Consider the following 66,206-nt stretch of genomic DNA (forward strand, 5'->3'; position numbering starts at 1 on the left):
CCTACGACAGCCCTCCAGACTACCTGCGGACAGGTGAGCATTTAGCCAAAGAATCCCACCCACGGTACCAGGACACACCCTGCCTTGTAGGAGGGGAACCAGGTAGGTTGTGAGTGGGAGCCACTGGGGGAGGCTACACAATAGAATGCTTTCTCTTAGTCTCCTGTCCAGAGACTTGCAGGGTCCTGTTTGACTACCAGCCTGAGGCCCCGGATGAGTTGGCGTTGCACAAGGGGGACCTGGTGAAAGTTCTGAGAAAGGTGTGAGAGGAATAGGAGGCACAGAAGGGTAAGGAGTGGGGCCCAAGCAAGAGGGACCGAGTGAGGCTCACCTTCCTGCTGCCTTGTTTCTCAACCAGACCACAGAGGATAAGGGCTGGTGGGAAGGAGAGTGTCAAGGCAGAAGAGGAGTGTTTCCAGACAACTTTGTGCTTCCTCCACCCCCTGTGAGTACTGAACCAGACACTGGGAGGACAGAGGAAAGACTTTAAAAAATATCAGGAAACAGTATGGTGACACACACCTTTAGTCCCAGCATTGGAGAGGCAGAGACAAGCAGATCCCTGAGTATGAGGCCAGCCTGGACTACAAAGCAAGACAGCCAGGGCTACACAGAGAAACCCTGTCTCAAAAAAACAGGAAAAATAAAGTCATCATAAAATAAAGATAAATAAATCATAAAAAAAAGTCAGGAATCATGGCATTTACTGGATCACTAGATAAAGGGACATAGAACTCTCTGAAAACATGTAGGGATAAGCTGAGGAGACATCGCTCAGGGTTCAAGTGTTTTTGTTCAGATCCCCAGAACCCATAGAAATGGCAAATGGGCATGGCAGCACCAGTGTGTTTCTAGCCTCGGGAAAGTAGAGAGGCAGAAGAAACCATATTGGTGAGCTCTGCTTTTGATTGGGAGAGGGAGACTACCTTAAAGAATTAGGCAGAAAGCCAGGTGTGAAGGCACAAACCCTTAATCCAGCATTCGGGAGACAGAGACAGGCATATCTCTTGAGTTCGAGGCCAGCCTGGTCTAAAGAATGAGTTCTAGGACAGCCAGGGATACAAGAGAAGGAATCAAGAAAGATTCTCAGCCAGGCGGTAGTGGCACATGCTTTTAATCCCAACACTCGGGAGGCAGAGGCAGGTGGATCTCTGTGAGTTCGAGGCCAGCCTGATTTATAGAGTAAGTTCCATGATAGGCTTCAAAGTTACAGAGAAACCCTGTCTCAAAAAGCCAAAAGAGAAGAAAAAAGATTCCCTATGTCAACCTCTTGCCTACACACTAGTGCATGCATTTTGCACATGCACACGCGTGCGCACACACACACAAAGAATAAAGCAACAGGCATTATGGAACTCCTTGAACACAGCTAGAGGGTCACCCCTAAATGAGACTGGATGTAAAAGTTTTGAAACTTGTCCTTGAATTCTTATATTTCTTTTTCGTCTAGATCAGGAAGCTGATTCCACGGAAAATTATATCTCGGGATTCACGTGAGTGCCTGGGGAGCGTGGGGTTGAGGGGGTTGTTCTGTGAAAAGACCCATCAGTTTCTCTCTCTTTTTTTAAATTAGTTAATTTATTTATTATGTATACTGTGCCATCTGCATGTATCCCAATAGGCCAGAAGAGGGCACCAGATCTCATTACAGGTGGCTATGAGCCACCATGTGGTTGCTGGGACTTGAACTCAGGACCTTTGGAAGAGCTGCCAGTACTCCTAACCTCTGTGCCATCTCTCCAGCCCCAATTTTATTTATTTTTATTTTATGAGCATTAGTGTTTTTCCTGCCTGTATGTCTGTGTGAGGGTGTCAGGTCCCCTGGAACTGGAGTTATAGACAGTTGTGAGCTACCCTGTGGATGCTGGAAATTGAACTCGTGACCTTTGGAAGAGCAGCCAGGGTTCCTAACCTCAGAGCCATCTCTCCAGCCCCGACCCACCAGTTTTCAGTTGTTCATAAACACTTGTAGTTTCCCACTAGTCCAGTATACCATAGGAACGTCCTGCCCTGGCCGGGAGGGAGGGAAGGGTCAAGGCCCCTGTCAGAGCTGTGTGATTCCTGTGTGAGTCCAATTGCATGTGTTCATATGCTAATGCTTCTGTGTGGTTCTTGGCATTGACTGTCACATAGCCTCACATACCTCCCCCCTGTTGGTGGGGGAAGTAGTAAGAATCAAAGCCCGAGCTTTGCCCAAATGAGACCAGTGCTCTTCCACTGAGCTATATCGTGGTGCTAGCTCTATGCTTCAAAGTCCACAGAGATAAATCTGGGGTAGAGAGATGCCTCCGGGAGGGAACTGCTCGCTGTCGCTAGATTGTTTAAAGGCAGAGAGACGAAAGAGAGACTTGGTCTGTTCTTAAGCAGAATAATAATGTTTATTCACAGCAACTGGGCGTGTTTGTCACCTCGTGTGCAGATGGCCAAAATGCCTATGGAAGATGGGATGTGGCCCCTCAATAGAGTCATGAACATGACTTTGGCCGCCCTCATGGGAAGGTGGGAATTGTAGTCTTTTCAGCAGGAAACTATCATTCCTAACTCTGAGAGGATATTTTAAAAAATGTTGGCTAGGCAGTGGTGGTGCACACCTTTAATCCTAACACTTGGGAGGCAGAGAAAGGATCTCTGTAAGTTCAAGGACAGTCTGGTCCACAGATTGAGTTCCAGAACAGCCAGGAGTACACAGTGAACTCCTGTCTCAAAAACAACCAAAAAATAGAGTAAATAATAAAAAGAAGGGCAGGGATGTTATAGCTGTTTTCTGCTGGAGGGCTCCATTGAAGAGGGGTGCTCTGGTCACGCAGCAGCAGGGAAGCTTGAGCATCAGCTTCCATAGATCAGGCAGCTGTCCTGTAGTCCTGAAAAGACTCGGAAAATAATTAGTACAGGGTTGTAAGCAGACGATTTGGTTACAGAGTAGGACGGAGAGGTTTTCTGGGAAAGCTGGTGGGGGAGCTGAGGATGGGAGAGAGAGAGAGGGTCTGGGAGAGAAAGTGGGCATAAAGTTGATTCAGGGTGACAATGACTGGTCCCAGTGTCAACACTGTTGCCCCGAAACAAGCGAGCAGAAGTAGCAGGGAGCTTCAGAGCATCAAAGGAAGAGAGAAGGGGAAAACAGGGAGTGGATGTCTGGCTGGGAGCTAAGTGGATGAAGGTCCCTCGTAGCCAGAGTGTCTCCACGACGTCTAAAACGCCTTTTTGCAGATGTATTGAGAGCAATTAGAGCTGCTGTAGGGTAAAAAAAAAAAAAAAAAACTACTTGGATGCAGTGTCCACAGAGGCCAGAAGAGGGCATCAGTTCCCCCACTGCTTTAGTTATAGATGGTTGTGAGCTGCGTGGGTGGGAACTGAACTTGGTCCTCTAGAAGAAAGCCAGTGCTCTTAACCACTGTGCCATTTCTCCAGCCCTGAGTGCCCAACGCTGCATGTGATTGTAACCAAAAAGCAAAGAAGTGGTGTGAATACTCAGCTTTGAGACAGGGCTTCTTTATGTAGCCCTGGTGGTCCTGGAACTCTTTCTGTAGACCAGGCTGGCCTCAGACATACAGAGATCCACCTGCCTCCACCTCCCGTGTGCTGGGATTAAAGGAGTACGCCATCACTGCCACCTAGCTAAGAGCACTTGTTCTTGAAGAAGACTCGGGTTTGGTTCCCACTGTCCACATAGTGGTCATAACTTCATCCATAATTCCAGTTATAGAAGCTCTGACCCCTCTTCTAACCTCTGCAGCCACTGTGCACACATATGGTACATATACATACATACATACATACGTACATACATACATATATGCCTGCAGGCAGAACAATCATACACATAAAAAATAAATCTTTAAAAGCAAAAGAAAAGCTCAGCCCCTTGAAACTACCCCTGTCACTTATACTTGCAATCTTACACACTTTTAGAGGCAGAGACAGGGGGATTGCTGGTCTGTACAATGAATTTCTACTCAGCTAGAACTACATGACAAGACCCTATCTCTCCCAGATCCTTCCCCAAAATCTGTCTTCCAAGGTTTTCAGTGTATGGCTTGCTTCCATCTTTCTTCTTTCTTAGTCTCTTTTGAGATAGGGTTTCATGTAGCCCCAGGCTGACCTTGAACTCTTAGCCCACCTACTTCCACCACCCAAACATTAAGATTATAGGTGCGAAAGTATTCTAAGTTTTCCCACTAATTTGCCAATATTCTGAATGAGATCGGTGAACCTTTATCTCTGTGTATGCGCATGTTTTTCTGTGGGTGCAGATGCGCATGTCCCATGGCGTGTGTGGTGTCAGTCCTCCTCTTCTGTCTTTTTTTTTTTTTTTTTAAGATTTATGAGAAGAGGGCACCAAATCTCATTACAGATGGTTGTGAGCCACCATGTGGTTTCTGAGAACTGAACTCAGGACCTCTTGAAGAGCAGCCAATGTTCTTAACCACTGAGCCATCTCTCCAGCCCCTCGGCGTCTGTCCTGTTGGAGGTGGGGTCACTTGTGCTTTTAGGTATTCTCCTGGCTCCACCTTCCATCTTGATGTAGGAATGCTGTTTTCTTAAGTGTGTATTTATTCTTTTTTATTTTATGTGTTTGCATGTGTCTTTGCACCTGATGTGGATGCTGAGAACTGAGCCATCTCTAGCCCCACCTTTGTTTCTGAGGGCATGATCTCTAGGACTTGGAGCTTGCTAATTAGGCTAGGCTGACTAGACAGTGAACCCCAGCGATCCTGTCTCCACCTCCCAGGCTTTGGGATGACAAGCATGCACCACAATGCCGAGCTCTTTCGGTAGGTTCACTACAAATCCTCATGCTTGCCTCGCAAGCAAGCACACTATAGACTGGGCTGTCTCTCTTGCTCCCCGGCCTTTTTAACACTTAGTTATTTTGAAGCTGGGCTGTGGTGGCGCACATCTTTAATTCCAGCACTCGGGAGGCAGAAGCAGTCAGATCTCTGAGTTTGAGACCACCCTGGTCTACAGAATGAGTCCAGGACAGCCAAGGTTATGTAGAGAAACCCTGTATGGGGGCAGGGGACTTAGTTATTCTTATGTGTATGGGTGATTTGCCTGCATGCATGTCTGTGCAATACATATGTGCCTGGTGTCTGTGTAGGCCAGAAGAGGGTGTCAGATCCTCTGAACAGATGGTTGTGAGCCTCCATGTAGATGCTGGGTATTGAGCTGCTGTCCTCTGCAATGGCAGCCAGTGCTCTTGACCATTAGCCACCTCTCAGCCTCACCACACCCTTATTCAGTGCTGGAGGCCCAGGCAAACGCTCTGACACTGCACTACGACCCCAGTCCTTGGATCTCTGAGTCAGGTCTCACCACTTCGTCCCGGCTAGCCTTGAACTCACGGTCCTCCCGCCTCCTCCCTGCAAGTGTATGAAGATCTCGGCTTCTCCATACTCAAATTGATACTTGTTAGAGCCATACTAGTGGACAACAAGGTGTCTAGTGGTTTCGAGATAGTTTCTCTATGTGGCCCTTGTTGTCCTGGAACTAGCTCTGTAGGCCAGGCTGGCCTCGAACTCAGAGATCCACCTGCATCTGCCTCCCGAGTGCTGAGTGCTGGGATTAAAGGAATGCACCACCAACACCTGGCTCACCTAGAAGCTTTTGTTCCTTTGTTTTGTTTCTTCGAGACAGGGTTTCTGTGTGTGGCCCTGGTGGTTGTCCTGGAACTAGCTCTGTAGGTCAGCTGGCCCCCCGAACTCATCGCCTGCCTCTGCCTCCTGAGTGCTAGAATTAAAGGTGTGCACCACCACCGCCTGGCACTGAGAAGCTTTTCGTGTGGTTACTGACTCTGTGGGTCGTGTTTCCAGTCGAGTTGTGTTCTTTACTACGAAGTTACAGGAGTTCTTTATGTTCTAGATGGAAAGCTAAGCCTGAAGCTATCTGAACCCTTGTCTGGCAAGCATGAGGCACACCATAGCCTCAGCCCCCAGTACATCAAAAACGATGGTAAAATTTTTTCCCATCTTTTCATTTCATTGTCGTTTTTGGTTTTTGGTTTTTTTGTTTTTTTGTAATGTGTATGGGTGTTTGGCCTGAATAATGTACGGCTGTGTACTGCCTTCATGCAGTACCTGTGGAAGCCAGAAGAGGGCACCGGATCCTCTGGAACTGGCCTTACAGATAGTTGTGAGGCTTCATACAGAGTCTGGGAGCTGAAGCCCTGGCCTGGGAAAGAGCAGCCAGGGCTCTTACCTACTGAGCTGTCTCTCTAGCCCCCCGCAACCTTTGTTAATGTTATCCTTTGATGCAGAGTTTTGTGTTCTGATGAAGTACCATTCACTACTCTTGGGTTGGTTGTGTTGCCCAACCCAAGTTCACTACATGAGTAGTGAAGTTGTGGCTCCTCACAGCCACCAAACCCACACTTGCACCCCTTCCCCGACTCTGCACTGCGGACCCACTCTGTGGACCATTGGACGGAAGGGATGAGCAGACCAGGGAAGAACTCTATCAGGCAGACACTTCTCATGTTACCTCGCTGCCTTGGACAGTGTCGCAAACACAGCCCATCTTGTCCTTTGCCCATCTTCCTAGCTGCCGTCCTGGGAGAGGACTTAGGCACCGCCTCATCAAGAACATTGGTCTGGATCATATCACCCCCACTCCACTTCTCATCTAGCGATTCCCTCTCTAGCTTTAGGCTGGGTTCACCTTGCTGTTTAACTTGTACGTGTACGGTAAATCCTGTCCGTACACATGTAGGTCATGGGCTTGCATTGTGTATTTTTCCAGGAATGCTGTGGTCATCTGTAGTCACGCAGTTTTCTGTTTGCTTTTCATAGCCGGTTCCTCCAGATAATCCTTTTGTTGCTTATGCATCCTAATTTCTTATGGAGCTGTGTCACGTTCTCCGCTTGAGAATCCCAGTGTGTGCGCTAAGCGGGGCCTGCTGACCACTCACGGCGGGGGCCTGCTGACCGCTCACGGCGGGGGCCTGCTGACCGCTCACGGCGGGGGCCTGCTGACCGCTCACAGCGGCCTGCCTTTTTGTGTGCTTCTCACCTTTAGGAGCTCATACCTTGATCTTAGCTGCGGGAGCCTTGGAAGCCTTTGGGAAGATTTCAGGGAGGATTTGATGTTGTTTCTGCCAGGAACTGGAGGACACCAGTTCCCATCAGCCACTTGGCTTTCCCAAGGAGAAGGGACGTGGGGTGGCTTAGCTTTAGGCCTGTTGGTAAGCTAAGGGAGCAGGGTCTGGGACCCGGCTTCACCTCACAGGCCCCAAGCTCAGGAGCCAGAGCAGAGTCACCCACCTGTGCTGTGTCTTGATTGTTGACACAGAAAGACCCAGTGCATTGTGGGTAACGCTGCTCCTAGGTAGGGAGTCCAGAGCAGCATAAGAGGGGAAAGCTGGCAGACAGCAAGCAAGGAAGGAGCCGTGTATTTATTTTCTCTCTGCGCTTGTTGCGCTTGTCTGCGGATTTGAAGTTTCCTGCTTTGGCTTCCTCACAGTCCTGCGAGGAATTGGAAACTGAACAAACCCTTCCTCCCTGTGTTGCTTTTATCAACACAGCAGCAGAAATGAAACTAGGACACCACTTTCTGGCCTCACTTCTCTCTATTTGTCTTTTTCTCTGTGTAGCCTTGGCTGTCCTAGAAATCGCTGTAGACCAGGCTGGCCTCGAACTCACAAAGATCCACCTGCCTCTGCCTTCCAAGTGCTAGGGCTAATTAAAGGCGTGCACACCACTGCCTGGCTCTACTAAATTATTTTGTGTGTATGAATGTTTTACTTGCATGTGTGTCTTCGCACCTTGTTTGCGCCTGGTGCCCATGGAGGCCAGAAGCGTGTTAGATCCCCTAGAATTGGAATCACAGATGGTTGTGAAGTATCATGTGGGTGCTGGGAATCGAACCCAGGTCCTCTGAAAGAGTAGCTAGTGCTCTTACCTGCTGAGGCATCTCTTCAGACCTTCTCCTACCCTCTTAAATCCCAAAGTATCAGAAAACTATCCTCAGGAGTATAGAATTGCTCTCTGGTGGGAGGGCCCTACAAATCACTTAGCCAAATCTTAGCAGCGGGGTACAGAGTTACTATACTGAGTTCTGTCTGCTGAGCACTTAGTATGGAGTCACTCGAGTCTCAGCACAGCCCTTAAGGGCATATTGTTATCCGTGTCTCGAAGATGAGGACACTAGGGTACAGAGTTCCCCTGCCCGAGTTCCTACACTACTAGCAAGAAATAAAGCTGGTAATTAAAATCTGTGCTTATTCTAACATGCTATCATGGACTTAAGTCAGTGCGTGCTGTGTACTGAAGTGGCTTTGTCTGCTGATGTGGATGCCATTGTGTGTGACTGCCTTTGGGGCTCCCTCCACTGTCATTGCTGTCATTGTCACCTTCCTGTGACTTGCTCTGACCATTGTGATTGATAGTTTTGTTTTGTTTGAATCGGGTTTCTCTTTATAACAGCCCCTTGCTGTCCTGGAACTCACTATGTAGACCAGGCTGGCCTCAAATTCAGAGATCCACCTGCCTCTGCCTCCTCTGCTGGGATTAAAGGTCTGCGCTACCACGCCTGGCTGTTGAGGTTTTTTTAATATTTATTTTTAGACAAGGTGTCACAGCATAGCCCAGGCTGGCCTTGAACTCCCAGCATTCTCACTCCCTCTACCTCCTGGAGACGGCTGGGATTACTGGCATGTACCGTGGCATCCAGATCCCCGAAGTTAAGTCTGTGTCCTGTAGGCTAGTGAGGTGGCACCGCAGGTAGAGGCACGAAGCCTAGTGACTTTGCGTTTGATCCCGGATACTCACGTGGTAGGAGAGAAATGACTTCTCTAAGTCGTCCTTGGCCACACACGCCTGGGCTAATGCACATGTATGCATATAAGTACACAAATAGGTATTAAGGTTACTTAGAAATCAAAAATTGGACTGGGCAGTGGCACACGCCTTTAGTCCCAGCACCCAGGAGGCAGAGGCAGGCGGATCTCTGTGAGTTCAAGACCAGCGTGGTCTACAAGAGCTCTAAAGCTACAGAGAAACCCTGTCTCGGGGGGGAAAAAAAAAACAGAAATCAAAAATTGTGCTGGGAGGTGGTGGCACACACATTTAATCCTTGCACTCAAGAGGCAGAGGCAGGTGGGTATCTGTGAGTTCAAGGCCAGCATGGTCTACATAGAGTTTCAGGACAGGAAGGGCCTGTTACATTGAGAAACCCTGCCTCAAAAAACGCTTTTTTTGAGTTCCAGGATAGCCAGAACTACACAGAGGAACCTTGTCTCAAAAGATAGAAATAAAACAACAGCAAAAAATTAAAAATTATATACTATTGCTGCTGTTGTGGCTACACTTCAGCTCAGCCTGGGTGACAATAGTGAGACCTTGTTTGAAAGCATGCATATCCATTCTTAGTGGGTGTGGTGCACACCTATAATCCCAGCATTCAGGACATAGAGGCAGGTGGATCTCTGGGTTTAAGGCCAGCCTGGTCTACATAGTGAGTTCTAGCACTATGTAGAGATCCTCTCTGGGAGGGGAAAAAAAGCTAAAAACACCTCCTCCCATATATGCTTTCTGGTGTATCTTGTGTCTGTGTACTGGTGCCCACAGAGACCAGAGGTTGTGGGTCACTCTGGAGCTGGAGCTATAGGTTGTTATGAGACAAATCTCCCTGCACGTGAGTACTGGGAACTAAACTTGGGTCCTCTGCAAGAGCAATAAGTGGGGCTCCGGGGTTAAGAGCACCTGGTTAGCGGCTGTGTGGGTGTAGAGAATTGAATCCAGGCCCTCTGTAATCGGTGCTCTTACCTCCTGAGTCATCTCTTCATCCCTCTTGCTGAATTTTTTTTAGAACTGCAATGTAAGGATTTTTAAAAGATGAGGCCAGGTAGTGGTGGCGCACACCTTTAATCCCAACCCTCAGGACACAGAGGCAGGCGGATCTCTGTGAGTTCAAAGCCAGCCTGGTCTACAGAATCAAAGGCATTCTTATTGCCTCATCCCTGCCGATGAGCACGTGGGAGGCATGAGAACAGCAGAAATGAGGAAGGCTCAGGGGCTAGAGTGTGGGAAGCAGGAACTTGCATCTAGATGCTATGTAGTCGGTGCTGGCGGCTCTCCAAAATGATCTGATTTTTCTGAGACTCAGTCGGTCTCTGTGTAATCTAGTTATTCTTTGAGCTCATGACCTTGGTGAGAGGGCAGCTGGAATGACAAGAGTTCAAGGGTCACAGAGATGGAGATTTGGGCGTCATTGGATTATTGATGATGATTAAACTCCTAAGACTGGGTAGGATCACGTAAAAGGTGTGAGATAGCATAGTACGTTCCAGGACAGTCAGAGCTACAAAGTAAGACCCTGTCTTGGGAAAAAGGTATGTGTGTGTGTGTGTGGTGGTGGTGGTTGTTGGGCCAACAAAGAATGAAGACTGAACCGGAAAACTCATTATGGGCACCAAGCAGGGAACAGGCAGATCTTCAAAGAGGGGATCAAAACCTGGCAGGCAGGATAGAGAGCTAGCGCCCCCACAAAACCTTCCCTTATGTTCCATGCTTCCCTAAGCCCAGGGTGAGCTCTCAAAATCAGATGGAATTCATCTCCCATCACACTTCTGTGCCCAGGGACACACAGCCAGTGACTTAAGCAGACGGACATTACTCCTTTCTCTCCTCCCAGCGCCTGTTAAGGAGTCAAAAAAGCTGGTGCCCAGAACATCCCTACCATCTGTCAAGAGGCTGACAGCAGCTGCCTCGGCACCTAGCAAAGTCAAGTAAGGAGGAGGAGGGCATTGGGGAGGAGGGGGATGCAGAGGAGAAACCCCTTCCACGCCTGTCTCATGTTGCTGATGGAGATGTGTTCCAGGACATCTTCCACACCCAGTGGGGACAGCCAGAAGCGCCCTTCCCGAGACTCCGGTGAGGGTTCACTTCCTACAGTGGAAGACAGGGATTGGGGGGGGGGGGGGGGAGGCAGGGTGTTGCTGGATAGAGATGAGCTTGGGTCTCTGAAGTTCTACTTTCATAGGCTTCAATGGCAGCATCCTCAATGGGGGGGCACGGCAACCTGGGAGAAGGCGATCCGGAACCCAGGCTTCTCGACAGCATTCCGTGTCGAGTCAGGTGAGAGGTCAGAGACGTGGGAGGGCACTACTGCAAGGAGGTGGTTCCCGCAGGTGTTTTACAAGGGCAAAAGATCCCAAGGGAAACAAGGAAGCTACTTTAAGGTATCCAGCTTCCACCTGAGACCCATCCCTACCGTCACCACAGGAGGATGACCAGAGAAGCCCGGCAAAGGCCCCCTCCACAAATAAAACCCCCACTCCAGATAAAACTCGGCTTCCAGATAAGACCCTTGGCCCAGAGAACCCAGCTCCCAACAAAGTCTCCACTCCAGAGAACCGCATTTCAGAGAAAGCCCTGGATTCCGACAAAATCCCCACTGCAGAGAATATCACTGTGGACAAGGCTGTCACTACCGGGAGTGCCCTTTCTGTGGATGAAGCCCCTGCCCTAAAAGCCCCAACTAAGGATGAAATCTTTGACCCAAAGGCGGCCCTTCCTGTGAACACTGCTCCCGCACTAGTAAAGATCTTGACCCCAGAGCACATGGTTTTTGAAGAGGACCCTTCTAGAGACAACACTCAGTGCCAGCGTTTGCCTCCAGAAGAAACCACACAGGGGTCTGAGTCTCTTGCACCTCCAAAGGACATCCAGGTGCCAGGACAGCACTTTCAAGCATCTAACTCCTCAGAGAGGTCCTGCTGTAAGATGAGACATGGGCACCCCAGGCCTGAAGATGAGGCTGCCGTGAAGGGTCTGCCAGCCAAAGATGAGACAGCTCCGAAAGAGCCACTCCCCAAAGAGCTGCCTTCTGAAGGGGTGAGTCCCCAAAAGCAGGTGCCTCCAAAAGAGTCAGTCCCCACTCCCCAAGTACCACATACTATCAAACAGATTCCAGACCCTGAAGGAGCTCCCACACTTCATCCCGTGGTCCCACTAACCTCTTCTGAAGGCAAGAGTGACAGAGGCTGCGCAGATGCTATGGACGTAGCATCGTTAAAGGAAGAGGTGGGGTCACTAAAGAACGCGCTGGAGCTTCTGGAGTTGAAACTGGAGTAAGTGGGCGGTAATGCAGATGGGTGGGGCGGGAGACAAAGGGAGGGGTCCAGTGTCTCACCTGAACCCGGTATCCACAGACAGAAGATGAATGATGTCTGGGAGGAGCTGAAGACCGCGAATGAGAAGATCGAGTCACTGGAGGTGGGTGAAATGCAGACCCAGGAGGGGAAGGGCAGTAGCTGTTGTTGGGTCTGGTCCCTGATGCCTTCTCCCGACTAGGTTCGGACGATGCAGAGGACCAAGAAGTCCTTCAAACAGGCACAGACACAGACGGAAACACAGGCGGCGGAATAGGTGAGGGCTCAGGCGGAACCTCAGCCCGACCTGGAGGGACGTCCATCCTGCTTGGGCCACCCCAGCCCTTGCATACAACTTTGAGAAACTTCAAGGAAGTAAAAACTGAACTCTTAGACTAGCCTGGTCCGTGTGGGGCGGGGCTAGCCAGCACACCACCCTCCGCATTCCTGACGCGCTCTCTCGGGCACATCTGGCCAACATGTGGCTCCCATTACCATTCTCAAGTCCTGTGCAAGGCTATTTTTATCCACCGGATGGTTGGGGGCGGGGTGGGGGTGTAGTCTCCTTCGGAGGCCAGCCCTGCGCTGGATGCAGGCTGGAGGGGCCTAGACCCTCCTGGATTCAGGAACCCAGCTATGCGCTAGAGGGTGGAGCCGGCCTTCTCTGGGCCCAGCTCCTCCCAGTTGGCCTCTGCCCGAAGGGACCTCTGTGTCCACTCACTTGGAATGATTCTCGGCCCAGAAGCGAACTTCTGGCTTTGCTCAGGCACTAGGTCTAATAGAATTCACATCCAGGTCTGAGCCTTAGGCATCCCTGGGTGATTGCAGTGACATCCCAGGCAGGTCATAGGGCAGGGGACTAGGTGACATTTGTCCAAGCATTGGCTAGTAAGGAATGCCTGTAATACCTGACCCGTGTGCAAGTACGACAGGCATGTCTCGGTCTGATTCTTTGGTCTGTAAAGTGAGTACAAGCATGCATTGGAAGGACCCCCAAAGGGGGTGTGACCAGCAAAAGCAGTGACATCCACATCCCTGGGACTCCCCTGCAAAACCGGAGCAAGGGGTGACTGCTGAAAGCAGCGGCAACTAAAGGAGACCGAGTCGCTGAGACTAGCTTTCATTGGTCATTCATTATTACCAGGAGGAGAAGGTGGGACCTGACATTTTTCCCCCACCCACACCTGCCCAGTAAACAGCGCTTAGCAGGCGGCGATCCACGCCCAATAGCACCAGGAGAATTGGAGCAGAGGCAGTTTGAAAGCCCTGGGGCAGCACTGGGTCCAGTCCCATGTCCAGTATTCAGGGACCCATGCTGTGGGTCGTGTGTCAGTAATAGTGCATACGGCCCAGTGTGCCTGTGGCCGTGGCTCCGGGCCCGAGTGTGCCGGTGCCCAGCAGGTCTGGCTGCCCAGTGCGCCAGATCTCCCGCAGGATTCGCTCCCGCTCCTCCAGCCGCTGTGCCCGCTCCAGCTCTTCTGCGGACGTGAAGACATTGACATTAAGGGGCCCGTCGGGATCAGTGGACAGCTCCTGGCCCGGGAGTGTGTCATCCGGGCCTAGCCTCGTCATGGTGTCTTCATCCTCGTCGTCCTCATCTTCGGGCTCTAGGGTGCTGCTGCGAGGGTCCCGGCGCGGAGCAGGGGTACGGGGCCGCGAGCGAGGCGCGCAGGATATGCTGATGACTAGCAGGCACAGGGTCAGCAGCAGGCCGAAGCAGACGCCCAGCACGAAGTAGAGACCGAAGCTCTCGGGGTTAGCTAGAGAGCAGGGAGCGGAGGTCATAGGGGGGCCTGGCAGGCTGGAGTCGGCCCATCTGGGAGAGATCCAGGGCCTAAGTTTGGGGCACAGAAGAGAAGGGCAGCAGGGGACAGGTATCTGGGGGTAGGACTGAGCAGCTGGGAGTGGAGGGCTGCCTGGGTTCTGAAACCGGCTCCGTTCTCCCAGGCCCGGCCCTCACCTCGGATGTGTGCATAGGCCGCCAGGCTGTTGCTGAGTAGCTCCATATCCCTCCTTGGGGCATCCATGCTGCTGGGGCGCAGCTCGCCTTTAAGCCTGCGAGGTCAGCCAGGTCAGGTCCTCCAGGGCCCAGGGCGCTCACTCCTGGGGCAACTCCTCCACCCTGGAGGAGAGCAGTTCCCCTCATTTGGTCACAGATCTGGGCTCTGCTAGAGAGTCCTTGCTTCCCGGCAGACGCCCCTTCATCCCGGGGAGCATCGGAGAAGCCGCACACGCTCCGCCCCTTCGTGGGGTCCCCAGGCGAGGCCCAACGCACTGAAGGACGAGGCGGTGCCTCGGGCTCCCCTGCCGCCTCCCTCCTGCACCCCTCCGCCCGGGCCTCGGCCCAGCTCACTCACCCGTCAGCGTCCCGCTGCCTGCCCCCGGCAGTTGCGTCTCTCCGGGGACTGCATACACCCGGGCCGGGCCGCCCCGTCCGCCTTATTCGGTTCTCACCGTGGCGCGGCCGGACACCCCGATGGACCAGCCGGCGGAAAGTTTCCTCTGAGGAAAGAGGAGGGACGGGGCGGGGCGGAGAGGCGGGAGGAAGAGCGCCTGGAGGAAGGGGAGAGGGGGCGGCCCCTGCTCCCCTACAGGAAGCCGCTGGGGAGGCCGCTCACAGGGGCCGCCCCAGCCTGTACTAACAACAACATCATTAACTAAACATCCCTAAGGCCTGGGCGCCGGAGGTACCCACCCCCCATAGACATTCCTTCTTGTAAGCCTACCAACCCTAGAATGTGGCTATCATTAAATCTTCAATTTGCAGATGATGTAAACTGAGTCATAAAGATCTTGAAGATCTTTGCCACATGGTCAGGACTTGAACCCAAAACTCTCTGACTATAGGGCGCAGGCTTCAAACTACTTCGCTGTGCCTGGCTCCTCCTGTGATGGGGGCGGGTCCCGATCAACCCCTCCAGTCCTTTGGTAGACCCGGCGGAATAAGCCATGACCTCCACGTCCTCATTGGTCCTCCGGGGAGAGAGGACCTCTCAGCCCCTCCTCCCAGTGGCCTGGCTGAGTGTGTCCAGCTGCCGTGGTCACCCAAGGTCAATGATTGTAGGACTCGTCGGTGAGCCAGGCCCCGGCACACTGCAGACCCCAGCGGGGCCCCTGCCTCCACAAGCGCAGGGAACGTCCTCACTGCCTTGCCGGCTGGACTCACACGTGTGCTTCCACCTGGGCTCAAGGCTTGCACAGAAGTGTGCTGGGGGATTTGCAGCCGGGCTCTTTCTGCCTTGTCGTCTGGCTACCCCCCTTTTTCCCTCCCTATGCTGGGGCTGGGGTGAGGGGGAGGCCTTCTTGGCGGGAATCTTGGAAGGAGGAGGGGAAGAATGGGGAGAGGAAATTGCAGGCATAGCTGTAGGCGCTGCCTGAGGCCTGAGGGCCATTAACCCCCTCCCTGTCCAAGCTGCAGGACCACCCCCCCCACATTCCCCCAGGCCAGCCTGGGTTCAAGTAGGGGGCAAGAGGAGATGGAAAAAGAAGTGGGCTGACTCACACCTGGGTGTATTTGTGACTGTTTAGTCTGCTTTGTGAGCAGAGGTCTCTTGGCCCAGGTGTACTTACCTATTTGCATATAATGCTGCTTCAGCATTTCAGTGTGGGATGAGAACACACCCACCCCACTCCACCCCGTTTAGGAGATGCCTGGCGCCTCCTAAAAATGGAGATTCAGAATAAAGAGGTTATTTTTTAAAAAAAAGTCCTTAGGAGGCAGGCACTCTTAGAGACTGTGAGGGGCTGAGGAGGAGATGGAACCCATTGTGATGGGGAACACCCCAGGAAAGACCTGAGTCCTGAGGAGAGGGCAACCATGCCAAGATCTGGGGGACAGTGTCTAGGTAGGTATAAGGAATAAGAGCAGGGGTGGAGTTCCTGGTTTGCAGAGAGCTGGGATCCACGGTGCAAGGGCATAGAGGAATGATGGGTGCAAGACCGTGCACAGCCTTGGGCACAGCAGGGCAAGGATGGAGGCAGAGCAAGAAACAGGCTGGCATGTATTCAGGGAAGCAGTGGTCTGGGTTTAACCCAGATTAACAGGAGGGGTGGGGGGGAGGTGGGTGGTGTTCTGAAGGAAGTTCCTGTGTGGAGGGGGTTTGGAGGGAAGAGGAATTTCGCCTTGATCTTGGGCTGTGCAACTGAGGAAAGTCTTGGGAGCAGCACGGTTTTATTTTTTCCAGCAAGGAGAGACCAGATGGGTTTGTTTAGCATCCTGAGGACAGGTGGGTCACCCAGTTCAAGAGAACAAGGAGGAGGGAGTCTAAAGCCTGAGCCCTGAACATTGAGGGATCTTCGGGTGGAGGAGTCCTCAACAGCAAACCAGCAAGGCTGTGTGACCCTTTGGGTTATATAGGACTGAGAGGTAGTTAGGACCGGAATCAATACCAGCCTGGGGCAACATTTCAGTACCATCAGTGATGCCCGTGGACAACCACGGCGCATCCCTGCTTCTCCAAGGCATGTGTGACTGGCTAGTTGGACACATACAGAAGAACTAGTGTTGGAAATGTGTTTGCAGCGCACAACACCTGTCTGCGCTCTATGCGCTACCATATAGTTCGCGAGCTTCGGGCAAGGGGCTGGAGGTTGAAGCATACAGAGAGACAGAGACACGGACCTCTAATCACTGGTAAGAAGCCTTCTATTCAATAGCACCATGGAGGCTTATATACTCAACAGTCAAGTGGGTCAACAGGTGAAAACCTTATCCTCTGATCCTCAAGGCCAAGGCAACACGTGCTTATGAAGCAGAGCTGGTAAACAACTTTGACACAGCTTTCAGTAACTCAAATCAGAAGGAAAGTGAAGATCGCCAGCAGGGAAGGGCAGCTGGAGGCCAGGACTCCTAATGGTCCCAACAGTGTTGAAGAACATGGTCTACTGACTACATAAATGTTAGCGTGTGCTGCAGCCTAGCTTGTCCACCTCTGTGTATGGAGGAGTCTGTCCCTTTGTGTGACACACATCTATTCCCTGTGGGGGTCAGTATGAACGTGGTGTGAAGTTTGAGACAGCTTTCCATGAAACTGCACAACGGTCTGCATTGCCTAGCAGATCTGTCTCTGCCTGGAGGCAAATGTGTGTCCATTCTGGGTGAGACGTGACTCAGCCTCGGGAAAATAGAGGCGTTGCAGAAACAAAGCGAGTGTTGAGGTGGATGCTGGACCCGCAGAGGGACGTACACTATTGGAATGCTACCATCTACAGCCAGCTCCTTGTTAAGCATGGAAAGTGACACCGTGGCCCCGATGACTCTGACAAGTAGAGAGCTATTAAAAGTTCTGGAGAAGAGCTGGGCGGTGGTGGTGCAAACCTTTAATCCCAGCACCCGGGAAGCAGAAGCAGGCAGATCTCCGTGAGTTTGAGGCCAGCCTGGTCTACAAGAGCTAGTCCCGGGACAGGCTCCAAAGCTACAGAGAAACCCTGTCTCAAAAAAAGTTATGGAGAAGGTAGGTAAAGCCTTTGGCTGAGATGGCAGTCTACAGTGGCCGGCTGCCTGCTTCTGCCAGCCATAGTGCTCTCTCTGGTCGCTTGTTTCTCCTCTATGGCTGGACTCTCTCGCCTGCCCATCTAGCCTGCATCCTGCCCATCCACCTGCAGATTCTGCCTAGTGGGCCAGGCCTCCTCTTCTCTCCTAACACTTGTCCTCTGGCTGGCCCATCTCTGCCCTCCCATTTGCTTGGGACAGGAATTTGTCATCTTGGAAAGGTCCAGAGAGGAAACAGGAAAGGCAGGTCTTGGCAGGTTAGGGATCCAGACTGGAAGAGGCCTCGGGGCTCTAGCTTAGCCAGCAAAGAGCCTGTCCCTGCCCACTTCAGCCCATGGCTAGCCTGGCTGCTGTGTTCCACACTCAGGCTCCCCCCACTCTCTCTCAAAAAACCAGAAAAGTCCTCCATCAGACTGCCATGTTTCTGAGGCTTGGGAGACCCTCTTATTGGTTGTTCACGTGCTTGTTTGAACTAATAACCTTGGTTTCTGGTCAGCTGGGGCTGAAGAATCAATCATGTTTAACAAAAGTCCAGAACCAACTCAGTGAAACCTTTGCTTTACTGGATGCTGGTCTGGCCCAGCTGAGAAAGCATCTGTGATTAGGAAGGAACCAGCATCACTGAGGTGAAATCTTCAGGGAAGGAAAGTTTCCTTGGGGTCAGCACACTTGAACTGTGGTTCAGAGGAGCCCAAGGCTGTACTTAGTGCTTACAGCTGAGCTTAAAGTCTCCCAGGTGGTACCGGGTTTTTTTCTTTCTTCCTTTCTTTCTTCCTCTCTCTCTCTTTCCTTCCTTTCTTCCTTCCTCCCTCCCTCCTCCCTTTTTTTTGGGGGGGGGGTAATTTTTTTTTTCCAGATAGAGATTCTCTATATAGCCCTGGCTCTCCTGGAACTTGCTCTGTAGATCAGGCTGGCAAATCTTTGTGAGTTCGAGGCTAGCCTGGTCTACAAAGCAAGTTCAGGACAGGATCCAAAGCTACACAGAAAATCCCCGTCTCGAAAAACAAAAACCAAAGAAAAAATTATCTTGAGTTCTTGGAGATAAGAGAAGGAATGTCATGGTTTGTGGTGTATTTGTGTGTGAGGCTGACATGGGTTAGTTACACTGGCTAGTTTTTTGTTGACTTGACAAGGCGGAGTCATTTGAGAAGTAGAAACTCCACTGAGGGGGTTGGAGAGATGGCTCAGAGGGTAAGAGCACTGGCTGCTCTTCTAAAGATCCCGAGTTCAATTCCCAGCAACCACATGGTGGCTCACAACCATCTGTAATGAGACCTGGTGCTCTCCTCTGGCCTACAGGCAGACATGCAGGCAGAACACTATACGAAATAAATAAATCTTTAAAAAGGAGGGAAAAAAAACCTCACCGGGTGGTGGTGGCACATGCCTTTAATCCCAGCACTCGGGAGGCAGAAACTGGTGACTCTCCATGATTTCGAGGCCAGCCTGATCTACCAAGTGAGTTCCAGGACAGGCTCCAAAGCTACAGAGAAACCCTGTCCCCACGCCACCCCCCCCCCAAAAAAAAGAAATCTCAACTGAGAAATGCCTTCATCAGCTTGGCCTGTAGGCAAGTGAGTGGGGCCTTTTCTTGACTGATGGAAGGAAACAGCCCACTGTGGGCAATGCCACCCCTAGAAGGGTAACCCTAGGGAGTGTAAGAAAGCAATCTGAGCAAGTCAGAAAACAGCATTCTTTTTTTTTAATTTACTTATTTATTATATATACAGTACAGTGTTGAGTCACCATGTGGGTGCTGGGAATTGAACTCGGGTCCTCTGGAAGAACAGTCAGTGCTCTTAACTGCTGAGCCACCTCTCCAGCCAAAACCAGCATTCTTTCATGGCTTTGCTTCAGTTTCTGCCTCCAGGCTCCTGCCTTGATGATGGTCTACAAATATGACAGTAAACCCTTGCCTCCCCAAGTTGCTTTTGGTCACGGTCTTTATTATAGCAACAGAAACCTAACTAACACAATCACTATGGCAGGCCCTATACTGGAGGCTTGTTAATTTAGTGAGTGTTTGGCCTGCATGTCTGTCTGTCTGTCTGTGTACCATGAGCCTGCCTGGTGCCCAAAGAGTTCAGAGAACTGCAGTTTAGACAGTTGTGAGCCACCATGTAGGAATCAAACCTGGGTCCTCTGTAAGAAGGAGTGTTCTTAACAATTAAGCCATCTTTTTTTTGTTTTGTTTTGTTTTTTTGTTTTTTTAAGACAGGGTTTTCTCTGTAGGTTTGGAGCCTGTTCTGGAACTAGCTCTTGTAGACCAGGCCGGCCTCAAACTCACAGAGATCTGCCTGCCTTTGCCTCCTGAATGCTGGGATTAAAGGCGTGCGCCACCACTGCCAGACCTATTTTTGGCTTTTTGAGACAGTGTTTCTCTGTATAGCTTTGGCTGCCCTGGAACTCACTATGTAGACCAGGCTAGTCTCAAACTCACAGAGATTCACCTGCCTCTGCCTCCTGAATGCTGAGATTAAAGACGTGTGCCACTACTGCCCAGTTTTAGTTTATTTTTTTGAAAAACTCTTTATGTATATGTGTCTATATTTGCTGCGTGTCCAGGGCTTGCAAAGACCAAAGCGGGTACTGCATTCTCTGGAGGTGGAAGAACAGGCAGCCGTGAGCCACCTGATGTGGACGCTAAGAACCAAACTCAGGTCCTCTGGAAGAGCATTAAGGGATCTTCAGTGCTGTGCCATCTCTTTGGTTCCTTCTTTGACATTTTATACTTTAATAATATAACTATTTTGATCAAAAGTTGTTAAATTTTTGTTTTTGAGAGTTTCACGGTCTCTGGAGATGACCTTGAACCTCTGACTGATCCTCTTGACTCTCCCCATTTCCAATGCTAGTATCACAGGCATGGGATCAATTTACGTAGTTCTGAGGACCAAATCCAGGGCTTCATGCAAGCTGGGTGAATCACATCCCCAGGCTTCACTATGTAGTATGTAACCCTAGCTGGCCTGAACTCACGATGTAGACTGGTCTCAAAAATCACAGAGGTCAGAGATTTTGGATTACAGACACATCCACAGCACCTGGCTAAACCTGGGCTTCAGGCGGCTCACTGTAGTCCCTGTGGCACCTGGACTGTCAGGCGGAGGGAAGAGGGGACTGGGGACAAGAGCTTTGCCACTCACAGTGGAGTTGAAAAGTGGCCAGATTCAAGGTGAGTTTGGGGTTTATAGGAGTGTGAGAGACAGGAATGAGCCTCATCCAGGGCAGCTTCGGGGACAGACCTGACTGGGGAAGCAAGGGAATAAAGACAGACAGACAGAAACCTGGGATCAGGTGGTCTGGGCTCTTGGATGGAGAAACTTCAGCTTGCTTATTATATAGAGTTGGAAAAACAAAACAAAGCAAAACATGAAAATTAGTAAAGGCTAAAGAGTCCCATGAGATCAGTAAACCAGAAGATAGAGAGATGGCTCAGAGGTTAAGAGCACTGGCTGTTTTTCCAGAGGAGCAGGGTTCAATTCTGAGCACCCACACGAGGGCTCACTATCACCTGTAACCCCTCCAGCCCAGGGATCTGAGGTCCTCTTCTGGCCTCTGTGGGCACCATGCAGTGGTGGCTCACAACCATCTGCAACGAGACCTGGTGCCGCCTTCTGGCCTGCAGGCAGAACATTGTATACACAGTAAATAAATCTTAGAAAGAAAACAGTTTGAAGAAATAGGGCTGTTTTGTCTATACACTAGAAGCAAAAAGAAAACAAACGCCTTAGGCCATTCTGAGTACCAGTTGGGTGCCAGACCAATTTTGAGGGCTGAATTGGGAGAGCTATGCAGTCCCAGAGACATCTGTACCCAAAGCTAGGGACTGTGAATGGAAACCAGGTCCAGAGCAGCAGCTGACAGGGGTGGGCCGAGGAAGGGCATCTCACGGTGGTAGACCTGGCTCAGACGGCAGGGGTCCATACAGGATGGACTATGTAGGGGTGTGGGCTGCGGGGAAGGGGCAGGGCAGAGCAGTCATGGGAAGAGGCTCGTCTGAGAGAGGTTTCATTTGCTGCGGTGCCTTTTGCCTTCCCTGCCCAGCTGGGGATGGTCTACTCTACCTCTCCCCTCACTGTTTCTTGGCTTTGCTGGTAAGTACGATCTACGGTCTAAACTTAGGCAACGGAAGAAGGAAGGAAGGAAGGCACCCCTTGGCTTCCCAAGGAGGCGAGGGCAGTACAGGAAAAGGCCAGCCCGGGCTAGCTCCTTACCCCAGCTCCCTGGAATAGGTATGTGAATGCATGGCACCCAGCAACCACAACCTCTGACACGGGCCTTTTTACAGAGGGGCCAATGGCTTTGTAGTTGTCAAGGCCCCGCTACTCTTCTGCCTACAGTGGGCAGAAGCAGGGCCACACCAAGCCAGAAACTCCCACTGGGCACTGACAGGAGGCAGGACATCCCTGTTCCCTCCCGCTTTTGCTGGTCGGAGGTCACAGTGCACCTGTTGCAGGGCCCAGAGACAGTGAGCTAGACAGAGGACAAGAACAGAGAGGCATTGCTGCAGGCATGGTGGCTCCAGATCAGGAAGTTTATTGCTGACATGCAGGAAGAGTCCCCATGTAGTACAAAAATACGTCTTTATACAAACTTTTTTGTGACTTTTTCCATTTTGTTTCTTTTTTTGTTTTCGTTTTTTTTTTTTCTTTACAACAGGACTTCTCAGTGTGTGACACCAGTGAGGGCGGGCCCAGCCTCCTCTCATCTACACTGCCAGAAATACCATCAGACTGAGGGTCGGCCTTGGGAGGAACCAGGCTGTCTGACGGGCTCTGCAGACCTGAAGGTATTGCTTTTAAAAGGAGGGCTGTGGATGTGGGCCTGAGACACTAGGCAGGGGCTCCACCCAGGAAGGCCCCAGCCAGGCCCCAGAGCCTCACTGGAGGGCAGTCGTGGGCTACAAGTCCAGGCCGACTGCATTTCTGCTCCCATAGGAGACTTTTCATTATCAAATAAATATAGAAAAGAGCCCTCCCCCAACCCAGCACCATGCCCTGACTCTCAGCGGCTGGATGACTGAGCTCGAGGCAGAGCAGGGTGCTGGGGCGCTGGGCTCAGGAGGGCTCCTGCAGACCCAGCAAAACAGAGGCACAGGCGCCCAGGGCTGGATGAGGGGGTGGGGAGGAAGGGGCATGGACGGCCCTGCTACTGCTGGCAAGAGGTGGCCCCATTTTTTCCAGATGGGGAAACTGAGGCACAAGGAGGTTTGGGAACTTGCCCAAGGTCACTCACAGTGAGTCAGCTTTTCAGGGGGTGAAGGGCAGTCACACTCTAGGAAACATGGTCTCCCCCACTGGAGAGCAAGAGGCAGGAAGGGTCTAGAACTGCCAGAAGGGGGCCAACACCCTCTCTGAGGATACACAAGGTATAGGCCTCCAGAGTCGGGTCTTAGCTTGGTACTGGGTGCGCCAAGTCCAGTGAAGGGAGGGGCATTCTGGAGAGAACAGCATTTCTGGCAAGACAGGCATCCACTTCAAAATTTAGGCTCAAAAAGGTAGCAGGGCTGTTCTCAAACCAGGTAGGTAGGTCCCTGGTCCCTACAGGTTTCCCTCCAAGTCTTCTCCCCAGATAGGCATTTGTCCAGATCTTCTGAGAAAGATACATTTCTGAAGCAGGGTGGGAGGGTCTCTGAGTACAAGTCGCCTGTCCCCAGCAGGTCCAGAGCATCCTCCAAAGTTGGCCACAGGTCCCTTCACACTACGCCCATGTTACCTGGGTACCACACGAAGGAGGCAGGGCTAATGCGCATGTGCAGCACCTAAGAGAAGCTGCTGAGACAGAGAAGCCAAGTCTAGAGACAGAGAAGAACTGGCAAGAGAAGGCCTAGGTGCCTGGGGGTGAGAAAGGAGCATACATACAGGTGTGGGCCCCATTATCCAGCCAGGCTGGGGGGCAGAGAGTAGCCATAGGCTGAATCTAGAGATGGGAGAGAAGTTGGATTCAGTAAAAAAATAAATCTATCTGAATTGGGCAGAAGATGAGGTGAAAGTGTTCCAAAGCTTAGACTGAGGGCAGGCCCCAGGGAGGGGGGGGGATGGGGACATGGACGGTGGGAAGGGGTGCTTACTGGGGGCCAGTAGCGAGCTGCATGGTCAGCTTATATGGACTGTGGGGAGCAGTGGCCTGGCCAGGCTCTAGCTGTTCCAGGGCCTGGGTGGCAAGATTAAGAGCTCCCCTCTTTCCTCCCGGCACTCGGTCCAGAGACAGCGTGGTTAGAGAGACAGAGAGGTAGATTAAAATGTCATGATTAAAAGCAGATCAGGTATCTAGAATTCTCAGATTAAAAAAAAAAATCAAGCAATCATCCCAAAAGGTAGCTTTGTGGTACCTCTGTTGACCCTGGCTGTGACCTGGGCTGTCCCTATCCCTGCCCTGTCCCTGCTGCAGCCTGGGAGTCAGTCCAGCACTGTGGGGCCCGGGCCTAGGCCGGATGGTTGGGCCCCACGTGGGCTGAGGAGAGGTGTGCTGGGGCTGGTGCCCTAGCCGAGGGCACTATTTCCGCAGATAGCGTTGTGCCAGGATGGCTGTGTCCAAGGAGGTCATGGGCTGTGCATCATGGCCCAGCCGTCGCACTGGTGGCATGCTACCGAACTGCCGCTTAGGCACCCACGCCCGGGCCTCATGGATGGAGCTCTTCTCTTCAGCAAGCAGCAGCTGCTGTCGCATGTAGTTCTCAAACTCGTACTGGGAACATTCCTCTGTTACTTTTGCCTGTGAGACCGAGAGACCACGGTGAAGACAAAACACAGGCAGCAGGGCTGGGCAGCTGGGGTGCTGAGAGCATGCTCCCTAGGCAGCACGAGTCAGGACCTATCTTCCTAAAGGCTAAGCGTGGGGCCCTAAAGTCCTGCGGCTGAGTGGCCGCGGGAGGCTCCAGCCGCACACAGCCTGTCTTCTACCTTTCAGGTTGCGCTAGCACCCTCACCCACGGTGGGGGTGTACATGTGTATGCGGGTGGGGGTGCAGGCGTGTCTCCTCACAAAAGAGCCTCTGAACTCTGAGGGCTGATGCGTGTCAAGGCTTAAGAGCAGAGCCACTCTCCGACCATGGCCTCCAGCCGAGCTCCCTCCTCAGCAGGCAGGCAATGCAAGACTGCAGCTCTAAATCCTGACTAGTGGAGGGCAGGCTTCTGGGAGCAAGGTACAGCTCCCCTGCTGCCAAGCTGTGTGACTGCGGACACATCAGTTTACTTCTCTGATCCTTTACTTCCTTTGAGAATGGGATAAAAATATGCCCCACATGCCTTACGGTGGAGTGCATGGGAGCTGGGCCGAGCTTCCAGGCATGCCCCCCCCATCCACCTGCCCACTGTTTGCTGGGAAGGTCCAACTTCCCTCCCAGACCACCCCCAGCTGCTACCTAGCACTCCTGTCTGTCCCCAGCACTTTCTCTAGTGGAGGGAATAGGGGGAGAGAAGAGGAGGTAAATGAATCATCTAAAAAACGAAAAGCAGGAAGGGTGAGAGAGAACCCCATGAGTCAGACAGGGAGAGAAATGGGACTTGGGGAGGAAGAGGAAGCCAGCAGAGGCCCAGGTGGCTGCCCGGCACTGGGGCCTCCCAGGAACTGACTCCGTGTCAGCCAACAGCCTCTTCTCAGGCTGGGAACCTCAGGTGGACAGGAAGCCCTGCACCTGCTCCTGGCTCCACACTTACCTCCTGGGAGCTATCAGAGTTGCTCATTTGGTCATCAATATCAGGAACCACTTGCAAAGGCCCGCTCAGAGAGGACAGGGACTGCCTGCAGGGAAGGGGGACACGTCAGATTAGACAGGGTCCCTATTGCTCCTGACTTTTTTTTTTAAAGATTTATTTATTATGTACACAGTGTTCAAGTCTGCCTGCAGGCCAGAAGAGGGCACCAGACCTCATTACAGATGGCTGTGAGCCACCATGTGGTTGCTGGGAATTGAACTCCGGAAGAGCAGCCAGTGCTCTTAACCTCTGAGCCATCTCTCCAGTCCTGCTTCTGACTTCTTTAGAGTCAGTCCAGCTTAGGGCCCAGCCAGTAACTGCCTAACATGGCTGACTGCTCTGGGCCTCTATTCTCCTGTGCAGGGGCTGTGGTAGGAACGCAGAGAGGCAATGCCCACCTCACAGCTGGCATGTCTGACATGCACTCTGCCAACACCCTCAGAGGAGAATCTGCAGCTGATGACATAGCAGAGGAACGGCTGCCCGTCTGTGCAGGGTGGCAGAGCATCTGAGCTCCTGGCCTCGTGCAGGTCCACTCACCAGGACGCAATGATGGCACTGAGTGCCTCTAGGACATCAGCAGCAGCCAGGCGTTGCTGGGGGTCAAGGACCAGCAGTTTCCGGATAAGACACACCGTGTTCTCAGAGACCCTTCCATCCCTGGTGAGGAAGAAGAGGAAGAAACCTCAGCATGGTGACGGATGCTGGCCTTTGACACAGGGTTCCAGGATCCAGTGGTGTTACTGTTTCCTCACTGAAATCCCAGAGGGCCAGTTGATCCCTTCCCCACCCCCTGGTAAGGTAAGCAGGACTCACTCGGGGATGGTGTACTCAGCAGCCTTGATCTTGCGGAAGAGCTCCTGTGGGATGCTGTCGTAGAAGGGGAACTGTCCATAGAGCATGGTGAAGAGAACCACACCCAGGGCCCACATGTCACTAGGCTTGCCCCGGTATGGCCGACCTGGGGACAAAGCACATGCACACTCAGCTGGGCTGATGTCCCTGGGCAGCTACTTACTCCAAATCCCACCTGTGCCTCAGGTCGTCCTTTAGACATTCTTACTCCCAGGGCAAGCACAGTGCAGTCTTCTGAGCTCCTGCATGCTTGCTCCCATGCTCCCCAGGATGACACCTGGGTATTACAGCCTACCCATCTTGCCCTGCTCCGCGGAGCTCTGCATCATCTTCTCCATCAGCCTGGAGACTCTGGGAGCTAGCTACCCCTCCCATACCCAGGAAAGCAGCTCCTAGAGCAGACACAGCTGGCAGCCCCTCATCCCCCATCCTTTGCCCTCATCTAGCCTGGTTCCTTCATAGCACTTGCCACTGTCTGCCACCCCTCCCCCACCCCCATCTCTGTTGCTCCCCAGCTCTCCTACTAGATGGTGAGTTCTCTGACCCGGGGGTTGTCGTTGTCATTTATTCTGCTCACTGCCTGGACCCAGCCTGGACTTGCACATTTACATCATCAACCTCTCAGACAGCTTCCTTGTCAGTGGTGTGGTCTGCATGTCCCCACCACAGGGAGGGGGAATGAGAAAGGAGTCTGTAATGGGACATATGGCACACAGAAGCAGGAGGGACTATGTGGAGGGAGAAGGGGACCAGAAGAGGGAGCAGAGGGCTACGTGAGAGGAATGGAAAGGCAAATAGGAACAAAGCACACAGATATATATGCTTAAAAATGAAAAGGCCACAGTGAAACCTATTACTAATTTTTGAAGGTGCCAAACAAAAAAGTCACCTTAGCCTTAGTGTCCTTATCTGTAAAGGGGTTTTGTGAGACTGTCCTTAGGATAGTAGTATGGCTTTTTGGGGGGCAGGAGTCCTTGTATGTGGCCCAGGCTAGCCTAGAACTCAAGATCCTTCTGCCTCTGCCTCCTGAGTGCTAGAATGCTGGGTGTGTGGTACTATGCTCACACCGCTGGGTTTCTACTTTTTAACATTGCAGCTTAAATGCCACATCCCAGGAAGATTTCTTAGTGCCCTGATACGTTCTTTTGGAATGCCCACCTCTCTCATAGCTTTAACCTGATGTGGGCACATGGCCAGTCGGTCTTGTTCCTCCATTAGACCACAGATCTTGGACAGGGGGGGTCAGGACTGGTTTGGGCTCAGGGGAGCCGACACCTAGTCCAGGGCCTGCCCACAGGCTACCATCTGTTCAAGGAGTGCACTGCCAACGTGGGGACCACACATACCACTGAGTACATCAGGACTGATGTAGGCAGGGCTCCCCCTCTGGTCCTTCAGCAGGTCCCCCTCACTCACAAGATGTTTCCCAAGGCAGAAGTTGGTGATAGTTATCCGATGGGTCCTAAGAACGGGAGGCAAAGAGTGAATACAGAGAGTCCCAGACCCAGGCACCTTGCTGGGTCAGGCCCCTATTCTGAGCAAAAGCAACCAGGTTTCTTTTCAAGAGCACAGCACCCTCCTCCCCTGAACCTGCTCCTCTGACTGAATCTCAGGGTACAGCTCAGAGCTGGGCCAATTCCCAGAGGTTTTTGCCAATCTGTAAGATTGGGAGTAACCTGCAACTTCCAATATGATTTCCTCATTCCCACAGGCAGAAAAAGACCAGCAGACATGTATGACCTTAACTCTCCCTGCCTCTCCACTGACGTCTCATGGCCAGTGTACCAGGCCTAGGCCGCCCATGGGAAGTTTCCGCATGCTCTGGTGAGTGTGGAAGCTGATCCTCTATCATGCCTTCCAGCTGACAGCTGTATGTCTCTGAGTGTACATGTTAGGAAGGCCATATCTGGTATCTTTCTCTGTTGCTCTCTATATCAGTATTTTTTAACTTTATGTGTATGAGTATTTTGCCTGCATATGTTTATTTGTACACCCTCCCCTTGACAGGGTTTCTCTGTGTACCCTTGGCTGTCCTGGAACTTGCTCTGTAGACCAGGCAGGCATTGAACTCACAGAGATCTGCCTGCCTCTGCCTCCTGAGTGCAGGGATTAAAGGAGTGCACCGCCACCACCCAGATTGCCTCCATGTATGCTTGTGTACCACATAAGTGCACAGTGCCTGTAGAGACCAGAAGAGGGCAGTGGATCCCCTGGGACTGGTGTTACAGGTGGTAAAACATCTCTCCAGCCCCCTTAACATCATTTTTTGAGATAGGGTCTCGGTCTCTCTCTCTCTCTCTCTCAAGCTTTATTTATTTAGTATGCATACAGTATTCTTCCTGCATGCATGCCTGCCGGCCAGAAGAGGACACCAAATCTCATTACAGATAGTTGTGAGCCACCATGTGGTTGCTGGGAATTGAACTCAGGTCCTCTGGAAGAGCAGTCAGTGCTCTTAACCCCTGAGCCATCTCTTCTGAGATAGGGTCTCTTAATGAACCTAGAGCTTACCAATTTGCAGGACTACCTGGCCAGTAAGCCCAGGGATCCCCTTGTTTATTCCTCAACAGGGATGGGATTATAGGCTTATGGGCTTTTTACGCTAGGGATCTGAACTTGAAATCCTCATTACTCGTCTGGCAAACCTTTAACCAACTGAACTATCTCCCCTGCCGAGCCTGAGCCTATCTTTACTGGGTACTGTGAGGTAGGTCTCTCAAAAGAGCCCTGGTATCCAATTAGGTGAGTGTGCCATCTCAGCTCTTCCCAGTTCTCACAACCCTCAGGGCTAACAGAATGGGAATAGAGGAGGCAGAGCAATGGTGCAATTAACCAATTTCAACCACTCTATCTTTCTACAACCCCACTGGAGGCCAAAGCCAACCGGAGACCCAGCACTGGAAGGGTGGAGAACTTAGAGCATGCACACTGCTGTTGATGCTGGGCGGCTAGCCATGAGCTCAGTGGCTAGGAGATGGCCAGCAATGCAGGTCTGGGTTTTTCACTGGTCCAAGGCCTTAAAGAGAAGGAGTTCACTCCAGAAAGGGAAGGCATTGTAAACTGGTGATCCTGCCAAGGCCAGCTCTGCCTGCCATGTTGGGGTTCCCTTTGCTAAAAGTTATGAGCAGGTAGCCTTTTTTTCTGGGGTTGCCAACCAGTGTTGGTGCATGCCTTTAATCCTAGCACTCGCACTCGGGGGGCAGAGGCAGAGGCAAATCTCTGTGAGTTCAAGGCCAGTCTGGTCTACAGAATGAGTTCCAAGACAGACAGGCTCCAAAGCTACAGAGAAACCCTGTTTTGAAAAACAAACAAAAAGTTTTGGGGTCCCACTGCATGGGTTTGTGGCTCTGAGGCTCAGCATGCAGAACCCACACTGTCCTGTGAATGAGGCGCTGCCCTGAAGTGTCTCAGGTGACTGAGCAGCAGCCACACATCATGTACACAGGCTCAGCGGGCACATTTCAGAGTCACCATGAGACAATGCATTGTCTACTTCCAACAACCTTTGTGGCTGTTTCATAACCTGGAATGCTAGGGGTCAAAGCCAGGGCTCGCGCACACAAGCCCTATTCTCAAAAATTATGAGCCTACGCACTATCACTGACTGTAGCTTCTTGATATTCCTCATTTGGAGCAGCAGGGCCTTTGGGAGGCAACACTGCCATCAGTGGGGAATGTGGCTCCCATATAGTGAGTGGGTGAGTCATTTAGTAAGCTGGGGCCAGCCTCCCAGGAGAGTCCTTGGCATAAGGAGGGGAGCTGAGGCAAGCAGATGCTGCTCGGCTGTTATGGAGGAAACAATGGGGTGAGGCACACAGGAATACACAGAGCTAGCTCTGGGGCCCGGCACCTCAGTTCTTTTGCCAGGACTCAGGTGGACTGTTTTCAGGTGGATATGTTTCACAGTGGTCTGTGAGGGACTTTTCAATTCCCTACATCAAATGGGACAACTAAGGTCTAGAAGTAAAGAAACCTGCCCAAGGTCACACAGCTTGGGAAAATTGGGAGGTAGGTCCAAGTCCAGGTCTGTTAGGCCCTAGAGTCCCCTGGGAAGAACCCAGCCCCCAAATGACTTTTCCTTCTGTCCCATTCAGGCTGACTCAGCTCTCGTCTTGGTTTTCAGACAGCCTTGGCCTAGAAAAACAGGCTCTTCTCTGAGAGTCATCAAGCAGGCAGCTTTGGGCTTGGAACCTTTCTAGGAAGCTCACGGTGTGCTCCTCCCATCAGCTGGGGGAGGATGGCCCTTGCTGAGAGGACACTTGGGAGCACTAGTGGGGAGGGAGGCTCTTCCCTAACTGCCCTGGCCTGGGCTTACTGGCTGAGCATGGCGCTGGTGAACAGCGGGGAGAGATGCTCAGTGAGGGCCCTTGTGCATCTCTTTCTAGAACAGTTTCTCAGGGCAGTGGGGAGGGTGGACTCAAGAGCAGGGGATGTGGCTACGAGTGGATTTCCCCAAGAGCTGCATCCAAGAGGCTCTGAGAGCCCTTCAGCTACCTCAGGGAACTCTGCTGGCAAAGGACTTGGCACAAACAATGGCCAGTCTGTCCTCCACATTCTCAGTAGAAACGTGGGCTCCAGCTCTTCCCCAGGATGCCCTGCAGGACAAAGCCTGAGGATGTAGACAAAGGATCTCGGAGGATCATCTGAGTCTGGCTGCAATGCCCCCCCCCACCGCTGTGAGCCTCCTGTGTCACTGCGCCTGACACAGGACTGCAAGGCTCTACAGAACAGCACTGTGTTTCTGTGCTGGCCACTGCAGCCACGAATGTATCCTGTGGTTTCTGAGACGTGGAATGCTGGGAGGATAGCTCCAGCAAGGGCAGTGGGGCCTGAGACTCAGGTTCCCTGGCCCGATCCTGCCTCTACTATTTCCTTGTTGTGTGGAGCTCCTGCTAAACCCAAATGTCCTTTTCCATGAGGGGAAAATGGGAGGCCCGACTCTCAGGGTTGGCTGGGTTTGACTGAGTAAGAAGATGGTTCACAGTGGGCATAGAGCTTCAGGCTTGTCAGAGGAAGCTGCCAATAGCCTCATATTCTCTGCCAGCTGGCATGCCTAGGAGAGCCTAGGAAAGACACTGTCTCTGACACGGGTGATAACTGGCCCTGGAACACACACATTTGTGTTACTATAGGTCCTGCCAGCAGGACGTCCAACCTTCTGCCGGTGGTGGCTGTTCTGCCACTGAGACACCGAAGCCTCTCCCGCAGGAAATGTCATGATCAGCCGAGAGCCCTCCCAAAGCTTGGCAATGCTCAGACCCCCCCCCCCCCCCCCCCCGCTGGTCCTGACAGGAGGGCAAGGGCATCAAGGGGTGGTGGGGCAATGTGCGTCAGCAAGAGCTGCTTTGGGTGAGTCACACTTCAGCTATGGCCCCTGGGCTACCACAGCGTTCTGCTTTTCTAGGAATTGGTATGCAACTTGCCTACCCAAGAGGAAGGAGGAAGAAGGAACCCACAGCCAGCCTCACATAACCCCAAGGAGGGCTTCAGATTTCAGCCCTCGCTCCATCCCATTCCCTTCCCTGGAGGCTCTCATCCCATTTGTCTGCATTCCACTGGCTAGCACAAGAGCCTGGCAGGATGGGTGAGAAAGGGTTGGCATGCCAAGGAGGAAGGAATATGAGGGGCTTTCTATGTTATGTCTCCTTGTACCGTTCTTGAGTGTCTGGGTGCTCAAGTGAAAGCACCCAGCTGCCTTTCTTTCTGTCCTAGTGTACAGTGCTCTGCAACCGACGGTCACCTGAGACCGGCTGCAGCTATGCTGAGGACCTGCAGCACCGGCGGCTGGGAGAAGGGAGAAGCAAAACCACCAGTGGAAAAAAGAGGCCATGCACACTGGTGCAGTTAACAGGCAGGAGCCCCACTGTGTTTCCATGACAACTCTTGGGATGCTCATTTAGAGAGTTAGCAAGTCAACAAGCAGCTGTTATGAAGAGCCCAAGCTGGTTGGGTCATGGATTCTTCAATGTCCCACAGAGGGCCTAGGACAAACAGGACTCAAGTTTTCCTCTTTATTATAGCTTTTTGCTTGTTTGTTTTTTGAGACAGTTTCCCTATGTGGCTTTGGAGCTTGTCCTAGAACTTTCTCTGTAGACCAGACTGGCCTCGAACTCACAGAGATCCACCTGCCTCTGTCTCCCGAGTGCTGAGATTAAAGGTGTGTGCCACCAGCACTCGGCTTATTAGTTTCTTAAAGACAGGGTCTTTCTTGCTTATATAGTTCAGGCTGACCTCAAACTTGTGATGCCCCTGCCTCTGAGTGCTAGGAACACTGCTGTTGTAAGCTCTCACACTGACAGGCCAAGTCACCCTAAGACAATACACTCTCCACAACTTTGGACCAAGGTGGCCAGTACCCTCCAACACCTGCCTTCTCCTGAGTCCCAGTCAAGCCTCAGGGAATGACAAGGCCCTGGGCCTCATCCGAAGGGTGGGAGCTCCTGGCCTCTTCTCCTGTCTCACTTGTAGGAACCTCAGGCCCTTTTACAATTGACACTGAGGTTGTATTTAGGAAATGCCAACCCCCATCTGGCAATTTAACATCTATTTGCATCTCTTTGCAAGAAGGCAGGATCACGCCACTTCTATGCATGAGAAACAAGCTCAGAGGGTTGGTAACAGGATGCATGGATGGATTCACTTAGCAAGTAAAACCAAGAAGCAGCATAGTCTCCAAATAGGAGGCAGCACAGGGAGGGCTCTGAGCCAGGTCCGACCCCCACATCCTGCCCCTTCATCTTCCCTGACTCCTCACTTAGCCAGATGGGGTCAAAGAAGCCCTGGAATTTCCTGTTTCCTCCCCTCCCCTCTGCAGAGTGCGACATTGACGTTCTCATCTCTTCGTGCTCTTAGACTGGCAAACCTTTGCTTCATCCTTCCCAGTCAGCCAGCTCCCCACACTGCCCTTGGTATGTAATGAGATATTTGTTTTCTGGTCAGATGACAAGCTACCTGGGGGTAGGTGCTACACCCCAGAAACAAGTTTGCAATCCCAACATCAGGGAGCTGGTGGAGAGAAGGGTAGCTTAGCCGCCTTATCCAATACCACCCAATGGAGCATCTGGCTGCAGCTTTCAAGTTGAGGCCCTTGCCCCTCCTGGGTGGCCCACCTCCCTATAGTTCCTTTTCCCATAACCGTGGAGGCTTTGGCTACTGCACAAGGACAGAGGGCCCCTCCAGGGCTTGACAATATCATGGAACAAATCACCACCATGATACTTACACTACAAGTCTGTGCTGCTGCCATTTCTGCCCTCTAACCTACCCAGATTGGAAAAGGACGGGGAGAGGCTTGGAGAACCAGGTGAGGCGCCACTCCTTGGCAGTGCTGCCTTCCTAGGACTGCGGAAGCCCACAGAGAAGCTCTTCCTCCCATGGGTCCTAAACCTCACCCCACTGCCCTATTATGGCTGAAGGAGCCAGTGCCCAAAAGAGCCATCTGTTGCACCTCCCACATCCCTCCCAGACCCCAGCAGCTCTGCTCCTGGATGGGGGGGGGGGGCAGTGCTCTCTCCTTTCCATGATCCTGAACTCCTGGTTTCAGTAGACAGTATTCCCAGCCCTTGGATGCTGAGCTGTTCTGAGTCAGAATCCCACGGACACCACAGAGAACTGGGTAGCTGCAGCATGTAGCCCAGCTCGAAGGGATGCAGAGGAAGAATGGATACCTACCTTTTATTGAGCACCATGTTCCCAAGCTTCAGGTCTCTGTGCACGATGTTCTTCTGAAAACCAACGAGAGGATGGTTTGCACCAGAAAGCGAGAAGTGGGATGGGGCTCATTTTGGAAGATGGAGACTCATCAGGGTCTAGGAAGGCAGAGAACCCCTAGGATCTGTCTCCTGGGCCTCATCAAGCATGCATCTGAAGCAGGTAACAAGTGGCCTGGCAGTCTCCTCAGCCACTTCTAACCCCACAGCAGCAGCTTACGGGAAAGCCCTTCCTCCTTGCTCTATCAACCACGCCATGAAGCTGCAGCCTGGAGTGGTGGGCAAGGAACAAGCGCTTCCCTTCTGTGACTGAGCACTCCAGGTTTGGCCAACAGAGCCCTGGATGAGGCTCAAGTACTTCTGCCCTCCACCTTGGGGTACCTGATACCCCAGTCTCCCCAAAGCTCAGACAGTCTGTGTACCTGTCTCTTACAGCTATCCTGAGCTGGGAGGCTAAAACAGCCTTTTGACTGACTGGGAATTACTGCGTGGGGCTCTGGTGGTTGCCAATCCCTCCCTCTGGACTCGCAGCTACAAACACAGCTGGTGCAGTCAGGACCAAGCAGTTCTCTGCTCAGCTGCAGTCAGAAGGATGCTTTCACTGTGGCACGCGGGGCTCTGGGCCTCACCTGGTGCAGGGCTTCCACCACACGAACCACATCGTAGAAAATGACTACGGTCTCCCGCTCGCTGAGTCTCTTCTCCTTGATGACGTAGTGCTGTAGGTTGATGAGGTCGGCGGTCTTGTCGCTGAAGTCGTGTGCACAGAGGCAGTCAAGGACGAGGCAGATGCGTTTCTTCATCTTCTTCACCATCCGACCAGACTCTGTGTCCTCGACCGCTTCACAGGTGCGGTCCTGGGAGGGAAGGAGGAACAGACAAGACCGCGGTGTAAGACCCTCCTTCTGAGGTCCAGAGGGAAGTGGCTGAATGTCTGTGAGTGGGAAACTGAGACCCAGACAGTCTGACTAGGGTAATGCCCAGCTTCCTGTAGGTCAAACAACAAGCCCAACACTCTCAAGTTCATCATCTCAGGGCAAGGGAAGGGTCAGCACTGGACATTTAAAGCCGCACGGCCCTCTCAGTCCAGTGCTGCAGCAGTGAGCCTGGGCTTTGGGAATCAGCCTCCTGCTCTAGCCCCAGACTCCAGCACCACCAGTGTCACTTTCATCCATGGCCAAGACTGCAGCCGTTTTTATCTTTCAATTTTTTGAGACAGGGTCTCACTATGTAGCTGCGACTGGGCTAGGACTTGATATGTAGACCAGGCTGGCCTCGAACTCACTGAGATCTGTCTGCTGGGATTTAAGTCATGTGCCACCACTCAAGGCATAAGACTGCAGAAGTGTAAGCGTGGTCACTCTCGGAAAGCTTCAGGGTACACACAATATTCTGTGTGTGATGGCTGATTCTGGTTGTCAACCTGACTGCACCTGAAACCAGCTAAATGCCACGTGGTGCACTTGTGAGGGATCTTAATCTGATTATTTGAAGCAGGAAGATTAATCTTAAATATGTGCGCCACATTTTCTGGTGGTAACCCATGTAAAAGGCATGGAAGAAGGGAACTGAGGGCCAGGTTCAGTGGATCATGTCTCTAATCCCAGCACTTAAGAGGCAGAAGCAAGCAGATCTCTATGAGTTTGAGGCTAGTCTCATCTACATTTCTAGTTCCAGGTCGGTCAAGACCACATAATGAGATCCTATCTCAAAACACTGAAAAAGGAGAGGGCAACTGCTTTTGCCTGCTTACCTCATTCTCTTCGCTGCAAGCCCATCCACCCTGCTGCTGTGGCACTCCTTCACCAGTGCCGGAGCTAACTGGGTTTCCCACACAAGCTGAAGACCAGACTGAGACTGAACGACCAGGTTCTCTGCCTTGCTGGACTACCTGGACATACATACAGCTTGGGAGCCAGTCAATACATCCCCCTTCTGTTCTGTTTCTTTGAGAACCCTGACTGTATAAGACAACAGCTCTCTGCATGGCTACAGCACTGCTGGGCAGTCACATAACTGGCAAGGGACACAGCTCCACCTCATGAGTCTAGTTCCTCATGCATAATGGGGAGCTAGCAATCCCTCCCTCCCTCCTTGCTGCAGTCAGGGGTCAGCTGCCACACTGGGCCCTCAGCCCTAGTCACTTTCCTTACTGCAAGGGATCCCAAGTGTGACAAAAACAGGTGCAACATGTATGTTTGGATCCTGCAGGCCAGAGATAGCCTGCATTGTTGCAGGGTCTGAACCCAGTGTCCAACACACAGATGACCAATCAAGGTACTTTTGGTCACCTCTGTTCTGTCATCCGAAAGAATACAAATGAAGGCCAAGCACATGAAGACACTAAAGTTGCATATGAAGGTATCAGAATCAAGATATCAAGATCAACTTCACCTCTGTTTAAGGAAAATGCTCCAATTTGGAGCTGCCTCTAAGGCAAGTCTAAGAACATGACCTGGACAGGTGTGGATGTGGGTGGGTGTCTCACTGTTACCCCAGGCTGCAAAAAGCTGCACTTCAGCCCCATTAGCGTTTTCCACTTGCTTTATGTCAGGGACGATGAACAGGTGTCACGGAGCTAGGACTGGCATCACCTGTTCACTATTGCTCATCTGCCTTGCCTACCACCCTGAGGGCAGATGCCACTGATTCTCCCCCATTCTCTGGGGCTCAGAGACCTGAATGACTTGCCTGAGGTCACATAAAAGATGCTCAAAGACATCTGCAGAACACCCTAAAATGCCTGGGCAAGCAAAAGGACTCTGGTATAGTCACACTGTGAGAGCTGACAGCAGGGGACCGACTCTTGCTCTGCATTCCAGTCTAGCCTGCCAATCTAGACAACACAGCTGCAAGGACCATGGAGACAGTAAGTGACTTCCAAACAACCCTGGCTGCTCTAAGTTGTCATTTGTGACCAATCCTGGTAGGCTGAAATCACTATGTGGGTACTAGAGCAGCTAGCATGGCCCTAGCCTGATTCCAAATCCCCCTGCTCAGGTTTTGACAGCCAGTAGAGGGGGATTACTGGGAGTCACCTAGAGTGTAGCTCTACCAGAGGCCAAGCAGGGTAAAGGAGTGGGGGCCGCTCACCTGGAAGAGCCCATGGTGATGGACCACGCCGTCCTGTGTGTGCAGCAGGGAGAGCAGCGAGTACTCGGTGTGCAGCAGCATCTTGCCTTGCCTTTCCTCTTGGCTCTCTAGTCCTTGCTCTCCTCTCTCCTCAAGGGTTAGGATCTTTAGGGAAGCACACAAGAAAAAGAACAGATGCTTTCCTTTACCCGGGAGAGCGGCTGGACGGGGGAGCAGGCTCACTTCTGCCGGTTGACACCTGCGCCTGACCCCACACAGGCATGCAGGGCTGGCAGCTGCTTTTCTCAACAGCCTGTAATTCACACAGAGCTCTTTAATCAGGAGCTGAGTGAGACTGTAAGAAGACAGAAGAAATGGGCGCGCTCTTAGGTGATGCAGGGTGAAGGCAAAGAGGAGGGACAGCTGCTAGGACAGCCCTGGTCCTGAGGGCCCTGCCTGTGCTTGCTTACCTTCAACTGATAGAAGTCATCTGTGCCATCTTTCCTCGCCAAACACTGCACAATGCTTGGTACCGGTGAGTTGCCCAGACGGGGACCTATTGCACATAAATCATGAACTTAATTTCCAGAGCATCACCACAAAACCTTCTTGCTAGATGTTCTCTTTATACCTACTGGGCTGTCCCCAAAGCCTTTTGGTGGAGAGTTCTACCTCTTACAAAGTGGTGGAGGACATATGTACATCTACCTAATATATGCCTGGATTTTGCTGACACATTCCTCAAAAAGGCTTTCCAGTGTCTAGTGCGGTGCACGCCTGTTACCCTGGCACTCAGGAAGCTCAGGCAGGAAGATGGCCAGCTTGAGGCCAGCCTGGGCTAAACAGTAAGGCCTTTCCTGATGTCACTATCCACAGATCCTCTTCCCATGTGCCCCACCTTGTTCATCTCCTTCAAGTACTCAGCTGAAGCCTTTTTTCCAAAAAAAACATGTTCAATTTTGAGAGGGCAGAAGTGATTCACCTTCATCACTATTTCTCCACAAACAGCACAGGGCTATTTGCCGGTAGCAGGCACCATCAGAAGCTATTTGCTGAGTGTCTGAAGTTGGGACTAGGCTGTACCTGGAAATCCCAAAGGCTGCTCTAAAGCCAAAGTTCCACCAAGGCCCTGGTGCCAAAGCCCACACTACCTGCAGTCATGGCCAATAACCTGGACCTTAGATGCCATGCAGAACACCCTGCTGCCCCTCAGCCTGCTGAAAACATTCAGTTTCACAGGGTTTCCATAGTATCCTATAAGAAGTTCAGAGCCAGGCATGGTGGCACTTGTCTTTAATCCCAGCACTTGGGAGGTAAAGGCAGAGGCAGGCAGAGTTCTGTGGGTTCAAGGCCAGTCTGGCCTACATAGAGAGAGATCCTGTTTCAAAACACCCCTCCCCCAAACTAAATACAGGAAGTTAAGGGAAATTCTATTAAAGAACACTGAAATCAATCATGTCTTTCAAGAAAGTCAAATAGTGCCTTAGCTGGTGAGTCAAGGGTTCTAATGAGGCTGTGTGCCTTTGTGAGCAAGCTGACACTCTGGAGTCCTTATCTCGGGGTGAGAGGAAGGTAGGAGGTGAGAGCCTGGCTCTTGGCTAGTGTGTTAACAAAAGCTGACAACCTTTGCTCTGGAGTGACCTCAGCCCTGGGTTTTCCACTGATAGGTCAGGGTCCAGCACAGCTGCGGTGGGCTCCTCACTTTGCTGCTGATAAGTCAGAATGAGAGCCCTTAAGCCCTGGCCACCCCCACCCCCAGGGTCAGACTTACCCAGGACAAATGGCCCTGCTCTCTTGGCATTATTCCCAGCAATGCCATTCCCTAGAGCCTTGGCCTTGGCCGACGTTTCCCCAGCTCCTCTGTCTGACGCTCTCCGCTTCATTCTCAGTTCTGGACAAGACAGAAAAGATCCTTTCATTGAGTAAACCAACAGCTTTCCTTCCATGAACCCAGCCAGTCAGTCTCACTTGAGGATACATTACACAGCTGCCCACCTTCTCCCCGCCAGGAGGAGTGTCAAGGGCTCCTTTACTCCAGAGTCATTACACAGCAACGTCAGATGACCTTGAAGGCAGCAGCCACAGATCACACAGGGAGTGCGGGTGGGGACGTCTGTTGTAAAGGGGCCAGGGGTCAACAGAAGAGGACAGGGCTGTGTAGGTAGGTACTGAAGACAAACCTCTATACAATCAGCCCAGCCCCAGCCCTGAGCAGTTGTTCGTAGAGTGGGACCCCCCGACCCGCAATGCTCAGTCATAAGACCTGTGGCACCCCCTCCTGCCCACCCAAGGAATGATGGGCTGGGGGGCCCTGGGAAATGGCCCCTTATACGTGATGGCCCCTTAATACTTCTTGCCCACAAAGGTTGAGGAGTACTGGTCTAAGGTCTGGTATGTAGTCAAGAATGACCTTGAATTTCTTTTACTTTTAATTAACAATGAACTATCCATCATGACCACTTGAAAGTATTAGATGCAAGATAAAGTTTTTTGTTTTTTTTTTTAAATAAATACCTTTTTTGATTTCCAGTACAGGGTTTCTATATAATTCCAGCTGTACTGGAACTCAGAGATCTGCCTGCCTCTGACTTCCAAGTGCTGGAATTAAAGATATGCACCACTACCACCCATCATAATGAATACTAATTTTTCATTTGTACGTATTTTGCCTGCACATATGTCTGTGGCAGCACATATGCTTGCCTGGTGCCTGCAGAGATCAGAAGAGGACACTGGATCCCTGGAAACAAGTCAAGACAGTCATGGGCTGCCATGTGGGTGCTGAAATTAAATCCAGGGCCGGGTGGTGGCAGCGCACACCTTCAATCCCAGCACTCGGGAGGCAGAGGCCGGTGGATCTCTATGAGTTTGATCCAGCCAGCCTGGTCTACAAAAGTGAGTTCTGCTACTGAGAAACCCTGTCTCGAAAAACAAAAACAAAAAACCAAAAAAAATTGGACTCAGGTCCAGCAAGTGCTTTCAACTGCTGAGCCATCTCTCTAACTCCAAGAAACAACCTTAAAAATGGAAGAAAAAAAAGAAAGAGGGAAGGAAAGAAGGAAGGATAGGGGTAGTGAGAAATGAGGGCAGGTCACTGTCTCCGCCGATGAATTGGGTTGTGGCTTTCCTGATAAGCCACCCCCTCTACGGCTACAGTACAGGGCAAATACAGAGTGCCAGGTTTGGGAAGACATCAGCCTCATGACACAGAGAACAGAACCGTGTAAGTTCTTGTTCTCCAAGCCAATCCCCTGGGGGAGAGAGAGCCCAGGTGGAAGGGGAAGGCAGAGGTCATAGAGGTGTCCTGTGCTCGCTTAAAGCTCAGGAGAAAGTTAATAGGTGGGCTTAGAAAGTGCATCAGCAGTCCTGGGAGAGGGGTTCAGGAAGGTAAACGTACAGAGGGCATAAGCAACAAGTTTCCAAGGGTCTAAGTTGCTGAGAGTCCGATATGAGGCAGGGAATAAGGAAGGAGGCCAGGTGGGAGGATTAGTGGCATGCTAGGAGGGTAGCCTTGGCCATTCCCTACAGGGCAGAGAGATACAGAATACCAAACTTCTCTTGTAATTTCTTTTTCCATATAAAAGTAACTGGCATTCCCTGCACCAACACTTAAAAAAACAGGCCAATGTGAAAACTAAGGAAGCCTGTTAGATGCCACTCTCCAGACAGCTTCTGTGTCTCCCAGGTTTCCATTGTTACACAAAGCAAGAGAAATCATGGTGAAAATATGAACCACACTCTGATGCCATTCTGTGGTTTCCTTTCTCCCTATTTTAGGTAGAATTTCATAGTTTGCGAAATATATCCTATTAAAACTGTAAAAAAAAAAAGTTAAGCTTACTGCAGGTCTTTAATCCCAGCACTTAGAAGGCGGAAGGTGCAGGCAGATCTGTGAGTTCAAGGCCAGCCTGGTCTGTGAGTTCAAGGCCAGCCAGGGCTACACAGAAAGACTGTCTCAAAATAAAACAGAGCACTTGCCCAGAGTGTCCATGGCCTTGGGTTCCACCTTCATCATAACAAACGCTGAAATGGATTTGAGGTGATAAAAGCCCCCGACATCTTCTTCAGTGGTGTCCTGTGAGATTGATCATCTCCCACTTTACAGACATCCATCTCCGTTCATTCTTCTTCTTATGGTCAAACATAAGCCTGTAGATTCGGGCTTTTTTTTTTCTTTAAAGTTTAAACCCCAAGGCAGACAAACTGTAAACAGTATCAGCTCTGTAGAGGAGGAGGGACCAGAAGAGGGAAGGGACAGCGCCAAGTTACTTTAAGGCGATAGGAGCTCAGCTGCACTGCAAGCAGCCACCTGTGGAGAAGGGAACCTGAGAGAAGGACTAAGGAGACCAAAGTACTAGGAAAAGCAAGCTTAGGTTCTGGCCAGCACCAGAAAGAAGGAGACAAAGAAAGAGTTACTCTTTGAGTCAGGGCTCAGAGAGGCAGGCAGACCCAGAAGAACCCATGACAGCTCATAGAGACTGCTTTTGGCATTCTATTCCCTCTCAGAATAAATGCCAAGAAGCAAGAAAGAAGCAAGACTGCAGGGTCAAATGGGGTGAAGAATTTTATTTTTATTATTTGCATTAATTTTTATTATTTTCATTATTTTTTTCAACTAGTCTTACTCTAGCTCAGTGGTTCTTAATCTTCCTAATGCTGTGACCCTTAAATAATTATGTTGTTGTGACCCCTGGCCATAAATTATCATTACTACCTCATAACTGTAATTTTTGCTATTGTTATGAATTGCAATGTAAAATCTGTGTTTTACAATGGTCTTAAATGACCCTGTAAAAGGGTCATTCAATCCTCAATGGGTCTATGACCCACGGGTTGAAAACCACTATGTCTAGCCCATAGTTACTAAGAGTTCACACTACATAGTCCAAGCTGGCTTCAAACTTGTAGTGACACTTTCTCAGGCCCCCAAGTGTTTAGCTTATAACTTGTGAGCCATTGTGCCTGGCAGGGTGAATGCTTTTTTTCAGAGTTTGACACACAGTGGCAAGCTGCTCCCAACAAGGCTTTGGCAACTGATAGTCCCTTAGCCAGCCCCATGGGGGAGGGAATCACAGGTCTGTCTCCAGGACTGCCTCCTTACTCTTGCAAATGACCCATTTCATGAGTAATAAAAGGAATATTATTAATTTTTAATTTGTTTTTATTTTAGTGCTTTGCCTGCATGTATGTCTGTGTGAGGGTGTCATATCCCCTAGAATTGGAGTTACAGTCTCAGCTGCCATGTGGGTGCTGAGAATTGAACCTGGGTCCTCCAGAAGAGCAGTCAGTGCTCTTAGCCACTAAGCCACCTCTCCAGTCCTGATATTTTACTTTTAAAATCATAATTCTTTTCCTTTTTTCTTTTTTGTTTTCAACACAGGGTTTCTTTGTGTAGCACTGATTGTCCTGGAACTTACTCTATAGACCAGGCCGACCTCGAACTCACAGAGATCCACCTGTCTCTGCCTCCCCAGTGCTGGGATTAAAGCACCAACCCCGGCATACTGTTTCTTTTTAAATTTCCTTTATTTTGTTCTTCATTTAGAAAATGACTACATTCATTATTTATATGAGTGCGTGTGTGTAGGGATACACACATCGTGGCAGGTGTGGCATCGTGGGAATAAGCATTCTCCCTCCATCATGTGAGTCTCGGGGACTGAACTCAGCTGGCCTCTGCCCTCCATATTTTATTTCCATGTGTATGAAAGTATTACTGTTTAAACTGCTATCCAGTAAAATCTCTGCCTGTTCCTTTAGCCTTTGCTGGTATCTTGAAAAGCTTCCTCATTCTGAGGGTCACAAGTCCTGTCACTGCGAGCTTCTCCAAATGTCAAACAGTCCCCAGATGGAGTGGGAGCCATGGCTAGATTTGCCTATGAACTCTGCCAAAGAAGTTCATGCTGGAAGCAGAGTTACAGAGGCAGTGAGGAGTGAAACAGCTTTGGAAACAGCCTGAGAAGTCAGACGACAGTGTGTGCCAGTGTCCCTGCTCTTTGCTTGGCTAACTCCTAGGTATCACCAGTGTACACATAACTTCCTCAGAGAAGTCAAGCTTGGCAGCTCATTGCTAATGGCTCTCACTTGGTCTCACACTCATGGTGTCCTGTGATTTCCTCCATTTACTTCCAGCGATTTGTAATAATGAACTTGTTTTAAGACTGTCACCACCCCTAGAGAAAGCATCTTATATACATATAGGAGCCATAGCACCTAGGTAATGAGTTTGATGCCTTCCCTCCCATTGGTAATGGTTCTTGCCAGGGCCAGCAGCCTCTGGTAGTAGTTGGTATTGCTACACTTGCTGCTGTTCTCCTCTGGTGTGCTGGGCTTCCTTTCTTTCACAGTTCCCCTGAGAGCACCAGTCAGGCATATCACATCTGTGGAGATGCTGCTTTTTTGCCTACACACAGTCTAGACGCCAGTTTGCTGGGAGCAGCTGTGGCCCAGACAATGAGTGGGCTTAGCCTGACTCCTCCCACCCCACTCAGGATTCGACTCAAGCAAATGGCATGGGAACAGCTCCAAGATGCTGGCAGACAGAAGGATGGGAACAGATGGGCAGAGAGAGGAAAAGATGCTGGTGGGGAAGAGGTACATGGGCTGCCTCCCTTCCTGAACATCATTTCCTGCTACCCAGAGCTGACTGAAGCAAAGGAAGCATGGTGAAGAGACGGGGCAGGAAAACTGGAGAACTGGGCTTTACAAACCTCCTTGCCCTTGCCCCATTCCTTCAGATGCATGTAGAGGCTCCGCCCTGCCCTCAAGCCATCCTGACAGGGATGCCTTCTAGTCTATCTCTAAATGAGCCATAGAAAGGTCTGTTTGAGTGATCCCACACCTGTGGTGATGGTAATACTACTGGTGACCAAGGTCTCAAAAGGACTTGGGCATTGCCCTCCCAGACAGTTGTCCTGAGCCTGGGGTGGAGACTCCCCCAACTCCTCAGATTTTGCTTAATGTTTTTCAGGTTGAGGTCCCAGCAGTCCAGGAACTCAACAGTCCCAGCTTTGAAGTTTGTAGAGCTTTGAATTTGTTAACTTTCCCAAGTTCTATCCGTGCAAGTTAGTGCCGCACCCCTTAGGATCTCAATCCAAAGCTCAGTGAGGTAAAAACAGGAGTTATGGTGTACCCGAGAGGAAGGCACTGAAGAATACATCCCAGCAGCCCCACAAAGCGCAGGTTGTAACTAGAATGGGAATTCCGAAAGCAAGGGGATCTGTGGGCTTTGCGGGGCCTGGGGAATATAAGTAAGTGGGCCTCAGCATAAGACAGCTACAAGCAGGTCTGGGTAGGGGATGTCTATGCTGTAGTATCATCTCATCTTAAAGCCACCAGGCAACTTGAGACTTCAGCCACAGCTGTAAATGATACAGCAGATTCTACAGCTAAAGCTGCCCAGAGCCCAAGTGTGTAGGTACACACGGCAGGTACAGAAGGGGTGGGCGGTACCAGAGGCCAGGCACTGATAGCAGATCATGAACACACCTCCACATCTCCAAAGGGAGACAGGCTGTAAAGACAGACGGTACTCTTAAGCAGTCTCTGTTCCCCCCAGCTCAGTCTTGCCTCATTTCAGTACAACTAAAAGAATTAAAGCCTGGCTGTGAAGGATCCAGCCACTCACACCCAGAGGGAATCTCCTGTCTCAGTAAGCCTGAGGGGCAGCCATGGGCCTGTACACAGACAGAAAGACACTCAACCTCTTTTTCTTGTTTGAGATAGGAATCTTTCCATGTTGCCCAGGTTGGTCTTGAACTCCCCAGTTCAAGCAATCTACTTGCTTCAGCCTCTAAAATAGCAGAATTACAGGCACCTCCAGCTTGGTCCTTGGGTGTTTTCCCTGGAGAGCTGGGTGGCCCTGCAGACCAATACAATGAGGAAAAGAGTAGGACCGTCCTCCTGGCGAGGACACAAACCACGGTCCTGGGCACTGAATTACTTACTGTGTGAACACAGCAGTTGGGAGCCATTTTATCAGCAGGACCCACTAGTCTATTCCAAACGACTTTGTCTATTCTGCAGGGTCAGGTCAGCCAACAATTTCCTACGCAAGCTGTCTCTGCCAGCAGGTCCAATTCCCACCCTCAGGTTCCAGGCTGTCAGAAAAATAAACCAATAAAAACACGTGCTCCTGAACTGTGAACTAGCTGTCTTCTAGTCTTTAACCTCTGGCATTTTCTACTGAAGGCAGGGATCCTACACGTCTACCTAGGTCAGCTGGCCCTGCCCTCAGTTTGAATCTCATTTGCTAAGCCTTGGTTAGGAGTCTTTGGGTTCAGACTCACTCCAGACTCTCCAAGGGCACCAAGAACACTGTGGCAAGAATAATGTATCTTAGTCAAAAAGGACTTGGGTTCCAGCTGACTCATGCCCCGCCTACTCCCCAGAGCCGGAGATCAGCAATGTTAGCAACCAAAGTTTGAAGTCAAATGCAGATTCAAACTCAGCCCTGTCATTGGTGATGAGCTCTTGGGCAAGGGTCTTTTTCTGTCTATTCTGCAGTTGTCTGCCAGATTAAGTGGGATAACTCACACAAATGGTTTAGCAGAGGACCTGTTGGGATATTTGATAAACTGTGTTATTAGAAGCTTAACTACAGCTGGGCATTGGCATAGTGGCACATGCTTTTAATCCCAACAGAGGCAGGTGGATCTCTGTGAATTTGAGGCCAGCCGGGGCTATACAGTAAGACAAAACAAAAGCTCAACCACAGTAGTGCTGGCTTTCGCCTGTCCAAGGAAAAGTGGACAGTCACTGAACTGGGACTTAAAGAGAGCAGAAGTAGGAGGGTACTCTGTTTTGAGGGGTGTCGATTCTGCTGTCTCCTGCCTTAGACTACAGGCTCGAATGGCTGGTAGCTAGCCTAAGAGCTGTGCTCTAACAATGGGGAAAAGAGAAAGCCTGGGAGCTGAGCTGCTGAGGGCCTGGGGCAGACTGGGCAGACTGGGCAGAACCAGGTCTGTCTGCTGTAGAAAGCTGTGCACAGCTGTGCGGAGTTAACAGGAACACCTGCTCTGGTTTTGGTTTGTTTGTTGAGACAGGGTTTCTCTGTAGTTTTGGAGATCCACCTGCCTCTGCTTCCCAAATGCTTGGATTAAAGGTGAGTGCTGGGATTAAGGAGAGTGCTGGGATTAAAGGCGTGCGCTACTACTGTCTGGCTGACCTGCTCTGTTGGGTGGAGGCAGAGTATGACATCCTTCAGAGAGCAGAGGCACTCTATTCTGTAGGTCAAGACTTGGGCATGCCAGCTGACCACACTCTACTCAGGGCACAATAAGGGGCCATCCAGGATGATGAAGCCATCTTTGACAGTTCTGCCATCCTGTTCCAGTCTGGGTACAGTGTGGGGGTTAGGGAAGAACCTGAAATGAAGATACAGTACCTCTAGTCTAAGACCAATTGGAGCATGGCTGGGAGATGCACACAGCTGGGCTATAAACCTTTCTACTTCCTGCAGAGTTAGTTCCAGGTGCATACATTTCTCAAAACAGTCAAAAGTCCTGTGAAATTCACTCTGACTGAAGAAGAGGAAGCTGCAACCTGTCCAAATGGCAGAACCCTGATAACAGAACTAATACCATGGGCCTCCTTATGTAGCACATTTAGCAAAGATGTATTCCTTACTTGTGTTCTTCTTTGGCAACTGTGCAAAATAAATCTGTGACAACCATGAGTTGAGGTACTGTTTTGGTTTTAATTTATTTAATTTTATGTATGAGAGTGTCAGATTCCCTGGAACTGAGTTACACACAAGTGTGAGCTGCCATGTGGGTGCTAGGAATTGAACCCAGTTCCTCTGGAAGGGCAGCCAGAGCTCTTAACCACTGAGCCATCTCTCCAGCCCACTTACTTTTTCTCTTAAGATTTTTTTTTTAATGTATGAGTGCTCTATCTGCACGAACACCTTTACAGCAGAAGAGGACATCAAATCCCACTATAGACAGTTGTGAGCCACCATGTGGTTGCTGGGAATTGAACTCAAGATCTCCGGAAGAGCAGCAGTGCTCGTAACCACTGAGCCATTTCTCCAGTTCCAAGTTGAGGTACTTTCAGCTAACTGGGTCTATTTACTTCAAAAACATCAATGCCAGTTAAAGAAAACCTAAGGCTGGACCCAGGCATAGAACTACAAGCACAGAGTGCAGGAGGTGGGGTAGGAAGATGAACAGTTCAAGATCAGCAACTCAAGGTCATTCTTGGCCAAGCAGCAAGTTCAAAGCCAGACTATGGACTTGTGAGACCCTGTCTTCAAGAAAAAGAGAGGAGGGGGACATACTAAACTGGGCCTGCTGGTTCATGTCCGTAATCTCAGCAGTGGGATAGCTGAGGCAGAAGGACTGTTCTGATCTAAGGTCAAACAGTGAGCTCTAAGCCAATATGAGCTACAATGCAAGTCTTTGTTGGCAGTGTACACTTTTAACCCAGTACTTAGGAGACAGAAGCAGGTGGATCCCTTGAGTTTGATCTACATAGTTGAATTCCAGGCTAGCCAAGTCTACATAGTGAGATCTGGTCTCAAACAAAACAGCAAGATAAAAGAAACTAAAGACACACAGCACATAATTCAAGGGGTGATTCTGGAGAAGAAAACCACAAAGGACACAGGTAACCAGCAAAGAATAAAGACACCCTCACCCTGTGTGTGTGTGTGAGAGAGAGAGAGAGAGAGAGAGAAAGAGAGTTAATGAGTTTTATTTTTTACTTATATGCATGTGTGTGGGTGTATACTATGTGTGGAAGGTCTCAGAAAGGGCCTGGATCCTCCACAGCTAGAGTTACAGGCAGTGTGAACCCTGATGTGGGTGCTGGGAACCAAGCTCAGATCCTCTGGAAGAGCAGCCAGTGCTCTTAATCACCAAGCCATCTCCAGCCCCAGTTGTATTTTCTAGGTTTGAAATGCATGTGTGGGTTACATAATGGATGCAAGTGTTTAGGGGTCGACAAAAGTCATGATGCTTGGCATGTACTCTCAGAGACACAGGACAAAGCCCAACCTGTTGGAATAGCTCCCAAGTCTCAGTCCACAAACTTAAAAGGGCCTGTATTTGGGTACATAATGGCAGTGGGAGAACCTGAAACCTCATTCTTGTCTGGCAGAGTCAGCCTGGCGTGAACAGATTTAGTCTTATACAGCCAAGAAATGAGGAGGGAAAATGAGGATTCTGCAATATTCAGGCCTACCACCTGGTGGCGCATTTCTGCAATGCATCCCCACTACTTCTCTGCACCAAGGGCAGGGTACCCAGCCCACCACTCTTCTTCCTGCCACTGATAGGAAAGTATGCAGGGACCACTCCATCAACAAGACACTGCCTCTGTCAGCTGGGTAACGGGCTGGACAGACAGAGTTCATCAGGTGGCATCAGCAGCTATCTGTTACAGAGGTCCTCCATGGTTCCTGGCTTTCAGCAAGGAACCCAAGCTCCCCAGTAAGGCTGCCAGACCCAGGTTACCTCCCCCACCTCACCGCTCTTACATGACACTAAATGTAGCTCATTGAGTCATGGGCGCTGTATGTATCATGAACAGTCTTGCCCTGCCCTTCTCTATGGCCTGCTGTCCTCACTGAAGCACCCATCACCGTTTGCCAGGGCTGGGCGCTCTTCTCTACCCCTCTGCACTCTCTTACTGGGCTGTGACTACTGATTGGTTTAATCCCCCCAACCCAGGTTGTAGGATCCCAAAGAACAAGTCCAACTCATCCCTGCCTGCCTGAGCCCAGTCCAGTGCCCGCCACAAGGCCAAGAGCAAACAGGCCATGCATCTCTAAGGCACCGAGGCCATCGTCAGGGCAGGGGATAGAGACAGCTGGATATGGAGGCGCCAAGTGTGATTCACAGGCGGTTCAACCCTGCCCCCTGCCAGGCCTGGATTGGTATGGGATCAATTGGAACAGAGCAGGGCAGACAGGGCAGTGTCTACCAGGAAAAAACAATCCCATGGCAAACTGGGTGCAGTGGCATGTGCCTATTATCCCAGCACTCAGTTAACAGAGCCAGGAGACCAGAGCTCAAGGGCAGACTGGGTCACACAGTGAGAACTGCCCACCCCCAAAAAATAAAGAAAAGAAAAACAAAATCAAAAGAAAGAGAAAGCAAGAGAGACAGCACTGGTGAGGCTGAGACAGGTGGGCAACTGTGAATGCAAAGCTAGCTTGAGCTACAGTGAGACCATTCCTAACAACAAACCAACAAACCAATAAAAAGGCTTCTATCAGAAATGCATGGGCAGGACGAGGTCTCAACTGGGTTGTTTAGATAGTGGAGGACATTCCAACCATGGAATAAGACCCACTCGTGTGTAGACACCTGCAGTGAGGAGGGGGCAGACCAACCGTGATGCAAGAGCTCTTAGAATCCAAGCGGGAGGCCTATATTCTTACATTAACTATACTAAATAATTTTTGCGTACAGCTTTGTAGTTTACAAAGCAGTTGAAAATACATAATTCTGACTGATCCTGCCCAACACACACAGGTGCTGGGCAGTGGTGGTGCTCGCCTTTAATCCTAGCACTGGGAGGCAGAGGCAGATGGATTTCTGTGAGTTCGAGGCCAGCCTGGTCTACAGAACAAGTGCCAGGACAGGCTCCAAAGCTACACAGAGAAAAAAGAAAGAAAGAAACTGAGATGCTGAGAACCTGCCTAAAGCCAAAGGGCAAACTGGAAAAGTTGAGACAGGATTACAGGTTTTCAGTGCTAAATCTGTTGCTGCTTTAACTGTCCCCTTTACCCCTAAGACTGCAACTTCCCTACAAATCTGTTCTCTATACTCAAGAGAGCAAGAGGGATTCACAGCCCATGAACAAGGGTTTCAAGCCACGGACCAGTTAATCAAATGTCAGTTGGGAGAGCAGGACCACTATGAGGCCATGTAAAGCAGGGCTCAGGTGAGTTGCCGTCACTTGCTCTGTGACCCTAAGCGAATTAACTACTACTACTCTTTGTGGGCCTCGGGTTTCCTCATACATAAGAAGGGGATGTTATCCTGGGGCCGGCAGGAGAAAGACAAGTGTCCCTGCACAGGTGACCTGGAAGAGACTCTCTCCAGGCACATGAATTTTCAGCTTGTCCTGGAAGGGCACCTCCTAATTTCTTTTTTTTTTTTTTCAGGGGGAACAGCACCTCCTAATTTCTAATGACCCATTCTTAGGGCTCCCTCTTCCCCCAGATGCAGGGTTTTACTCTAGATGTTGACCAGGCTGACCTCAGTCTTGTGATTCTCCTGCTGCCTCTGTCTTCCAAGTGCTGGGATTACAAGCATGCACTACCGTGCCCTGCCTAGATTCTTTGTAATTCTTACCACTTACTCATTAGTTCATCTATTTGCTTGTTTGTTACAATACTGGGGATAGAACCCGGGCCTTATGCATACTAGGCCAAGTTCCTTACCACTAAACTACACCTGCAGAGCCAATGTCTGCCTTGTCAGGACTGAGAAACCACAGCTTGGTGGCCAGGAGCTTCAGAGGCCTGTTCTCTACTCGGGTTCGGGCTGGAGTGAGACTTTCAGGGATAACCCTTTGAATCTGAATGGCAGGCATTGCTGAAGGAGGCATGAATTCTCTCCCAGGATCTCAAAAGAACCACTGGAAGCCATTTGCTTTGTGCTCTGGATGGATGCTGGGGGGATGGGGAGGTGGATTAGTAATCCTTTGACTCCAGCCAGGATTCCCTGATGACAAAGACTCATGCATGTGCTGTCGTCTTCACTATTCCCAAACAGAGCAATGATTCTACTCACTCTTAACTGCAAGAGGATACACATACTCCAGTGTCAGGGAACTAGAACACTGTATCATCCTCTCAGGCTGCACTGCACGGCCTGGAGGCTGCTAGTGAGAGGGCTACAGACAGCTCCGCTCTGGGCCTCTGGGAGAATACCTGCTGCAGCCAGAGAGGAAGTGACTCAGCCAGGGGAAGTGGGAGGGGTGCTCACAAAGGGCCTGAACAGCTCCCCTAAAGTACATCCGCTGCCATCGGGCAGCCTTCCTCACAGCACTGGGTCATGCTGAGCACTGCAGGCTGGGGACCAGAAGGGGCCTAAATGCCCCACTCTGCACTTGGGGATCCAGCTCTGTCTCTCTTCTCCAGGAGGCAGGCTTTACAAATTAGCCCCACACCAGGAGACTGTGTAATCACTTCAAACCCTCAGGAGTCCTCAGTGAGCTCCACCAGAAGACCAAGGTGCCAGCCAGGGTGGGCCTGGAGCAATTTTAGAAGAAAAGCCATAGGGCTGTGCACTGGCGGCAAACAGGCACTCTGTGTGGTTTCTCTGGGGGAAAGACAGTGCAACACTAGTCCCTGTGGATGCTGCTGAGAGCAGGTTTCACCAGCAATCATTCTTAGAAGCCACCAGAATGGGATCCAGGACACTGTGGCCAGTACTGTCACCAACTGACCCCTCCCTCCCTGCCTCCGGAAGCAGCTGATATGACAATAAGTAATCTGTCAGGGTGTGTGGGTGTCAGAGGAAGGGACAGTCTTAATAGTTCTTTCTTGAGCTGTGCTGGCCTGGTATCTCCCATCCAGAAAAGCAGCCAAGCACACTGGCTTGCAGACATTTGTGATGGGCCATGGTTCTGCAGGGGACCTTGTGCCATGTGCAAGGGATATTGGGGAAGTCGCTGACAGCTCTCCCACTCTAACTCACTGGCTAGAAAAGAAGATCCCAGCATTTGACTCAGGGGCCCTTTAGCTTCAAACATCAGTTACAGCTTTGTGTGGTTGACTCAACCCAAGAACAGGCCTGTCACAGGGTCTCACATGGAGTTCAAGAATTATCACCCAGAATAGCAGAAATCAGGCAAAGAGAAAGCAACAAGAGCTCAAAGGGATAGCGAAGTCTGAGACTCACCTTCCAGTGCACTGTGTGACCTGTACACTTGTTTCTGTGCTCAGAGCCTCCTCCTCTGGAGGGGAGGGGTGGCACTACCCCAAGGGTGCACCCCCAGAAGGGCTCTCAGAACCAAGATGTATAAGGAACCAAGCAAATGTCTAGCCTGGATTTTCAGAATGACACAGGAAAACCCAGGCTGAGCATGCATACAGAAATTCTCCCCATATACCATCTTCAACAGATTAAAAAAAAGAAAGAAAGGAAGGAAGGAAGAAAGGAAGAAGGAAAAGAAAATCACTGCTGTCACCCTGCAAGAAGGGCACTTTGGATCAGAGCCAATAAACTACCTTTTAACCTGTCTCTATAAAAAAGTTGAATTTCACAATTTTGGGCTGAAGATATAGCCCAGTTGGTAGAGCAATGCCAAGATTCTCAGTGTCACAGAAACTAGGCATGGTGGCACAGATCCCTGTTATCCATCCAGTACTTAAGAGGCTGAAGCAGGAGATTCACAAGTTCTAGCTCAACTTGAGTGATTTCCAGACTAGCCTGGGCTTTATGAGACCCCCATTGAAAAACAAAACAAAAAACAAAGCCAACAACAACAAAAACCTGGGCTGGAGAGATGGCTCAGTGGTTAAGAGCATTGCCTGCTCTTCCAAAGGTCCTGAGTTCAATTCCCAGCAACCACATGGTGACTCACAACCATCTGTAATGAGATCTGGTGCCCTCTTCTGGCCTTCAGGCATACACGCAGGAAGAATATTGTATACATAATAAATTTAAAAAAAAAAAAAACAACAAAAACCTAACTTCAACAGTGAACAACTCAGTTTAGGTTTTTGAAGTTTCACGAAATGCTCTTGCATGTGTGGCTGCCTGCATGATTATAGCCCATGTGCTCTGAGCCACCAAAAAGCCACAGCAAGCTTATCTCAAGGACCATGAACACCACCCAGACACTAATGTGAGCACACACCTTACTCAAGTATATATTGTTTGAGGGGTCTTCACCGCCGGCCACAGCCAAATTCAGCTATTCAGAAAACCACATGCTGTGTGAAACCAGTCAGCAAAAGGGAAACTCACATGTCTTGGGCAGAGTAATTCCAGTAGTTCTAGGGATTTATTCTCTAGATATGTGCATAAAAGTTCACAAAGATAAATTCAATTTGGGTCCTATGCATTGCAGAAGAGAAAAGAAACAAACTACACACATACACAAATCAACATACCCAGAGTCAGACAAGAAACAATCTAACCACCCACCAAGGAAAAAAATAGTTAACTATGTTCCAGCTAGAGCGTGAAATACTATGCAACCTTTAAGACTAAGTCCATACCAGCAGAGAAAAATGTCTATAATACATTATTCCCTCAAAAAACAAACTGCAAGCCAGGCATGGTAATGCACATCTTTAATTAAAGCATTTGGGAGGCAGAGGCAGGCAGATATATGAGTTCAAGGCCAGCCTGGTCACAGAATGAGTCCTAGGACAGCCAAGGTTACACAGAGAAACCTCATCTCAAACCAACGGAATACCAGGAAGTGGTGGTGGCATACACCTTTAATTCCAGCATTTGAGAAAAAGAGGCAAGTGGAGCTCTGAGTTTGAGGCCAGCCTGGTCTACAGGTGAGTCCCAGGACAGCCAGGACTGTTCCACAGATAAACCTTGCCTGGAAAAACAAAACAAACAACAACTAAAACAAAAAACTAAACTGCCGGGGCTGGAGAGATGGCTCAGTGGTTAAGAGCATTGACTGCTCTTCCAGAGGACCCAGGTTCAATTCCCAGCACCCACATGACAGCTCACAACTGTCTGTAATTCCAGTTCCAGGGGACCCTAACCCCATGGCAAAACACCAATGCACATAAATAAAAATAAATAATAAATAAAAAAAAAAAACTAAACTGCCAATACTATATGTACATACAATCCTCTTTTGGTTAAAAAAATTAAAAACACCCTTAAATCCTTAAATATACTCAGGGAGTTTTTAGAAGAATCTAAGGAGGGAAGGAGAACTTTTATATTTCTTATTCATATTCTTCCACATTATTTGATCATTTACCTACGGTTTAATAGAATGATTTTTTTTTTTTCAAGACAGGGATTCTCTATGTAGCTCTGGCTGTCCTGGAACTCACTCTGTAGACAAAGAAAGCCTCAAAAATCAGAGATCTGACTGCCTCAGCCTTCCGAGTGCTGGGGTTAAAGGCACATGCCACCCCTCCCTGGCAATAATGATAATTTTTAAGAATCTGAAAACTTGCTGAATCAATTGGAACTGTAAGTGCAGTAACCGCATCCTCTGAGGTGGCAGGTGAAATGTAAATACCCCAAGCGTGTAAAGCTGTGTGCTGAGGCAGGGGTCCCAGGAGCTAAGGGTAGGAGTGTCAAGGCCAATATTCTTGGTAAGTTTAAGCTCCCTCAGACAGCTTGCAAATGTGCCTGTAAGGAACTCCTCCTTGCTACCTGGTCTCCACAGTACTAAAGGCTGACCTGAGCTATCACCTTAGGGATACTCACAGACCACCAATGAAGACAGCAGTGGGTCCCCCAGCCCTGGCCAGGAGCCTGACTAGATGCCAGACAATAAGCCAAACTTGATACCACAGTAACCTGGTTCCATTTTAGTACAGGTATGGTTGTTTCTTTTACAAGAGAGGACACTGGGACCAGCATGACTTGTTCAAGGTCATTTGGCTAGCCTGTGACAGAGCTGGGTTCTGAAGTCAGGTCTCAACACAGGCTAACATAGTTTGAAGTGTCCCCACCTACTTCCCACAGGGAGGAAAGAGAGGAACTCTCATCTCAAGGCAGTGGTATTTCCATTCTTCAAGCAAAGGAGGGACCGACCATTTCAGTCCTACCAAGGTCCTTTCTGGCTCAAAAGGGTGACTCCGAGATTCTGTGGACTACGCTCCCTGGGGCCAGAACCTGGCCAGGATGGAGAAGCGGTTTCAGAATCACACAAGGATGAAAAGTCCCAGCTTTATTCTCATTTGTTGTTTAACACAGGGCAGAGCCTTAATCCCTCTAATCCCAGCCAAGCTGTTCTGTAGAGCTGAAACAAGCCGTGCCCTTCAGAGGCCATTCAGTGTCCGGGATGCTCAACAGGAGATCTCTGGTGATGGGAAGCCTCATTTTGTTGATTTGCTTCCTATTTCTTCAAGAGAAAACACACCCATTGCCCATGAGATGCACACCTAACCCAGGACACTGCTGGCACCAAACTTAATGCAAAAGTAGCAGGACTTTTTCGGCCAGACCTGGAAGATGCCAGTCATGGTGTCCAAAGTCTCACAGAATGTTGGACCAAGTCTCCCCAAGAGTCAAGAAATCTCCTTAAAAGCACTGCTATCTCTGTAGCACACCTCATTATATCAGCAAGTCAATCCTGCTCTTTCCAATTCCCACTCCAATGACAGCCCACTCTCTTTCTTAAGGACCCTTGGGCAGCAAACTTCTAGCTGGACAGTGGTGGTGCACGCCTTTAATCCCATAACTAGGGAGGCAGAGGTAGGCGGATCTTTGCATGTTCGAGGCCAGCCTGGTCTATAGAATGAGTTCCAGGACAGGTTCCAAAGCTACACAGAGAAACCCTGTCTTGAAAAAACCAAGAGTCTATGTCTATCACTCTTGTGGGTGGGTGGCAGTTCATATGCATGTTTAGAAAGGGCACCATCTCAGGTGGGCGGTGGTGGCGCACGCCTTTAATCCCAGCACTTGGGAGGCAGAGGCAGGCGGATCTCTGTGAGTTTGAGTACAGCCTGGTCTACAAGAGCTAGTTCCAGGACAGGTTCCCAAGCTACAGAGAAACCCTGTCTTGAAAAACAAAACAGAAAAAAAAAAGAAAAAGGCGCCAACTCACATTTGCTACCTCTCTCTGTCTGTGCTTCCTGACAACTGGGGTGTCCTTGAAGTCATCAGGTTTGTAGAAAGCTAAGCCCTAGGAATCCACATTCCCACCCACCTGCTTATCTCCACTTCTGCCACAGACAGGAGAGTGATAGTCTGCTTTATCTGTTCACTGGAAGTAGTATACTTGCTGGGGTTTAGGAAGGCTTGGTACTCAGGAAACTGAGAAAGGAAGGTGGCGAGTTCAAGGCCAGCCTGGGCTACGTAGTTAAGTCGAGGACAACTTGGGCTATTATGGAAGGAACTTGTCAAAGAAGCAAGCAGAAGCAGCCTCTTTGAGGCAATAGCCCTTCTAGGCATTTGTCCCACAGACACTTAGGGTGAGCTAAATCATATGTATGAAGAAAGTCAGGGGTTGGAGAATAGCTTACTGGTTAACAGCACTTACTGCTCTTGCAAAGGACAGGGGTCCGGTTCATAGTAGCCATATCAGGTAGCTCCACCTCCAGGAGGTCTGACACCACAGACCTCCACAGACACACGCCCTCAGGTTTCCATCAGTTACACTCAAACTGGCACACGATGAATCCTAGAATGACAGAATGCGCCTACAAAGGGAACCGTCTTGAAAACAGCAAGTAGACCACACAGGCAATACTAGCCTCTCACCCTTGGCTCTTGATTCCACATCTTGGAATACGTGTAGGGGAGTCTCGGGGCCACCCTGAGGCTACAATCTTATTTGAGCAGGCCACTTCCTTATATCCAGTTTCTAGACAGGCTGGCTTCAGATCTGCTAGGTAGCAGACCATCATCAGCTTGTAAACCTCCTGCCTCTACTTCCCCAGTGCTGCATTACAGGCGTGCACCAGAACACCTAGTTTTTATGCCCTGCTAGGGACTGAACTAGGGCTCCATGTATGCCAAGCAAGCACTCTGCCAACAGAGCCACATCCTCAGACTTTCCAATTCTTCGTTTTTAAAAGACTTATACAATGTTCTGATTAGATTCTTTCTTCTCCTCCAACTGCTTCCCACCTCCCCACACAGTTTTATCTTTTTTGAGACTGCTGCCCTATAGCTGGCCTTGAACTCATGGTCGCCTCCCCTCCTCAGCTTGCCCTGGTCCAAGCCCCCACTAGCCTGCCTGTGATTACTGCAGCACTCACTCTCCCCAGCCCCAGTTCATCGTTCTTCTGAAGCCAGAGGACTCTTCGGGAGATGAAGGTTTAAATGTGTCTCCAGCACGCAGACACCAACGGGATAATAACGCTTGAGCATCTTCACTGGGTGCCTACCTCTCCAGTTTATCTCTCCAGCACGTCCTGCAGCCAAATCCTGTTACATCCTGTGATGGAACCCCTGTGGCACCTAAATTGCCATACACTCACAGACAGACAGACACACACCACCTGTGTCACACTGCTTCCATTGCCTTGAGTGCCGCACAGAACCACTCCTCAAAGTTCTCAGGGCTCTCCAAACCTCTCCTCAATATCCTCATCCCCAGGCAAACTGTTCCATCTGTTCCCTTGAATTGTACTTCATACTGCACAGACTTCTGGGAAAGACTGCCCAGCATCTGTCCGTGCAAGTGCCAATGGATCAGGGTGCCTGGCTCCACTGGACACATTCTCCTCTAGAGCAGAATCTGTCCTTCTCTCCTCTTCCTTGCCCTGATGCCCAGCACATGACAATCACAAGAGGGGAACCATGGGTGTACAGCAGAGACTCTCTTCTTTGAACCACCATACACATACCCGACGCAGCGCACAGCCATCAAACGTGATGCTTCCTGATGATGCTAACTCAGGCTCTGCACCAGGCTCATTGGCGGGGACTCCAGAGAACTTGGCATGTATTTTCTCCAGGTCATACTTTAAAATGCTATTTGCCACTGGATGGTGGTGGCACATACCTTTAATCTCAGCACTCTGGGAGGCAGAGGCAGGAGGATCTCTGCCAGTTTGAGGCCAGTCTGGTCTACAGATTGAGTTTCAGGACAGTCAAGTCTACACAGAGAAAGTCTATTTAGAAAAACAAACAACGATTTATCACCCAGCATGCAGGTACAAGTATGTACCCTGCACTAGGGAGGCAGGTACAGGAGGATCAACCAAACTTGAAGCTAGCCTAGGCTACACCGAGAGACCCTGTCTCAAAAGGTCAAAACAAAACACTTATTTCTCAGCAGTCCTGCTTTTCTGGGGGTTGGGGTAGGGTTAAGACAGAGTCGTCGTTCCCCCGCTCTCCACCTCAGGTTTTTGAGACAGGGTTCCTCTGTACAGCCCTGGCTGGCGTGGAACTCGCTCTGTAGACCATGCTAACCTTGAATTCAGAAATCCACCTGCCTGTGCCTCCAAGTGCTGGGATTAAATAATGTGTGCACTAGCATTGCCTGGCAAGACAGGGTCTCTTTATGTAGCCTTAACTGTCTTAGAACTCATCATGTAGACCAGGCTGGACACGAACTCAAAGAGATCTACCTGCCTCTGCCTCCTATGCCTAGCTCTGCCTCTACTTTTTTTTTTTTTAAAGGTTTTAGGAAAGAGCTGAATGTGCATTCTCTTATACAGCCTTATACAGCCTGGTCAAGTCCCTTTTTCTTTTCAGAAAGACTACAATACAATCCAGTGCTTTCACAACCCCGTAGGACAGTCCTGACAGCTCACTGGGACACAGTTCTACTATGTAGAACTATGCCGCCCGTAGTGGCTAACAGGGTTGGGATTAGAACCAGATCTATTTGAGCCAAACAAGCTCTTAACCTCTACAGCCTATTGTCTTATCCATTAAAGGCACAAGAGCAGAAATGTAACACCTGCTACAACTGGCCTTCTGGGAGGGAAGCTCTACCTTGAAGCTGCTTAGGCAGCCTGACATCTCAGAGAGAGAAGGGCACGTGTGCCAGGCACTGCCACAGGTCAGTCACCTAACACTAGTTGCAAATGGTATCTCCTCAACACAGATCCATTATGCCTGCACCATCTCTCCTTCTGGAAAAGCGTGATGGTCCTGATGAGGCCTACAGCTCTTTCACCTCCTTCAGCTCTTCGCCTCTCTTGTACAGAGAAAGCGATCTAAAGCATGGTCTAGTAATGGCATGCGGCTGAAAGCTTTCTATGAGCCTCTCACTGCACTGGGCACAACGTCTCAGATTATCAATGGGATCTCATCAGCCTATTCTGCTTCACTTTGTATTATGTCAGCCTCCACACCACTTTACTGAACAAGTTGGGGTTTCTGAGATAAACTCAGGTTTTCTGCCTCTCTCTGGCTCTCTGTACTTCTCTCCATAGAGGTCTTCCCCCTTTATTCTCACCTGGCTAGACCCCTCCCCCTGCCCCCGCCATCCTTCTAGACTGAATTCCTGTCACCATTCTCTTCCTAGGGTACCCCTCCACTTCATGCTTCGCGTCCCAGACTGAGCTAGCAGCTTCCCTTACTGGATCCCCTCAGCATTCAGTTCCTGTTGCTTGTGTGGATCACTTTTCAACTACCTGCCTGCGGGTCACTAGACAGTGAACTAGTACAGATAAGAATCTCTTTATTATGCGTTAACTCTCCACAACAAGTCTTTACCATTTTCCAAATGAGGACACAAACACAAATGGTCCAAGGTCACACAGCCAGAAAGCTGCTGCACCAGAATTTGAACTTAGGGAGTAAAGGGCATGGTGGTGCACATCTTTAATTCCAGAATTTACGAAGTATGGCTCCAAAGTCTACCAATAAAGCACTTGCCTCTGCAGGTCAGATCCTTTTGTTATGTGAGGAATGAATGAATGAAAGAATGAGGACTATCTCTGGCAGGTCTAGGTCTGATCTACAAAAACTTGCAATAACAGGGCCATTAAGAAGGGCAGAAGGAACTCCCAGCACTGTTTACAAATAAGGATTCGCTGGGCCCAACGATTTTGCTCTTCCTTATCTCATGCAAAACTAGAGGGAAAGGTGCCCAGCCCAGCATGACTACCCTCTTCCTCAATGATCTTCAAAACCAGCAAAGCCAACCGGTTTCCTTGGGTGACTTAAAACAGAGCAAAGTCTATCCTGCCACTGAAGGCGGCTGTCATCTCTTCCTTCCGCCAACAACCTGGGGGGTGGGGGTGGACAGAGAAGCCACCGGGAATCCGAAAGCTCCTAGCCAATGTTGAAAGGTGGGGCCAAGCAGCGTAGGAATGGGCGGGCCTGACCAGGACGGCAGGTGAAACACTGACCACAGCAAGCTCTCCCACGGTGAAGACCGGCCCAACGTGGATCTGGCAAGCAGGTAGCTGTGACTCGCACCTGAACGCCGCCCAGGATGTGCAAATTCCCCAGAAGCGATGGTGTCGGTGCCAACGGGTGAGGGCTCCAGGAGGAAAGCCTTGGCTGGCTTTCCCTGGGGACTCGTCCTAACTTTCAAGTCACTCTCTAGGTCAGAAGAGAAGCAAGGCGAGGGGGGGGGGGGTCTCTTTAGCGGAAAACTCAGCATGGATCAAACGCCGGCTGCTTCAGTGACAGGCTGAGTGGGTCTGGGCAAGACAGGCAATGCCCACTCCCCAGGGCTGCGGCGAAGACCCAGGCTCCCGACGGCCGCCGCCCCCGCCGCTGGGAAGGACAGACCCCCGACGGAGGAGGGAGCATTCGCTAGTGCCATTTTTGTGGGGCTGGACAGCTTCGGACTGTCACCGGGGTCCCTATGCCACGGTCACTGAGGCCCGCCCCGCCAGCACTCAGCCCCCACCCGGCTTCGGGCGTCCCGGGACCCCGGACTCACCTTTCCCGGGAGTTCAGCGCTGCTCGCCCATAGTCCGCAGCCCGGAGCCGGGGCTGCTCGGCGCTCCGTCCCGGTGGCCGGGGCCGGGCCGGGGGCGTGGGAGCCACTCACCGCCGCCTCCCAGCGCAGCCGCCCGTGCCGCCGCTGCCGCCGCCGCCTCCCTCCATGGCTGCGGCGCCGCCACCTGACAACGGAAGTGACGCATCGTCCCGCGGCCCCACCCCCCGCCTCCTCGCCTGAGTCTGGGGTTGGGGCGCCATCTTGAGGACGGGCGGAAGCCTTCAGGCTGGAGGCCCAGATAAGATCACCGATTGGTTCTGGGTGGAGTCTGGGTCGAAATCTGTAAAACGATTGGTCAGGGGGCGGTACTTACCGCTAATCTACATCTACGGGGGCTGGAACGGAGGCGCCTCCCAGCCTTGGCTATGCAGAAGCTTGCGGACCCTCTGCTTGCTTTGCTGTGCTTGGGGACGTCAACTGTCCTGCTTTCATTAGAAAAGCGGCATTTCCTTGATTTCCCCCTTTCACGGCTTCTGGAGATCTGTGCGGAAAAGCGCTTAGGTTGGGTTCAAGAGAAGACAGGAATTGCTGTCGCTACGCTCACAATTCATTTCTTTAGAAACCCCGAGGGTGGCCAAATTCACCCAGGACATCCCTAGAGTCTTTTTCGGGGGGGGGGGGGTTCCAGTGAAGAGTTCCAATGATCGATCTCAGCTGGCAATCTACTTCACCCCCTCCTGCCACAGTTTCCGTCCCTTTTTCCTCCTCCAGCAACCACGCCCTCCATGAATCAGCTTCTTGCACCAGCAGATGAGCCCTTTAAAGGGATTGCATCAGTCTAGTGACTCACTGGGGGCCCTCGGAAAGCCTGGCTTCCCTTCACTCTCACGTAGAAGCAGCCAGAAGGGCTCGGTGGCAGCAATACCAGCGGCCATAGTCCCACTCCTTTGTCTCGGAGTTAACAGGGGTGCTTGATGACTCTCTCAGTTTTTTCCTCCCCTCCCCTGGGTCATTCTGTATCCCACGAGTAGACACACGTGGCCACGCCTATGCACTGCTAGGGGTAAGCGTGCGTTTGTCATCTCCTCACAAGGTGTTGCCGGGACGTGGAGGCAGGTCTTAATCAAGTCTAGCTGTCTCAGGCAGCGTTCTTTTCTTAGTCCCTTTGAAGGCTAAATAACAATAATAATCATAGCATCTCCCAAGGCCTTTTCTTCGGCAAAATGAAGCACTTTAGAGACCTGCTTACAGTTACAGAAGCCAGTGTTCAGAGAGGGGAGTAACCTTTGCAAAGACACTCAGCCAGTACTGGTTGGGCTGTGGTTTGGAGAAAGTTTGGTGGATTCCGTGGATTCCGAGAGGCTAGGGTTTGGATCCCCTCCCTGTTATGTCATTTACAAGCTAAGGTAACTAAGTGCAAATCTCGCCTGTGCAGATGAAGATAACACTTCACACCGCCTCTGTGAGGACCCGAGGAGTCTCAGAGCCAGCTCACCACACCCTAGAAATGCCCACTAATCTCAGTTAAGGAGCCTCGGTGAGGCGCGTGACTCGAGGGCAGGCATCCAGAAAGCCAGGCCCACTTTGCTCCTCTCTCTGACAAAGCAGGAAAGATTTAAGGATTCCGGAAGCCCTGATTCTGACAGGAATGAGTTTTGAGTTTTCCAGTTCTCTAATTATCAGTAAGATGAATCACTAGGTGCTGACACCACTGTCCCAACTCCCTGTAGACTCTCAGCTGGTTGAAAATATAGGATTTTTAACAAAACAGAGGAGGGGAAAGAGGGTAAAGAATATAAACTAAATGTGCCAGCCAGAGGAGTTTAAAAAAAAAAAAAACAACCAAAAAAAAAACCCAACCTATCATCAGGACACCAACTGAAGGATCTCTGGGACAGACATGCGTGGTGACAGTCTCCTGCTGGCTCTTCGACTTCGGCTCACTGGCAGATGGTGCTGCCATAACACAGTGACACTTGTCATAACAGCGCAAAATGGCTTCTTGACAAGATATAGGCAGATTGGATTACCACAGTAGGAGGGGAGACCAGAAGACCTCACCCCCAGGAGCTTCTTCCGGCTTCAGAACCCCAGCTCTCTTTAGTGACTAGTTTTTAACTTCTGTGTCCGCGTTCCAAGGTTTAGTGGTTCTGGGTTTTGCTTTTTTGGTGCTTGGGACTGACCCTATGGCCTCTTCTATGGCAAGCATATACTTCACCACTGATTTTTCTCTCTGGTCGTTTTATTAAGTTGCTCAGGCTGTCTCCCCACTCGGTCTATAGTACTAGCTAGCCTTGAACTTGTAACCTGCCTCAGTTTGCCCATCAGCCTGGATTACAGGCCTGCACCTACAGATCCTATGCAAGTTCTGTGCAGATGTCAAGTTTTAAGTGTCCAATCACAGGGTAGGTGAACAATAGACTGACACGAGTACTGGGTGGCTGGAGATGTAGCCCAGGCGGTACAGTATTGGCCTTAGCATGCAGGAAGCTCCAAGTCCCACCCCTAGTACTGCTGTAAACCTGACACATAATCACAGTGTCTTGGGAGGTCCAAAGGTTGTTTTTCTCCTTTTCATTGATAACACATCCCCCCGCCTCCACCCCAACTTTGAAGTCTTACTATGTATTCCAGGCCTAGAACTCACTGTGTAGGCAGTGAACTCAAAATCCACCTGCCTCTACCTCTGAGCACTAGGACCAAAGGCACGTGCCACCAGGCCCAGCTGGTTACTAACAGCCTTACATCATGGTTATTAAGCATGTGATCAGAACTAGCAGGCAGGCAAGCGTGCCCACCTTGCTGGCAGTATAACCCTACCCCCTCTTGCAGACCCGAAACCTTCGTCACTCTTCACTGTTCTCTGGGTCTTTCTGGAACATTTTTATTTATTTATTATGTATACAATATTCTGTCTGTGTGTGTATACACCAGAAGAGGGCACCAGACCTCATTACAGATGGTTGTGAGCCACCATGTGGTAGCCGGGAATTGAACTCAGGACCTTTGGAAGAGCAAGCAATGCTCTTAACCACTGAGCCATCTCTCCAGCCCTCCTTCTGGAACATTAATGAGAATTTCAAAGATCCTTGTTACCACCCTTGTCAGTCCTTCAGTCAGGGTTGCCTGATTAGAACTCACTGGACTGATTTAAATCCTATCTCCTCAGCCATGCTGAGAAATGGAACTATCATTGTCCCCTGTATATCTCAGGCACGAGCTAACTTTTTTTTGGGGGGGGGGGCATTTCAAAACAGGGTTTCTCTTGTGTTTTTCTCCTGAAACTCGCTTTGTAGACCAGGCTGGCCTGGAACTCACTGAGATCCGCCTATCTCTGCCTCCTAAGTGCTGGGATTAAAGACATGGGCATCCACCACCTGGCATAAGCTAAATTGTAAGCTACATGCCCATCTAGCTGAGCTTCAGTGGGCCCCTCCCTGCAAACAGCAGTCCCCCCCCCCAATTCTCTCCAAGAATGAGAGGAAATGGCTATGAATAATGCTGTTTGAGCCTCAGAGTTCTTGGGGGTTCTGTCCTCAATGGGACCCCCACTTTGACTGCAGGAAGGGTGGATGTGAAAGCTTGAGCAAATGTCATGGTAATGTAGACCCCAATGCCATCTTGAAACACACTATCCTTTCCTTGGCGATCCTGGATCCTCTTGTTCACGACTAGGTCACTCTCCATTTGTTACCTCGGGGAATAGAAGAGACAACAGAATGCAGAGACTATTTTTATAGTTTCTGAATTCCAGCCCAGCCTTCAAGCAGGAATGGAAAGAATTTCTATGTAGAAACAAATTTAGAAAACCATGGGCAAGGTAGTAGACAGAGGAGTCTGAAACTGGTGTGTGTGTGTGTGTGTGTGTGTGTGTGTGTGTGTGTAAGAGAGAGAGAGAGAGAGAGACAGACAGACAGACAGAGAGCGCAGATGGGCCTCAGGAGCTGCTAGGAACTAGGAGACAGGAGCTAGCACATTTCCCTCTGTGAAGCCACAAGACCCTCCAGAAAGACATAGCTCTGGAGCTGTGGGCTGCATCTGACCTAACTGATCTAAGATCCAAGAACTTCTTGGGCCTTATGGGACCTGAAGAGAGCAAAAAAGAACCCGACTGAGAAGCTGGCTGCAGTGGTGCACTCCTACAATCCCAGAACTTGGGAGGTAGAAGCAGGAAGACCCTGAGTTTGAGGTCAGGCTAGGATGCTTGATACTGTATCTCAAAAAACAAATAAATATCTAACAGTGCTGGGTGTGGTGGAGTTTATCTTTAATCCCAGCACTTCAGAGGCAGAAGCACTTATTTGGAGGGCAGTCTGGTACACATGAATTCCAGGCCAGTGAAGGCTATGTAGAGAAACTATCTTTAAAAGAAAGGGGCCAGGCAGACCTCTGAGTTTAAGGCCAGCCTGATCTGCAGAGCGAGGTCCAGAAGAGTCAGGGCTACACAAACCATCTCAGAAAAAGAAAACATAACAAAGAAAATAAATTCTGCTGGAGGGACAGCTCAGGAGTTAAGAGCATTGGTTGTTCTTTTTTTTTCTTTTGGTTTTTCGAGTCAGGGTTCCTCTGTAGCTTTGGAGCCTGTCCTGAAACTAGCTCTTGTAGACCAGGCTGGCCTCGCGCTCAGAGATCCGCCTGTCTCTGCATTAGTTGTTCTTGTGTAAGACGACTATCCATAATTCCAGCCCCAGGGTGGCCAGTACCCCTTTCTGATCTCTAAGGACACCAGGACACACAGGGGTTCCTGTACATACATGAAGGCACAACACTCACACACACACATGGGAAAAAAAAGCTGAGCAGCATGAAGTGGTACACACCTTTAATCACAGCACTAGGGAGGCAGAGACAGGCGGATCTCTGCGAGTTTGAGGCCAGCCTGGTCTACAGAGTTCCAGGATAGCCAGGTTTGTTTCACAGAGGAACCCTGTCTTGAAAAAAAAAAATCATTTCTGCTTTTTATTTACACAAAAACAAAACAAAAAATAAGAAAATAAATAAATAAATAACATTCGAGTCAGGAGTGACTGATGAAGGGGTCTTCTGGTCAGGGAGCAGCAACCTTTGAAGGATGAAATCAACCACAGAAGCTCAGTGGATGGGATGCTAATTAGATGACCCCAAATGAGACTGGGAAATCCTTAGGGTCCAAATAAAGAAAACAAGGAATTGGTAGTCTCTGAGGTGGGCAAAAGAGAAGGCAGAGTGAGTTAAAGGAAACAAATTCTACCTTTTTTTTTGAGTCAGAGCCTGGGATGTAGTCAGCTGGCAAGGCTTCCTGCTTAGCACAGGCCCTGGGTTAAATTGCCAGCAAGGCCTCCTCTCAAGGAAAACTGTGATCAGCTGTAATCAGCCTTCCTTGCCCACAGCCTCAGGTCATTTACCCATCTCTCACTGCTCTGCCAACCAGCCCTTCTCATCGTGGGCACACAGAACTGCTATTTGCCCCCAAGCTTTCCTACCTCCAGATCTTGGCACTGGCGGTTTTCGCCCCCTTTCTGTCTGTTTTACTTCCTCAGACCATTTTCTTTCTCCTTGAACTTTTTATTAAGGTTTTTTTTTTCCTTTTCTTTCTTTCTTTTTTTTAATATTTATTTATTATGTATACAATATTCTGTCTGCGTGTATGCCTGCAGGCCAGAAGAGGGCACCAGACCTCATTTCAGATGGTTGTGAGCCACCATGTGGTTGCTGGGAATTGAACTCAAGACCTTTGGAAGAGCAGGCAATGCTCTCAACCTCTGAGCCATCTCTCCAGCCCCCTTTCTTTTTTTTTTTTTTGACAGGGTTTCTGCGTGTATAGCCTTGGCTTTCTTGGAGCTCACTCTA

General features: G+C 50.5%; 3 protein-coding genes across 12 annotated transcripts in view; 1 reads left to right on the forward strand and 2 right to left on the reverse strand.

The window, feature by feature from the left end:
* Positions 1 to 12,478, forward strand: part of Mnmip1 (manchette microtubule inner protein 1) — a 14,202-nt gene extending 1,724 nt beyond the window's left edge. For 4 of the 6 annotated variants that reach the window (XM_048434429.3, XM_048434430.3, XM_085686575.2 and 1 more), the window contains 10 exons: positions 1 to 33; positions 160 to 260; positions 359 to 445; positions 1,451 to 1,493; positions 10,627 to 10,720; positions 10,813 to 10,865; positions 10,975 to 11,069; positions 11,217 to 12,064; positions 12,146 to 12,209; positions 12,288 to 12,478. The exon at positions 1 to 33 is cut by the window's left edge and continues 13 nt beyond it. In XM_048434429.3, the coding sequence (XP_048290386.3) occupies positions 1 to 33; positions 160 to 260; positions 359 to 445; positions 1,451 to 1,493; positions 10,627 to 10,720; positions 10,813 to 10,865; positions 10,975 to 11,069; positions 11,217 to 12,064; positions 12,146 to 12,209; positions 12,288 to 12,362 (1,493 nt within the window). In that variant the 3' untranslated portion in view covers positions 12,363 to 12,478. Of the gene's footprint in view, positions 34 to 159; positions 261 to 358; positions 446 to 1,450; positions 1,494 to 10,626; positions 10,721 to 10,812; positions 10,866 to 10,974; positions 11,070 to 11,216; positions 12,065 to 12,145 lie in introns of all 6 variants that reach the window. The other 2 variants (XM_085686573.2, XM_085686572.2) reach the window with 1 other exon arrangement.
* A 721-nt stretch (positions 12,479 to 13,199) lies between these two features.
* Eva1b (eva-1 homolog B) lies at positions 13,200 to 14,961 on the reverse strand. 3 transcript variants are annotated; one of them, XM_048434435.3, is made up of 3 exons: positions 14,443 to 14,961; positions 14,046 to 14,140; positions 13,200 to 13,845 (listed from the first exon to the last, which is right to left on the reverse strand). In XM_048434435.3, the coding sequence occupies exons 2-3, from the start codon at positions 14,110 to 14,112 to the stop codon at positions 13,415 to 13,417; spliced, it is 498 nt and encodes a 165-aa protein (XP_048290392.3). In that variant the 5' UTR covers positions 14,113 to 14,140; positions 14,443 to 14,961; the 3' UTR covers positions 13,200 to 13,414. The 3 variants fall into 3 exon arrangements, with proteins under 3 accessions (XP_048290392.3, XP_048290391.3, XP_085542703.2); XM_048434434.3 differs by having other exon boundaries at positions 14,046 to 14,207; positions 14,443 to 14,955; XM_085686577.2 differs by lacking the exon at positions 14,443 to 14,961 and having other exon boundaries at positions 13,200 to 13,919; positions 14,046 to 14,187.
* Positions 14,962 to 22,092: 7,131 nt separating this feature from the next.
* On the reverse strand, positions 22,093 to 60,516 carry Stk40 (serine/threonine kinase 40). Of its 3 annotated transcripts, none has more exons than XM_085686576.2 (11): positions 60,378 to 60,516; positions 38,683 to 38,802; positions 37,382 to 37,467; positions 36,933 to 37,076; positions 34,469 to 34,696; positions 33,802 to 33,854; positions 27,477 to 27,592; positions 26,092 to 26,236; positions 25,816 to 25,935; positions 25,237 to 25,321; positions 22,093 to 24,293 (listed from the first exon to the last, which is right to left on the reverse strand). In XM_085686576.2, exons 2-11 carry the CDS (start codon positions 38,792 to 38,794, stop codon positions 24,075 to 24,077), a joined length of 1,308 nt encoding a protein of 435 aa, XP_085542702.1. In that variant the 5' UTR covers positions 38,795 to 38,802; positions 60,378 to 60,516; the 3' UTR covers positions 22,093 to 24,074. The 3 variants fall into 3 exon arrangements, with proteins under 3 accessions (XP_085542702.1, XP_048290395.1, XP_048290394.1); XM_048434438.3 differs by lacking the exon at positions 60,378 to 60,516 and adding an exon at positions 59,836 to 59,967; XM_048434437.3 differs by lacking the exon at positions 60,378 to 60,516 and adding an exon at positions 38,907 to 38,928.
* Positions 60,517 to 66,206: the final 5,690 nt, after the last annotated feature.

This window comes from Myodes glareolus, chromosome 3, assembly GCF_982192425.1.
Source record: "Myodes glareolus chromosome 3, mMyoGla1.1, whole genome shotgun sequence".
In the NCBI taxonomy this organism is placed as follows: domain Eukaryota; kingdom Metazoa; phylum Chordata; class Mammalia; order Rodentia; family Cricetidae; genus Myodes; species Myodes glareolus.

Excerpts from the sequence above, each read along its gene's own strand:
- Eva1b (XM_048434435.3), bottom strand. The coding sequence starts at position 14,112 with ATGGATGCCCCAAGGAGGGATATGGAGCTACTCAGCAACAGCCTGGCG. Across the intron at positions 13,846-14,045 it reads GGCCTATGCACACATCCGAG|CTAACCCCGAGAGCTTCGGT; the intron begins GTGAGGGCCGGG and ends CCTGCTCTCTAG.
- Stk40 (XM_085686576.2), bottom strand. The coding sequence starts at position 38,794 with ATGAAGCGGAGAGCGTCAGACAGAGGAGCTGGGGAAACGTCGGCCAAG. Across the intron at positions 33,855-34,468 it reads TGGTGGAAGCCCTGCACCAG|AAGAACATCGTGCACAGAGA; the intron begins GTGAGGCCCAGA and ends GTTGGTTTTCAG. Across the intron at positions 25,322-25,815 it reads AGTGCCATCATTGCGTCCTG|GCAGTCCCTGTCCTCTCTGA; the intron begins GTGAGTGGACCT and ends CCTTCCCTGCAG.